Raw genomic sequence first — 72,089 nt, 5'->3', positions numbered from 1 at the left:
CACAGAATGAACTGCGTCAGCCAGGCCTTTACAGTATTCCAACACCATGTCATCAGTTATTGTCATCAGCTTGTTGACTGGAATGTACATATGCCTCATCGCTCGTCCCATGACTATTTCATGAGGACTTAACCCTGTGGTTCTGTCTGGTATTGCTCGAATTGTCATTAAAACTAGAGGCAAGACATCAGGCCATTTCATATCAGTGGCTAAACACATTTTCCCAATTCTGTTTTTGATTGTACCATTCATCTGTTCAACCACACCAGAAGCCTCTGGTCGGTAGGCACAATGTAGTTTCTGTTGTACATTCAATGCTTCACAAATCAATTTTACAATCTCATTATGAAAATGTCCTCCTCTGTCTGATTCAAGAGTCACTGGTAACCCAAACCTGGGGATGAATTCTCTCAAAAGTAGCTTAGCCACTGTCATCCCGTCATTTCTTCTTGTTGGGAATGCTTCCACCCACCTGGAAAATAGGCAGACTATAACCAGAACATACCTCAGTCTGTTACATGGAGGCATTTCAATGAAGTCAAACTGCATTCTGGTAAAAGGCCCACCCTCTCGGCCTATGGTTCCTAGACTCACCACTGTATTTCTCCCAGGATTGTATTGCTGACGTATTAGGCATCTCTGACATAGGCTTTCTGCTACAAGTCTGAATTTTGGATTGTACCAGGTCTGCTTAAAAGACCTAATCATGGCGTCTCTCCCTATGTGTCCCTGGCCATGATACATCCGTGCCATGGTAGACATCATGCTATCAGGCATCACTGGTCTTCCATCTCGATAGACCCACACACGGTCCTTTTCTCTTGGTGCACACCCTGCTTTTATCCACTGTTTCATTTCCTCATCTCCTGACTCTTCCTGTAATTGTCTCACTTCTTCCCAAGTTCCCACAGTGTTAGTAAACATTACTGAGCAAGAAGACATTTCTCTTTCCTTGGCCCGATTGACCGAATTCTGATTTCGTGCACAATACTGTGCCATATCGTTCGCATACCTGTTTCCAGTAGTGATGTAATCCCTACCGTGACTATGGGCAGCACATTTCACCACAGCCAATTGTCTAGGCAGCTGTATCGCCTCAATCAATTTTCCAACCACTTCAGCATTCTTAATAGGGGTTCTACTTGAGGTCAGGAAACCTCTTTGTAGCCAAAGCTGGCCAAAATCATGGACAACCCCGAAGCCATACTGGCTATCAGTTATCACAGTCACTCTCACACTTTTCCCGATTTTGCAAGCTTTGGTCAAAGCGACAAGTTCAGCTACTTGTGCTGACCTTACTCCTTTCAAATAAGATGCTTCCATCACTGCTGCAACCGTGCATACTGCATATGCTGCGCTTAGCACTCCTTCATCTGTTCTCAAACATGACCCATCAACAAACAACACAAAATCACTTTCTGGCAAGGGTACATCTTTTATATCTGGTCTTGGCTTTGTGCAGTACTCAAGCACGTCCAAACAATCATGATCTACTTCATCTCTCACTTCCACATTCTCAGCATCAGGTAACAAAGTTGCAGGATTCACATTCACACATCTCGCAAGGCTCACATTTGTTGCACCTAATATGACCTTCTCATACTTAGTCAGCCGACTATGTGTCATATACTGAGTACGACTCCTTATCAAGAGGATCGCCACATCATGAGGTACAAACACTTTTAACGGATATCCCATCACAATACCTTCACTCTGCTCCATACTTCGACATGTTGCAGCCACCGCTTTCAGACACCCAGGTAAAGCTGCAGCCACTGGGTCAAGCATTGATGAAAAATATGCAATTGGTCTCCTCAACCTTCCATGCTTCTGGATCAACACAGAGAGTGCACATCCATTTCTCTCACTACAATACAACTCAATCTCTTTCTCGCAATCAGGCATGCCTAGTGCTGGTGCTTCACATAAACCCTCTTTCAATCGTTTAAATGCTGCCAATTCTTCCTTGTTCAATTCAAGGGGATCTTTTACATCACTCCTTGTTAGTCGTACCAAGGGTTTTGCAATCAGGGAGAAATTGCTAATCCACTGACGGCAGTACCCCACCATTCCCAGAACCATTCTCACCTCTCTTTGGGTCATGGGGGCTCTCATTCCTTTTATAATTCTGATTCTGTCTATTGTTATTTTTCTCAGTCCTTTCTCGATTTTATGTCCCAAATACTGTACTTCTTTCTTACAATACTGCAATTTTGCTGGTGACACTTTCAACCCTCCGTCTGCCAAATGATTCAGTAGTGCTATTGTGTCTACCTCGCAAGCTTCACGTGTTTTCAACGCCACCAAAAGGTCGTCGATGTATTGCACTAGTACTGAACTTTCAGGCATTTGCAGACTTTCCAAAGATTTCTTCAACAATTGATTGAATATTGAGGGGCTCTCTGTATACCCCTGTGGGATTTGGCACCATGCCAAAATCCGCTCTCCAAAACGAAATGCAAAAATTTGCTGACTGTCATGATGCAATGGGATAGAAAAGAAAGCATGGCATAAATCAATTACTGTATACCATTCCGCATCATGGGGAATCTGGTACAGAATTACCGATGGGTTTGGCACAATAGGACAACATGATACCACAATTTTGTTTACCTTTCTCAAATCTTGCACTATCCTGAATTTTCCATTAGGCTTTTTCAGTCCCATTATCGGTGAATTACACGGACTACTCATTATTTCTCTTAAAATTCCTTGCTTGATTATTTTCTCAATTATTGGGGTAACCCCTTCAATTATTTCAGGTGTCAATCTGTACTGTGGAACATTTGGATAGCTTATTCCTTCCTTCACAGTTATTTTGACTGGATCTACGTTTCTCATTAACCCTACATCTTCTTCAGTAAAATCCCACACTTCTGCCTTCACTGACTGCTTTAGTTCTTTAGGTAGTTCATCAGGGTTGAATATTGCATAAGTCTCAGTAACCTCATTTTCTCTGTTAGCTATGGTCATTTTATACAGCACATCCTCATCTGGTGTTTCAAATGCTATTCCATCTAGAGTACAGAATATAGTGCAATTCATTTTGCACAACAGGTCCCTACCTTATAAATTCACTGGACTGGTGTCGCATACGACAAAGCGGTGCATCTCTGAAAATTTCCCTATACTAACTTTCACTGGTTCTGTCAGAAATGTCTTTATCTGTCTGTTGGACACTCCAACCACTTGGATTGTTTCATCCGAAAGAGGAAGATTCTTAACATCAGCTAATCTAACAGTTGATCGAGTAGCACCAGTGTCCACTAGGAAAGTATTATTTTCATCATTAACCTTCCCATCTACAAATGGTCCTGTCTGGTCTACTTCTAGAGTTGCGCCAAGTACGCACTCTGCTTTCTCCTTTCAGCACCGTCAATAGCTTTCCTCTGAGTCACTCTCATCGCGTTGCAGCCAATACTGTGAAACAGCGCGAGCGCGTGGCGGTTTATTTACCTGTTCTTCATTGTAGAATCCCGATTCATTACTATACTTCTGAGTGTTTCTGCTCTGCGGGAAAGGTGGTTTTGGCACCTGATTCTGTGAGGTAACCACCTGCTGCTGTTGCTGCAGTTGACCACTCTCCTCATTCTGCACCTGCGGATTCAATGATGCATTTTCATTATTAGTACTTGGAGGAAATTTACACTCGGATTTCCAATGCCCTAACCTACCGCAATTATGGCATGGGAACTTCTTTTTAGCTTCTTCTATATTACCTTTCCCTTTTCCTGGGCCAAATCTCGGTCTAGTTCCTGGGTTATTTGCTTGTTCAACCAACTGAGCTTCCTGCCTTTCGGCTACCTTTACTTGTGCCCACATTACCTTTTCTTTTAATTTTTGCTGTTTAGCCTCAATTTCGTCACTGAAATATTTAGCATGTCTCAATACTTCATCTATTTTCTTATTCTGCCAATCAACCGTATGCTGTTTTATCATGTCACCAATTTCTGGGCGTAAACCATATACAAATCTGTATACGAAATGACTCAAATCCTTATCACTCAGGTTCTCATCTCCACTGAACTGCTTAAAAGCTTGAATTAGCCTCTCATAGTATGCATGTACTGATTCTTTTCCTTCCTGATGTGTTCGATCAATTTTTACCCAATCTGTCTCTTTCGGGGGCACTTTGTTTTTCAAAAATACCATAACCTGCTCGTACTTCTTCATTACCTCAGGGTCCGGAGCTCCTGTCTTAGGATCCCTAGGGTACTCCTGAGTTGGCCAGTTGATCATCAGCTTGCACTCTGTCCACAAATCTGCCGGTACTATTATACCGAACAGACTATTCAAATCTATCCATAGTACTTTTGACAATTTTACAAATAGGTCTACCTGCCGGTACCACTCGACAGGCTTTTCGCGTAGTCGAGGGAAATCATTCGTAAATGACAAAATGTCCTGTCTTGTCCATGGGACGTGTACATATCCTCCTCCTGGAATCTCCCTCATGGGGTATTCAGTTACTGCCTTTTCTTTCTCCCTAACAGGGAATGCCGAAACTGTCTTATCTGAGGCATCATTACGTTTTCTATACCATTTACTTTTCCATTTTTCCACGTCTCCCCATTTTCTCAATAAAATGATTATGTCCTTAATCTGACCTATCTGTCCTGTGGTGTTCAGATTTTCAATGTCTTTTTCAGTAAAATCAACTCGATAGGGTTTCTGTAAGGCTTTTACCTTATCAATATCTATACCCATTTTATTCGCAACTTCTCCTAGTCTTTCGTGCAAATTTTTCGCTCTCCATGTCACACTTTTGCATAGGAATAACAACTCCTCATCCTGATAAATTTTCAATTTTTCTACAGGAATAGTCCCTACAATTAATTCTTCCAATACCATCCGTAATTTAGACACATCTATTAACTGGGATTCTTTATCTTGTCTCTGTAACCCTCTTAACCATTCACTCAGTTCTTCCACAGAAGGTCCTACCGGGTTTTTTATGCTACTCTGTTCTGGATTTCTCTGGGGTTTCTAATGTCGTTCTATTCTTTTCAGCATAATTCTGATTTATAAAGGGATTTTTTGAAACATTTGGTTCAAACATATTGGATTCTCAATTTGACTCCGTTCTGGACTCTCAACCAAATTATTGTTCCGGTATGGTACCGTCAAGCAATGTTCACTATCCTTTTGCTTCTCAAAAATGGGCATTACAGGACCTATGGTCACTGGAACTGTTACAGCTTCTAGATTCTTAGTTAATTCTCTTATTTTCTCTGTCAATTCTAGAGTTGTTTTGGCCAATTCCGCTGAATTTTCACTATTTATTCTATTCTCCGATTTCTTTTCTACTTCTCTAATGGAGTTTCTCTTTTCTAAATCTGGTGACATAGTCTCAGTCTGGATAATTCGTAATGTTTCTCTCATTGGAGCATTTGGTGTCAACATTTCTTGTTCTGGTCGGTACGGTGGTGGATTTTTATAAAACACATCATCCAACACATCTGATTCATTTGCTCCGTAACCTCTTGATTCCATATTATTCCTTTTTTCCACACATTTTCTTCCTTCATTCTCTCCTACTGCTCTTACAGGAAACATACCCTCAGTCATACTTGCATTCCGCCATCTTTTCATTCGATCATCATGTGTTTCATGTCCATATGACCTGCCAAACAAATATCTGTAACTTCTACCATTTCTTTGCTTTTCTCGCTCATGCATATCGTCTTCCCACTCTGTCAATGCCTCAAACTGCGTCGGTCTAGGTCTTGGTTCTATATACATCATCTTCTCGCGTAAATTCCTTAAAACTGCCTTATTAAAGGAACCATGTTCTGGAAATGCCAGGACTCCATCGTCCTTGGTATATTTTACCCAATTATCTAACCAAATACAAGTATGATATCCATATTTCGCAATCATTTAAGATGCAGGAGTCTTCGGTGGAGGAAGTAATTGTCCTTCCCTAGTTTTGACCTGTTTATCTTTCTTAAACCACTTTTTAACTTTACCAAACCAAGATTTCTTTTCCCTATCTGGTGGCTGGTAATACATTTTCTTGGTTTCTGTGTATCGCTAGTCTTTTACAACTGTACCGCTATTCTGTCCACTCACAGCGCGACTTTACGTTAACGCGCCAATCAAGAGCGTCTACGTCACTGTCACAGTCCTCTAATCCCAGCACGACTTACACTAACGCACCAATGGGGAGCATTTACGTCACCCTGTACTTCTCCAATCCTAGCGCGGCTTTACACTAACACACCAATCCGGAGCGTTTTACACTTCTGAACCACTGTCCAATCCCAGCGCGGTCGTTCTGACGTCAGCAGCCGCTGTGGCAGCTCTGCTCCAGTCTACCCCTCCTTTACAAGTCCGCTCCGTGAACTCTTATTGCAACTTTTACAATTCTCTTAGTAACAACACTAAAACATCTCCATTGTCCGCTCCGCTAACCAAAGAATAGCAATAGACCTTTCTCACGAGAATTCCGTCTTTCCCGATAGCAGCGCTTACCTCTGCCCTACTACGGAATCGTTACTTCCGTTGATAAAGTAGCACATCCCTCTACTTCACCCTTCTAACAAGCATTAGCTAATTGTTTCTCTAGCATTTAAGACACATAGTTGGAGACCCAATGCTCCTGAGAAATAAACCTAGAGTTTCGCAATCAACCCGAATGCCTTTACATTCACACTCTTTCACACAAGAAAATGTAGTACATACGCACAGAATCCTGTCTTTCCCAAGAACAGCGAACAGTCTGTCCTACTACAGAATTATGACACACGTTAACAAAGCAGCGCTTCCCTCTACTTTGTCCTTCTAACAAGTTCAGAGAACACCTGCTACCTTTTCAGTGATAAGCGTTAGCGGTATTCCATTTAGTTTCCTGGTACTTAAAGACCAAAATTTCACAGGTAACCTTCACTATCATACACACTTCTCTCACACAGAGAATATATCTAATGGCAACACACGACGATGCTGCCGAATCGAACCCAGACAATGCGCCGTGCAACTTCACTTGTCACACGTTTCCCCTGTGTACCTACAGGGCAACAACAATTCCGTCTTTCCCGAGAGCAGCGCTTACCTCTGCTCTACTACAGAACTGTTACAAACTTCCGACTTCCTACATCCCAGAAGCCGTGCTAACAACATATAACTCAACGTAACTCAACATATAGTGTTAGTACATAAATCGATACCAATCAATAATCAATAAGTTATTTACAAGCAATGATCACTAAACCAAAACAGTAGCTAACCATATCTCTGCTACCAAGAAAACTGATGCAGCGCGGAATGTAAAATCCCTCCCTTCGTCACAGATCATAGATCACATTCAATCACTACATTCGCTGGTGGGGCCCATAACACCAACATTCATCCTCTATTAACCTGTTTCCAAGGAGGCGATTGTTCCACTCGCTGTAATGGAAGGAAGTACTCACATATCCCTATTTATTAAGGTCTAAACTTCACCTTTTAATACTCCTCCCATGAATAGGCCATGAATCAGCTAGCTGCTGGTTGGAGTGATAACGAAATCTATAACATATTTACATAAATGCATTTTTCATAATAACGACCCAACACAGTTATAGTAATAAATCTTAATTTTTTTATCTAAATAATTGAAAATCGAGTCTTTGGTTTAATCAAGCAGTAGACCATCATATTTACCTATTCTGGCTAAAAGTCGTCCTCTAAGTCAAAATCTTGGTCATCAGTTCATACTATCAGAGTCTTAGGAAAACAGCTGTCCTGCAGTGTCACCGTCCTCTCCGTCAGCATAACGTCAGGAAATCAAAAATCTTCTGAAGGGTCTCACTCGCAACCTCTCTATTCTACCATTTTTATAGTAAAATTACATTCCAAAAAGTAACGACCAAATATTTGAATACTCGTGATTGGTTGATGAGATTTGTTCCGCCAAGTTCTCACACGGAAAATGTTTCTTTAGATATAGTTCATAATTTCATGTTGAAGTAACTTTTATTGTTTCTTTTCGGGGCAGCTGGCTGTTAGCCCGGTGTGTCCTTGGTGGGTACAGTCGAGTTTAGGGTCATCCAGAGGCCACTGCTGCTGATGGTGACGCATACGCACTTCACCCAGAGACATTCACAAATGGAGTCAATTCGTCTGATAGGGATGTCGGCCATTTTGTGGCCACTTCATATGGTCAACTTAAGCAAAGAAACACAAAACGTAATTAATACATGGAAATGACTAATAAAATGTTATTCCCTCACTAAACCCTTTATGTGTGTGTATTTATCTAGCAAAAAGCAACACTTAATGCGGGTTATATTCACATTAATAAAGCACAAATCACGAATACATCACGAAAGCAACATATTATCATGCAATTTCTAATTGTCTATCATTAATATGCATACGAAAATTAGTTTACGTATTAAGTAGGCCATGCAAATGCAATTCCCACGTGTATTTCTTAGATTAGTAATGTTGGTCAAGTCACACAGCAAACAATTAGTACAATTACTATTAATGAATTATTCTTATTAATGTAAACATGTAAAATGGAGAGGGCATACAATTTTTAAAGAAAACCCCACTCCAGCACCCCCGGCAAATTTCTAAAATGATTGCGAGGGGAGCCGGTATGACCTCCCTCGCAGTCCCAGGAACTGCCACCACCCTGGAGCTAATACTAAATAAATCTGGGGGTCTCACAGACCTCCCCCCGTGGCCCAGGGACCAGCACCTCCCTTGGGGCTCTTTCATGTGTATTGGGGGGCCTCACGGACCCCCAGGCCCTGGGGACCACCAACTCACTGGCACCAAATTCTATTTTTAAAATGGGTGTGGAGCCGCACAGCTCCCCCGGGCCTTTTTGACTTCTAGGACCGCCTCCTTCGCAGGGCAGGCCATACTACAACAAGGGAGGGAGCCGCACGGCCTCCCTCCTGGAGCCATAGAAGGCCCTGGGGACTGCCACCTCCAGGGCCGGCTCCTGCTATGTGCCCACCCCTGGGACATTGCAGTGTCTTGGCGGGAACTTTAATTGCTCCCACCAAGCCACAACAAGCACTCTGCTTCTAGCAAATGAGAGCAGTGAAAATGCTCTTGCTTACTGGAAGTGGAGCATTTGTCTGTTTTCCTGCCCGCTGTCAAGTGAGTAAGGAAACCGACAAATTGCTTTCAGATAGAGGGTGTAGTGTGTTTACCAGCTACCTGTGTCTGAAAGCAATGCCGGCTCCCTGCTCCAACCCGATCCTGGTTCCTGAGGATGAAGTACCAGGTAACCTGGATGGCTTGACTATCAATAGGGACTTATGTGCATGGGTGGTTGAATGAGAAATGAGCCTTAAAGCAGTGCATGTTTGGATTTGTAGTAGGTGCATTATGGTGGAATGCAGTGGATGGATTTTGAATTTAATTATTATGTGGAAATAATTTTTGGACTTGCAGCGAAAGCTGTTATTGTATTTTTATAGCATAATTTGATTCCTGATTTATTTGATGTATACTGCATAAAGTTGAAGAGAGGTACATCAGTTAGATTTGTTGGGCTGTCTGCTAAGGCGAGGTGTATTTTGAGGTGCCACCAGCAACACTAAAATAGGAAAGTACCTTTTATATTGTGCAAGTGCATTAATCAAGTTCAGCCACAGTTAATTGATTGGTGTATGGGAGGGAGCACGTTCAGTACATCAACTTCTGTTGGCCGAGATTCTAATGGTCTGTGGAAGTAAATAGTCTTCTTGGTACTGTGGAGGTTTCTAAATAGGTGAAGCAGACAGATCATTAACTGTGGCAAAAAGAGTTCAGGAGAGCTTGGCAGTATTCAGATGTTTACTTCTTTTGGTCCCACACAGGGATTAACTGGCGGATGCTGAAGCTACACTGTGATATGTGACCTCTGATCAGGATGCACTAGTATTCGTAGACAGATAGTGATTGAGATTGGGGCAAAGAGTGACTGAAAACACTGTCAGAATGAGAAATCCTTTTTCAAAAAGAGAGAAAGGTGTAAATAAGTTAGACAAATTCCCACCAGATGGTAATTCAGCTAGGGAGAGAAAGGGTTACACATGTGCATGTGGCTTAGCCAATGGTACGAATATCTGTCCAAAGTTGGGGAATTACGATTCCCATTGAGGGGGACCTTTCACAAGTTGACATAGAGAATGTATGACATGAGATCTCGGCCTAGACCCACACAGTTTGAGGCCCTAAATCTTAGGGAATAAGCTGAAAATGAGAAAAAAAAGATGTTTACATAAAAAATTTCAAAAGATGGCTTATTTGTGGGTAAATGCCCAGGACGATGAGAGGCAAAAAATTTAGACGGAGGAAGTGATTGGGACACTTGTAGTTTAACCACTGATAGAGAGCAAGGAGATGGAAGAGTAAACACCTAGTGAGAAAAAATAATCCAAGGGCGATGCAGCAGTGGAGTGTGAGGAAAATGCCTTCACAGATGAGCTCCTTAGAATAAGGCCACCCCATATAATGCAGCAGAAGTGGTTGAAACCGAAAAAAACCCTGTACCCACTTCGGAAGTTAGCATGCCCCAAGTTACTCAGAGACCGCTGTTTTCCTCCTGATCAGACCTTGAGCCTGCTAGCAATGGGTATTTCACACCAATCAGCAAACTCAAATGTTTCCACTAAAACAACCACTGTTAACATGTCCCAGAGTCAAACCCTTCCGAGCTCCCCTCAGGATTCCACGGGAGGTTGTCCAGTGTGCTAGTGTCAGGCCCTCATCAGGAAGAGGCTTTGACAACCTCTGTGGTGGAAGGTCACACAGCCACTGCGACTATACCACTCAACCAACAATATAAAGGACAGAGCTGCTAAGACTAAATGTCGCCCAACTGAAAGACAAATTTGATAAGATTGTTAGGCGTAATGTAGAGGAGGACTTCCTAGAACACTATGAGAGCGAGTTACTTTACATGAGCAAGGAAGCTGCGAGGGTGTTGCAAGGGGCATATGGGAAGAGAAGTTGCCAAAGAATGTCAGGATGACCATGGGTGACAAGGAATTGATGCTGCTGAAGCAGAGAGGGTTCAAAACACAAAGAGGACGAGCAAGAGGTTGTAGGTGTACCAGTAAAGGGCAACATTTAAAGGGAAGTACAGGGAGGTGCATATGTGCATGTCCCATGGTGTCCCCTTTGGTTAAGACCAAATTTGATGCAGTCATTAAAAACCTAAAGACTAAGGTCCCTTAAAGGAGATGAATTGGCTTAAAATCTTTATAACATCCCAAGAACCCAAACAATCTGTACATGCATACTTTGAAAGGCGAATGAAGGTCTACAGGAAAAATAGCAGTCTAAACAACCTGCTTGAGGTTTTTTGCCTCTTTTGTGTAAGAGCTGTGAACTGAAATAAGCAATCAGATCATACAAGGTGTTCCGTGCTGGCAGAGTAAACCCATTAACGAGATCCTGCAGTATGCAAAACATTGCAGTGGTATGCTAGAAGCTAAATGTAAGGTACTGAAAGAAAGGATCATGATAGCCCAGACCCAGTGTGCACAGAATGGAGGTGAGAAATGACCTAAATTGCTCACTCAAGGACTTGACTTTGACCCTCGCACAGAAATAAACATGCAGGGAGTCTCAATAACAGATGGAAGGCACAGCTCGAGAATGGGAAGAGGTTGAGTAAGTGCACCTGGAAATAGTATAAGTGCTTTAAAGAAGGTTACCCCTTGTCCCATTTGTAATAAGATTGAGCATTGGAAGTGGGAATGTCCCTACAAACCTGATCAAGTAATAATTGAAGCTAAAGCCAAAAATCTTACAGTGCATGGAGAGCTTCCTTCACTACCCAGACCCCCTTCTGCAGATCTCAAAACTCCTGAAGTTTGGCATGCCTCAGAATTGCCCTGAACCCATACAAATGCAGGGAGGGAACTACCATTTACACCTGAACCAAAGAGCTCCTTCTAACCCATTCACATGCCACACTCAGTGTCCGCCAGCACAGGTAAGAGCAGTAGGGCAGCGGGGTGGGGGCAGGGGGAAGTTGACAGATGATGAGATAGGTAAAATTAAATAAAATAATAAATGAAAACTACTTACTACGCGCTTGCCTCATCGCCGAGTCAGCAATGTGGAAAGCACAAAGCAAGTGGTTTTAATTATTTTTGTATTTAATTTTACCTATCCCGTCGTCTGTCGACTTCCCCCACCCCACACCACACCACCGCCTCACCACTCTTACCTGTGCCAGCCACCACTGCCCACACTACCCTGATTTCCATTATATGTGAGAGCTCCACAGATTATGAACAGTTCCAATGATGGTGCCTGAGTGGGTAGGAGGAGTACGTACTTGGCACAGTCCTGAAAGTGGATCAAAGTGGCCCATATGTAGATGGAGAGGTCAGCTAACATCCCGTGTCCTTCTTGATAGAGACAGAAGCCACTAGCTCAACTGTTAGAACAGTTGAGGTCCCAATCCTACCACTCTCTGAAGAGGAAGTCATTGGTATCACAATTCAACACTGTATGAATCAGTTCACAGCCCCAATTCCAATAAAAATTGGAGACATAAGAGAACAGCACCAGTTTGTCATATACAATTGAAGACCTGTGAACTCGCTAGGTAGGGATATCCTTTGCAAACTCAATTGTGTATTCTCCTGCAAACAAGAGTTTAGAGACCCAATCAGCAGATCCCGAATTTAAATTACAAGTCCTAGAACCTGTCTTCAGGTTGTACCGGTCATTAATAAAGAAGACCTGGCAGCCAAAGAAGATATTTGGGATTTCACCGGGAGAGAGATTGAGCTGATTAAGGTCGCTAACCCTCTAAAGATAACCCTTCGACCACATGCAGTATTCCCTCAAACCTGTCCTTACAAGCTGACCCCAGGAGCCATTTTAGGAATAACACCAGTCATCAAGAATATGATAGAACAGGGCATTCTGAAGGAAGTTATTAGGAGTCCATGTACCTCTCTGAATATGGCTTTGTAAAAAGCAAATAAAAAGTAAGGAATAGTGCAGGATCTCGGAAAGGTTAATAAAATTATCATTTCATGCTGTTCCATGGTACCGAACCCTGCAGTAATCCTGTTCCAAACTGCCCCAGAAGCTGAATGGTTCACTGTCATTGACCTTTGCCAAGCACTCTTCTTCGTTCCCTTTCATGAAGAGACTCAGTTTCTCTTTGCAATTTGGTTCCAAGAGAAGACTCTTGTGTGGTGCTGTGCTCCTCGAGCGTACCCAGAGAGTCCATCCTATTTAAAACAGATACTTAAAAAGATCCCAGAAACTCTGCAACTACTGTGTAGCTCAACACTAGTTCAGTATATTGATGATTTCATCATTTCATTGATGACAAAAGAAGCTTGCAGGCAAGACACTATTGCTCTGCTCAACAACTTAGCTGAGAATGGGCACAAGGTTTCCCCCAAAAAGCCGCAGTATTCTCAGAAGTAAGTCTGTTATGAGGTTCTTACGAATCTAGTAGGACTGTGTATATAGAACAGCAAAACTTCATAATTTAGAGACTGAGTCTTATATAATCAGCAATAATTAGACTGTTTGGCTAGCACACAGTCAGCATCTAAACTCATGAATTTACAGAGTTTTAGATGTTGTCAGTAACCTAGAGCATGACTCTTAGGGAAATCGTGGAAACAGGTCTAACACTTTCGCTTATCACTTTTGCATGCCCAAAGTGTCACAAAGAAAAGATACAATGTTGCATTTTTAAATGTTTATTGAAAAGCTCTAATCTTTTCAAATAAAACATGGACTATGATTATCAGAAAGATGTGACACATCATGAAATGAAATGAAATGAAATGAAAAATAAATTTATAGAGCGCAAAACATTCACCCAAAGGTATAATGGTGCTAGCTCAGCACAAGACCAATAAGAACGATAGAGACACCTCAAAGATTGAACAGCCATGTCTTTAAATCCTTTCTGAATGGTAGCAGTTGCTTCTCCTACTTAATCTGCACCAGCAGTGAATTCCAAAGCCGGGCCGTACTGACCAAAAAGCTCCTTCCACCCCAAGCACACTTTTTAAACCTGGGAACTACCAGGTTGTGAGAATGTGCAAAGCGGAGCTGGCGGGCAGGCGCATAGGGCTGCAAGTTCTTTTTAAGAAAAGCAGGCCCTGTATCGTGAGTTGGTTTGAATGCAACGCAGAGCACTTTAATTTCTATCCGCCTTTTTACTGGCAACCAGTGCAACTTTTTGAGCTCCATGGAGACCGTTGAATACTTGGGTAAGTTTAGCAGTAGACGCGCTGCGGCGTTTTGCACCATCTGCAACTTGTTGAGGCATTTTTTGCGGAGGTTCATAAAGAGCCCGTTACAATAGTCTGCTCTGGACAGAACAAGGGCAGACACCACCTATTTCTTCAAGTCAGCTGGAATGAATGGGAGAATCCTTCTTAGTATTTTCAAAGTATGGAAGGAGACAGAAGTGACCTGATTAACATGGCGTTCAAAAGAAAGCATAGAGTCAAATGCCACCTCCAAGTTATTTACCTTATCTTTTGGGTAGGGAAGCGGGCCACACTCTGGAGGCCATAACATGGGGTTCCAGAAATTGGAGTTTTTGCCAGAAAGTAGGACTTCAGTCTTGCTAGCATTAAGCTTCAGACAGTTAGCGGACAACCGGTCCTCCACCTGGCGAAGACATGTGTTGAACTGGGCGGCCGTTTCTTCTGGAGAGCCTGTCACTGAGACCACAATCTGGGTGTCATCTGCATATGAAATAGCAGAGAAACCCAAAGATCTGATTAGCCTTGCCAGTGGGGCAACGTAGACGTTAAAAAGGGTAGGGCTCAATGACGAGGCCCGTGGCACCCCACATGACAGTGTGAAATTCAGCGACTTGTGCTCTGCAAGAGCCGCAAACTGCTCCCTCCCTGACAGAAAATATTTTAGCAGATCAAGCGCTCTTTCTCTAATACCAACACCTTCCAGCACTTGCAGTAATTTCTGATGATTAACCCTGTCAAATGCTGCAGAGAGGTCAAGCAGCACAAGTGCTGCATTGTCTCCTGCATCAACGGTCTGCCTAATCGTCTCAGAGGCAGAGATCAACGCCAGTTCCTTACTGTGTTGCTTTCTGAAGCCAAACTGAGAATTATCTAGGCAACCATGCTTTTCCAGATAGTCTGAGATAACTGAATTCATAGCCTTTTCCACCATCTTTGCGGGCAGTGGAAGTCTGGAGATTGGCCGATAATTGTTCGGGTCTGCTCCATGCAGATTAGCTTTCTTAAGGAGGGGGAGAATGGACGCCAATTTCCAGTTAGCCGGGAAAATACCGGTGACAAACATTTGATTGAAAATGAAAGTCAGATGTGGGGCAAGAACCACTGGCAGAAGATGAAAAATTTTGGCTGGACAGGGATCAAGGGGGGACCCGGATTTGGTGGACATCATGAGATTAATTACTTCCTCTGTTGTTAGTAGGGGAAAGGAGAGAAGTTCATGCTGCTCACTCCCATCAGTGGATGGCGGAGCAGTTTCCATTTCCCCCACAACCGTGCCAGGAGTCCATAGAGGAGGCAACATCCCTATAGGAGCACTCTGTGAAAACCCGCTTCAGACCGCTTTCACCTTATTTTGAAAGAAGGTGGCTAGTGAGTTACAGAATGTTTCATTTGATGGTAGAATGGTCTCCTCGGGACATTTGGCTAACTATTTCACTGTCGCAAAGAGTTCCTATGAAGAATTCTTTGCGGTTAGAATGAATTTAGTGAAGTAAGACGCTTTCTCCTTATCTGCTAACATTTTGTAGTCAAGTAAGTCTTGTCTATAGGCCAACTTGTTGTTAGTATCCTTGGACAGTCTCCACTTCCTCTCCAAACTGCGACACTTTTGTCTTTCCAATCTAAGGGGTTGATTATGTTGGCGGGCGGATCGCCACCACCCATATGGCGGTGGCGATCCACCTGCCAATTACCACCGCCCGCCTACCATTTCCCCCCGCCACATTACGATGGCGGAAGTGACCCCGGCGGACGGAAAGACCGTCCGCCAGTTTTCCGCCAGTTGATTCGGCGCCCGGGCGGAAAAAGGGCATGATATGGAGGCGGTGTCAGCAAGACACCGCCATCCATATCATGATGCAGGCTGAGATATGCCTTTCCATGGCGGCATTGCCGCCATGGAATTCATGCAGACTTCTGAATTGGGGACCCGTTAAGGGCCCCCAGGGTGTTGGGGGATACCCATGGTACCCCCTACATTTGTATGCACAAGGTGGCAGGACCGCATGGTGCCTGTCACGTTGTGCATTCAAATGTACAACATGCATTTTGTACCTTGCGGCGGGTGGTGCTCGCAGCACCGCCCTCCGCACTGTATAAAATGCGGGATGTGCCCGCCATCTTAATTCGTATGGCGGGTCCGCCCAAACAATGGCGGGCGGACAAATCACAATAGACCCCAATGTTGCTCTGAAAACCATGGTTCCAATTGCCTTCATCTATGGCTAATGGATGATTTGACCGGAAGCACCTGATCTATGGAGCTCTTAAGCCAAACCTCAAAAGTGGCAGGTGCCTCTCACGGATTCGCAGAGAGAACTGGTGCACTCCGAATGAGCACAAATATTTTAACTCTCTCTCTAATAGCAGAAAAATGCAATTGGAAAAAATAAAAATTGCATCTCTGCTTCATCTCTGCTTCATAGATCTAAAAGCAGCCTTTGACAGCGAGATCATCAGTACCTATAGAAAAAAACTTAGAGCTTGGAATATACCCAAAAGAATACTAAGATGTATATGTTATTCTACTCCCAAATCTGGATGAGAATAAAGGTAGGTGACAGATTCAGAATATCAAGACAAACTGAATACAAACAAGGGCTTGAAACAAGGATGTGTGCTGGCACCGCACCTTTTCAATCTGTTTATGTCTGATCTGACGCAACAGCTTAATAAGATCAACTCCCATCCAGTGCATCTGGGAAAGATATCTTTATTGCATTTCTCCTACGCAGATGATGTGGTTCTAATGAGCTTAACTAAGGTTGGCCTCCGAAGGTCACTTACAGAAATGATGGATTATATAACAGTTAACAAATTAGAAATCAATACACCTAAAACCAAAACAATGCTCATTAGTAATCGCCCTAGCAACCAGCAGAATATCTGGTTAGATGGTAAACCGCTGGAGGAAGTAACTAGCTACAAATACCTGGGCTTTTTTTATATTGACAATAGACTAAATCATCAAGATCAGAACAATTACATGGCACGGAGAATCAGTGCATTAGCTATTGCCTTTAGGACTCCTGCAAAAAACTGGAGGTTCCATCTTACAAACCATTGCTTACAGTAATAGCGGCAAAAATGCTACCAATGGTATCTTATGCTAGCATTGCTCTACACAGCAAAGATTCTGCACTCTGGAATAAGCTGCTAGTTACAACTTACAAAAAGGTTTTTCAGCTCCCACAGACGTAGTGTGACTTGAATTTGGGCTTATAAATGAAACAATAGGGATAATGTATACCACAATAAAGCTTTGGCACTGACTGACACAATTCAGCATTCGCCGCACTCAATAAGGTCCTATGGACAGAACTTGAAATTGACAAAAAATCAGTGTACAATCAATATCTTCATAAAGCGTTAAGAATTACATGCACTACTGAGTTGTGGAACAATAATCTCCCCTTCACAACATTTAAACAAGTATTAAACAAAGCTACAAAATGTAATTCCTCGCTACTCAATAAAAACACCTTCAGCCATAGATCACATGCCTTGATGGTGATTAAAAATTAGACCCTCACACCAGCACCTTACTTAAATTTCACATTTTCGGTACATTTAGGAAACCAATTGATGCCACTCTGCTTTGGAAAGCTACAGTCAAGAGTGGACCAGCCGACCTGGATATTTAAAGGGCCTATAGCATGCCGATTTGTGGGAGTAAAAAGCAGGATCTCATCCATCTAATCTGTATATGCCCTAAACTTCACACAGCACAAGCCACTTTTTTCAGAAAAGCCCTTATGGTCAGAGGAATAAGGACATGTAGAGCTGCTATAATGCAAGGGCTAGAATCGTTAGATCCCCAAATGAACTGCAAGTTGATAACATTTCTCAGACTTCATGAATAGGTTTTGAAAATCACAGTGTGTAATAGGAGTATATATTTTAATTGTATATGCAAATTATATACTGTACAGATCATTGTAACAAGTGGGGTTAGGTCTCTGAAATTGGAAGAAATCATATCTAATTTATCCAGTCTCCACAACAAACCATTTTGCTATGAACTTTATAACTTAAAGTAAAGTTAAAAATTAAGTTGATCAATCTAATTATTCACTTTGCACGTCGAATATGTCACTTAAATCAAAGCATGGAAGGAGTGTGTATTCCAAAGATTTAGCTATCTGCAGCACAAAGACTTGAACATAGTGACGATGATCAACGTGTCTATGTGAGGGTTAACGGATGGAAAAGAGCGTTTTAAAAATCAAATCAATTACTGAACTATGTATTATATTATCTTGTATTAAGAATGAGGTTTGCTGGACTTCTGCCCTAAACTCTCGGATTTTATGATCTAAAATTACGAACATTATTGGATGTATATGAACTCCACTGACCACAAGGATCAAGTGCGCATAGCCCAAAATTTGGCGTCCTGTTTTAAAACTGTGAAAATATTTTATATTGCAATTTTATTTGAGGTTTCATGTGAAAATTATGATGGTTTTAATTAACTAAACAATAAACATACTGCTACTCACTGCCTCAGCCTATGCCATGTAATGCGCGCACAGGTAGCAGAATTAATTGCCCTCACCAGAGCCTGTTGTACATCCGAAGGCTCACGAGTCACCATTTGCACTGACAGCCAGTATGGCTTTGGGGTTGTGCATGACTCTGGGGTGCTATGGTTGTAGAGAGGATTTATGACTTCTGCCAGCTCACCCATTAGGAATGGGTTGTATGTCTCCAACCGATCGAAAGCCCTTCAATTACCAAAATAAATTGCTGGGGTGAAATGTGCCGCACGTAAGAGCGGCAATGGCTTTGTCACCAGAGGATACCGCTATGCGGATAAGATTGCCAGATATTGTGCTCTTGAGCCCAGCACCTTTCCCATGAGTGAGTCGTGCAATACTCAGGGAAAAACTGTGCCCAATATGTTGTTGAACACTGTACAGACTTTCAATGAGCTAAGGGAGTTGCAACATAATGTCCCTGAAATTGAAAAGGCCAGATGGAAAAAGATGGGATGTTTAAAAGACGCTAGCATCTTTTGGGTGTCCTGTGATGGAAAGCCGCCCTTCCTGATTCTATGCACCCTGCTATAGTAAGACACATGCATGGACTAAAACATGTGGGGAGAGATAGGATGGTGTCAACTTCAAAATTAATCTGCCTTACCCCACACTTTAGATCAATGGACGTGAATCTTTTTCCAGCGTTGTTTAATCTGTCAGAATAGTAACTCTGGACTGGCCCACATATAGAGAGATAACTGCCTGCCCTCTCCAGTTCTTAGGGAGCAGAGGGAAGAGAGCTCATGCATATTTAACTTGATCTCGAATGTTCCAACTGAATCCCCTGAATATAAGTCTAGACCATGCACTTAAAAATGTGATGGTGTATCATTTTGGAAAGTAGTTACAACTAACGTCGTACTTATTAGCGACGTAGCCCTTTCTAACATCGTTTCATGGAATATCTACGGCTTACGCTCTAAGCTAAACAACCCTTTGTGGTGGGATTCTATAGCAAAACTTGAAATATTATGTTTCCAGGAAACATGGGCTAAGGAAGTGTTTACAGAACACAATAAAGGAGAGACGAGGGATAAGGCTGTCTCTGACTCCCTCAAATAGACTTAATCTCACATGACAGAGAAGCAATCAAAAAAGCAAATAAGACAGTACTGGACGTTGTAAGTGGGAAAATCAATAGATATTTTAATACTGCCCTCACACACTCGAAAGTGTCATGCTTCATCATTGGGCCGCATCATACACCTAGGTGCAGACCAACACCTTGGATGGAGCGCAATTTTTTGAAAAGATGATGAAGAAAAGTGGTGAGGGTAAGGAATAATGAAACAAACAGACAGAACAAACACAAAAGTGTAATTCTGAGAGAAAGGAAACAAATAGTCTCCCAGAGAAAGGGACCAAAAGAAGTGCAGAAAGAGGTATAAAACTGTCTCGGGGTTGACCCTCACACTTTATTCTTGTCAACCTCTGGCAGGATTAAAATAAACAAAATGGGGTATCCAGGGCAGGTAACGACCCTACAATCCCCACTGCTAAAACCAACATGTTTCTGCCAGTTTTCTATGTGCCCAACCGGATCACTCTGGCATTCATCAGGGTGTTGGTCCCTATTGTTTGGTCTATACCCCTATTCGGGTATTGTTTACCTTTTTCAATCGGGGTATTACCCCAGCGTCACTCTATTTTGGAATTTCCAAGAGGATAACCATATCTACAACAAAAGAAAAGAAAGAAACGGATCGTCATTTCCAATCTCGTTCTTCTCATGATTATTCGTAATACTCCTTGTATTTCCCACGCATCCCTTAACGTGAAATATAATCTCAATTGCAGCCTCGCCTTTTAACAAAACCATAGCCCCAAAACAGTGGACACCACAACCAACAAAAACCACCTCACCAAGTGTTTAAGTGTCAGAACCTTCTATATGTGTATATACACAGATCTTAAACGTTAAAAACGGTCCGTATCTATCACCGTGTCTCATTTAGTATACTCCAAGAGTAAGATCACATGTTCTTAGTCAGACTGCTCAGCGATAGTGTTCCACACCTACTGGGACCTAATATACTCACAAGAGTTTACGAGTACAGTTCTGAACCCGGGACAGCGGGGGGGGTGCTCTTGTCGTCACACTCTGTATAAGGAAGGAGCGTCGCTATCAAAACTCTCGTTTATGTAGAGATAAATTCACACTCGATCATCTTAAACCCGCAGACCAGTCCCATTGTATGGCCATATCCAGTTGCCCTCACACTCATTTCACTGTTCAACTAGTTCTCAGGTGCGGTACTCAGGGCACTGCAGAACATGGCGGGGTGGCCAAACGACACTCACGCTTCAAATGACTTATTCGTACAACAGGGTTGTCATAAATGCACTTACTACTCCAAAGAGACACTGTCTCCTTACTCCCCTCGTCTGTCCTCCGACGATATGGTACCTCACGTCAAGCCCCTATTTAAAGAGGCGATGTTTTCGTACACGTTGATCACTGAACGCTCAGTCTGTGCGTTACCCAAAGTGCTCTCTGCTTATCCGACATAGAAAGGGGCCCTCAGATCTCTATCGCCCGATTCAATTCTCGTGGCGGCCATTTTAAAGTTCCTGGTTTCCTCTGATCCTGCCTTAATAACATAGCAGAAGTGTTCTTATCAACTAGAAAAATGTATTTTTCAATGTGCTCACATTTCAAACATTTTTAATGGGTAAGATTTCTATTGATTCTCCCACAATGTAACGAGAGAATTATACAATGAAATGGATACACTTACTAGTTCATCATCTCCTTGGATAAATACCATATGATGTTACCCGGACTCCCAATTATTGTTGCATGATTCCATATAATTGGAACCAAGGGATTCCATCGTTTCGTCCTGTGGTGTGGCTCTTCAATCGTTCTACCCATCTCTGTTCTCTCATTAGAAGAAAACTCGGGATGTCATTTATGTTCTGTGGTATGAATGGTTTATCCACCACTACCCATCTCAGGTCCTTCTCATTGTGTTGATTCTCAAGGAAATGGGCAGTAAGTCCCGTATTGGATTTACCACAGCGTATGGTACTCATGTGTTCCAAAATACGAACTTTTATTTTCCGAGTTGTCATGCCTACGTACAATAATTCGCAAGGGCACTTCAAGATATAGATCACATTTTCAGTTTTGCACGTGGTATGTTGTCTGAGTTCCCAGGGACTATTCAGACCAATGTCAATATTTTTCCCATTGATTGACTGAGGACAGGCTCTACAATAACCACACGAATAATGCCCAACAACTGGTGGTAAAAGCTGATGGCCAATACGCAGACTACCTACGTCCCTATCTAGTCTCGGGCGTGTGTTCACAATTATGTTCTTAATGCTTGCACTTTTCTTGAATGCGAATAAGGGGACAGGTTGGTTCAGCCCATTCGAATTTAAGATCTGCCATTTCTTCTGAATGATTTTTTTGAGGCGATAGAGATCTGAGGGCCCCTTTCTATGTCGGATAAGCAGAGAGCACGTTGGGTAACGCACAGACTGAGCGTTCAGTGATCAACGTGTACGAAAACATCGCCTCTTTAAATAAGGGCTTGACGTGAGGTACCCGTATCGTCGGAGGACGGACGACGGGAGTAAGGAGACAGTGTCTCTTTGGAGTAGTAAGTGCATTTATGACAACCCTGTTGTACGAATAAGTCATTTGAAGCGTGAGTGTCGTTTGGCCACCCCGCCATTTTCTGCAGTGCCCTGAGTACCGCACCTGAGAACTAGTTGAACAGTGAAATGAGTGTGAGGGCAACTGGATATGGCCGTACAATGGGACTGGTCTGCGGGTTTAAGATGATCGAGTGTGAATTTATCTCTACATAAACGAGAGTTTTGATAGCGACGCTCCTTCCTTATACAGAGTGTGACGACAAGAGCACCCCCCCCCCCGCTGTCCCGGGTTCAGAACTGTACTCGTAAACTCTTGTGAGTATATTAGGTCCCAGTAGGTGTGGAACACTATCGCTGAGCAGTCTGACTAAGAACATGTGATCTTACTCTTGGAGTATACTAAATGAGACACGGTGATAGATACGGACCGTTTTTAACGTTTAAGATCTGTGTATATACACATATAGAAGGTTCTGACACTTAAACACTTGGTGAGGTGGTTTTTGTTGGTTGTGGTGTCAACTGTTTTGGGGCTATGGTTTTGTTAAAAGGCGAGGCTGCAATTGAGATTATATTTCACGTTAAGGGATGCGTGGGAAATACAAGGAGTATTGCGAATAATCATGAGAAGAACGAGATTGGAAATGACGATCCGTTTCTTTCTTTTCTTTTGTTGTAGATATGTTTATCCTCTTGGAAATTCCAAAATAGAGTGACGCTGGGGTAATACCCCGATTGAAAAAGGTAAACAATACCCGAATAGGGGTATAGACCAAACAATAGGGACCAACACCCTGATGAATGCCAGAGTGATCCGGTTGGGCACATAGAAAACTGGCAGAAACATGTTGGTTTTAGCAGTGGGGATTGTAGGGTCGTTACCTGCCCTGGATACCCCATTTTGTTTATTTTAATCCTGCCAGAGGTTGACAAGAATAAAGTGTGAGGGTCAACCCCGAGACAGTTTTATACCTCTTTCTGCACTTCTTTTGGTCCCTTTCTCTGGGAGACTATTTGTTTCCTTTCTCTCAGAATTACACTTTTGTGTTTGTTCTGTCTGTTTGTTTCATTATTCCTTACCATCACCACTTTTCTTCATCATCTTTTCAAAAAATTGGGCTCCACCCAAGGTGTTGGTCTGCACCTAGGTGTATGATGCGGCCCAATGATGAAGCATGACACTTTCGAGTGTGTGAGGGCAGTATTAAAATATCTATTGATTTTCCCACTTACAGTGTCCAGTACTGTCTTATTTGCTTTTTTGATTGCTTCTCTAAGGAAGTGTTTCACATGAATGGGTATAGGACTTATCATACTCCAGCTTTGATGGGTTGAGTGGAAGGGCTAAGGGCGGGCTATGTACGTATATATCAAGCAGTCTGAAAAATAAAAAAGACAACGATGTTTGGTGATGAAATTTATTATCAAGTCGTTGTAATCCATGTAGATACAAAACATTGTATTGGTTTGGCTAATTTTTATAATAATATCCCCCCAGGTAAAGCTGGGGTTATTGTAAAAAAATTGGGCAGGGATTTGAAGTCTGTCAGTAACAATAAGGCCAAAGATAGGATGTTAATCCTGGGGGGGGGGGGGGGGTTTAATTGTGCATTGTGCGCTAATGCAGATGATAATTCATGTGTTTTTTTAAACGAAGATGAACAAGTAATTCCCTTATTTCGGCACTCTGTGTTGGGAGGGATGTTTAACGAAGTAATTTTCAGTCTTGACTTGGGTTTTGTAAACAAATTATGCCCAATACCTGGGCCTATGCCCTGTACCTTTAATGGCAGGGGTTTATGTTCTACTATAGACTATATATTAATGTCAAATAGTCACGTGCATAGTCTCCACTCATTCTCCATTTTTGATAATTGTTTGAGTGAACATTTTCCACTTTGTCTTTCTGTTTTACTTTCGTCAAGTAAATTTGCTAGGCCTGATAAAGATGACCAGTTGCTAGAAAACATAGTAATTGGGAGAACAAATGGTTATTCTTGGCGCTGGTCAATGGTAGACCCAACAGTGATAACTAAGACTGTGGTTGATAAATGTAAACCTGCTTTCGATATATGTCTGAGCGAAACAGCTGCCCCAGATAGTATTTTATCTTCTTTTCCGTTGATATCTAATGTAATAAGGGAAGCCTTGTTCATCCAGAAACGCAGTAAGGGTCAATCACGTGGATGGTTTAATTTTAGGTGTACTTTAGCATATTCTAATTTAAAAAATGAGTTACATAAGATACCTAGAAATTTGAATGGAGTTAGGCAGGCCAGAGGGGATTATAAGCGAGCAATTATAGATAGGAAAATTGCTTTGAGAAACGAGGCCTGGGAGGTCCAATGGATTAACCATTTTTCAAAAGTATATAATGGTGAGGAAAATTCTGATGTGACAGCTAAAATAGTAGGCATAATAATATTATGTCTTTAGGTCTGGGCAGAGGACAATGTGGTCTTATCTGATTTACAATATGGTTTTCGTGAGGGTTTTGGGGACGGTTGAACAGAGTTTAAATCTATCAATTTTAGTAGGCAAATATACACGGTCGAAGAAGGGGACGTTGTTTTTAGCGTTTGTGGACCTCACAGCAGCTTTTGACTGTGTGAAGCACAGCAACCTCTGGGCAATATTAGAAGTTATGGGGGTTGATGCACAGATATTTATTTTCTTAAGCGCTTTTAAACTGATGCCAAGACACGTGTACGATGTGATTTGAGTGGTGAGCGCTCAGCCTCATTTCCAATTAGGAGGGGGGTCAGGCAAGGATGTGTTCTGGCCCCCTTTCTCTTTAATCTTTATATTAATGGTTTGGGCAAGGCAATCCTGAAAGACAATCAAGAGTTCCCTCAAGTAGATGGACGTCCAATACCAGCTCTCCTAAATGCGGATGACGCGGTATTGATGTCCCGTACCCAAATAGGCCTCCAGAGGGTTTTAGATAGTTTTTAAAATTTTATGAAAGATCTTGGTCTAAGAGTGAACAACTCGAAGACCTTTATTATGAGGTGCGGCCATGGTATTAAGAAGTCAAAGGATATGTTTGTGACAGGACAGAAGATTGGGGTTACCAAGAGATTCTCGTATCTTGGAATTCTCTTTGACCAAAATGACACCTGGGTACAAGCAGTGTCAGCGAAAAAACTAGCTCTTTTAACAACAACAAACACCCTTACCAACTTTGCAAGAAAACTGGGAAGGAGACCACCAGTGGAGCTTAATAAAATCTACAAAGCAAAGTGTGTCTCCACCGCGGTGTATGGGGTAGTGGTCTGGGGTTTTGCTGATTTGCTTCCGATACAACGAGTGGAAAACTCTTTTTTAAGATACATCTTATCTGTCCCGAATAGTAACTCATCGTACATACGTCATGCTGAGTTGGGCCTTTCTTCCATTTCTGATTTAATAAAGCTAGAGCCTATTCTCTTATGGCATAGGCTCTGGAATAGAGAAGAAACAAAGCTAAATTGAGATATTCTCACAGATAGTCTGAAATTGGAAGGGACCCTAAAGATCCCATGGGTAAGATATGTTCGAGACTTTTTGCATCATTTAGGTCGCATAGAATATTTCACCAATCCAAGAAGTACTCAGATAATAACGAGGAAGGATTTAAAAAAAGAGGGCCTTTTATTATTGGACACTATTAGAATGTCATCAGAGGTCACAAAACCAACTTTCCAGCACAATCAGCTGATTTTAACTACTTTTGATATTCAACCCTATTTAACTTTTGTACCAGGTGTTTATGATAGGTTTTTACTGACAAGATTTAGGCTGGGGGTCTTCCACAGACTTGTTACCTTTCTGAAAATGAATGACTGGGCTTAAGATCTTCAAATGTGTCCTTGTGATAATTATTCAGCACAGTCTACTATACATGTTGTTCTTTTTTGTATTTTTTATGCTGATGTGAGGAAAGTTTGTAGATTATCAATTTTAAAATCGTTGGGGCTTCGACAATGCCGACCTGCTCTCATTGTATTACTACTTCTGGATAATGAGCATAGGGGTTTTAGGATTGTAACTTTTTTAAACGAGTATTGAGTCAAAGGAAATGTATGTCTATTTAATTTATTGTTCTTGGAAATTGGAACTGAGATAACTATTATTTCTAAAATCTCATAATGAACTGCGTGTAATATTTTCTGATTGTTTGTTATTCCATTTCATGTAATGATTGATGTGCTTATTTTTATGTGCTTTTATGATTGTTTGATATAGCAATCGAATACAGCTTTCTTTGACTTGACTTGACTAATCTGTCAGAAACAGAAGGTGGGCAAAATGTTTGTAGTGACCATGAGTCATATAGGGAAGTCTGATGGTCCCTTCAACTGTCTCCAGATTGATTTTCTGTAGATGCTATGATGTAATCAGATAAGATACATCCTTATTATTGTGTGCTTATTTTCCCATTGGGTGGAGGTATACCCCACCAAGAGATGTTACAGTTTGACAGTCACCAAGATACTATTGCGAAAATTAATCTTATTTTTTGGGATGCTAGAATCAGACCAAGGGAGACACTTCAGAAATGATGTAATGCAATTGATATGCACAGCTTTGGGGATAGATTAGAGATTCCATTGCAGTTACAGACCAGAATCTTCAGGCATTGCAAAGAGACTGAATTGAACTTTCAAGGCAAAGTTGGCCAACGATTGTGTGTCCACATCTCTTAAATTACCCGACACAATTCCTCTGCTAGTAATCAGCATTCAAAGCATGCCCTGTAAGCAGGCTGCTCTTCTGAATATCACAGATGATATGGTTCTCGATTACTGCAAATGATTTGGCTGATGTGTCTCCAGTTCACGATTTGAACTTCGGCAATTGGGCTAACTTGAAGAAGCATGGTGATCCTGTTTACCAACACTGCTGCCAAGTGGGCAGGTCAGCCGAACTAGATACATGCCTCATACACAAAAAGAGTCCGACAAGAAGAGGAAGAAGCGGAGCCAATGTTCACTAATTTCTTGAGGCCATCTAGGTTTGAAGTATCTGAGGCATCTGAAGAAGAAGAGGAAGGCCAGTCCGGGAGCTTGCAATCATCCACAGAGCAAACTCGATGAAGTATAATTCTGGTGGTGACTATGACGGGAGGGTGGCCCGAGACAAAGACTAGTTAGTCTTTGTCTCGGGCCCCCCTCCCATCATAGTCACCACCAGAATGATACTTTCAGTTGAAAGAGAGTGTTAGCAGCAACAAAATAACCAGAAACCATAAGAGAGGTTAGCGAGTTAGAGGGAAGGGAACTTCTGGAGCAATCAGATATTGAAGGTGAGAGTTCGGATTTGACAGAATCAAAATGACCTAAAAGGGGTAGGAAGCTCAATCACAAGTACTCAGGTCCTGATTGGACATATCTTCCAAAAATTGACATTAAATCTGATGACTATCTGAGTGACATTGGTGAATCTCCTTGAGCTCTAACCTGACAACAAAAAGGGCTCAATTTGCATAGACCACTGAAAAAAGTCAAATTTCTACTAATAGTTTTGGCGGTTGCCATCTCAGTTTCTGTAGTTGGATGAATGTTAGATGTCCACCTGCTGGGTGGAAATGTTTCTTCTATTCCTGTAAGCATGACCATTAGACTTGCTGTTAGTCAAACAGGTTCTGAAGGTAAGGTTTCACTCATTCCTCATCCTAAAGGTGTTTATAGCTATAACGTCTATTTGCAAATGTTAGCTGAATATGTTAAAATCAGCAGGTAGAACACTGTTTTGTTGATCCTAATTCCCAACCTCCACAGCTGAGAGGTGGCCTATTTTCATCTACGTTTGGCTTATTCTTTCTTCCTCGTGTGTTTTTTTCCTTAATCAGCAAGCTGTTCTATACAGACTATATAATCACTTAGAAAATTTACAAATAGTCCCAGTTACAAATATGTATTTGGGGACTACTATACATAATTATTGTTCCTTTAAGGCTTTTGCACCAAGGGATCAGCATGAGTATATTATAAAATTCTTTATCCTGTGGCTAACTCTAATGGTACAAACCAAAGTCTTCCTGATTTCACTTGAAAAATTAGCAAAGAGGAATGGGTCTTTACAACTATCCAAATGAAAGGATAATACTAGATGAAGAGAAAGGGAATAAGAAGGTTAATACATAGCACATTATTGGAATGGGAAGGGAAATTTTGAAGGTGCCACCTCAAGATAAAATGTTGATGTTTTTAAAAAAGGGAACTTTGTGCATGAAAAGGAAACAGGAGGGCAATGAGACGGTTGAGTTTGTGAGTTGGAATGAATGTGTGCATAGCTATCTAGTGAGGGGTAGAAAATTTGCCAAACTATAGGTAATTATCAAGGGCATCTATTAAGTATGTGGTAACGCAGCTTATTTCCAGTTACCACATAATTCAGTAGGTAGCTGTTATTTAGCTTTAGTCTTTCCCAGAATCTATCACTTTAATGAGTAAGATTCACCCCTTGTCGTTATATAAAGGGAAGTAGGAAAGACTTTAAGCTGGTCCTTAGCGACATCTTTGGAACACTCATACCCTCAGTAGAAGTTGAATTAAATGATGATAAGATTAGAAAACTGTCAACTTTAGGAGAGAGACTCACTACTAATACTGCAGTTATTAATGAGGAATTGCTTTCTATGAGAGCTATGATAATGCAGAATCACCTTGCGTTGAATTTGCTGCTTGCGATGGAAGGTGCAGTCAGTCAGGTATTCCATGTATATTGTGCATACATTCCAAAAATTGATAACCAGCTTTATATTTATGACGCTAACATCACAAATATCACACATGAGATAACTGGATTGGTAGAGACAGATGCCTGGGAATTAATAGGTTCAGCATTTGGATCTACTGGAAGGGGATTTGCTAAAATAGGTGAATGATTAAGAAGCGTAGGAGAAAGAATACTGCAATTGCTTTTAACACCTCTTTTGATTATACTACTTTGTGATGCACGTTCGCACTTTTTCCTAACATTTTGCAATGGAATTTCATCTAGCAATTGGTTTAATTGTGGGTTTTAAAAGCTGTCAGCAACGAGAAGAAGAAAGAGAATTAACGTAAAGGTTGAAGAGATACAAAGCAACCTATGAATAATTTAGGAGAATCGAATGAATAGAATCCTAAGCTGATGAAAGCTGCGTTCTATTAAAGATGCACATGTGATGATTTAGAAATCATCAGAGGGCAGGTGTGAACACTGTTTTACTTTTCTGAAGTTTCTAAGATGTTTGAAATTGGGCTTGCACTAACATAACCAAAATTGTACTATCTTCCATTTCGATATGGCATCGCAATACACCACATCATCATTGTTTTTGTCATTGCCTTTGCTCTAACAGAGAATTGTGAGATTTCTTAGTCTTTGGAACTAAGATGTATCTAAGGACAACCTAGCTGTCCCAGACCGCTTTATATACACTGTCTCCTGTCACCTGAATAGACTCTGGGAACATCTCAATCCAATGTAATAGTATTATGAGAGAATCTTCTAATGTATTTTGTAGAAAATTGTTTCTTGTTGCCTGTTTCTCATTGGTGCACATCCTCAGAACCATATTCTTGTGTAGTAAAGTATGAAAGCCTTTGTCTAAAGTCCTAGAAAAAGGACCTCTATTTCTTCAGTCAACGGAACCCCTCCTTTCCTACCTTTAGAAAGCAAATCTATGCTGGATTTACTATTGAACTTTGCTGAGTTCTTTGTATGCGTAGTGTCTTGTGAGTTAACAATGACGGAACACTTTTGGCTCCTGATGGACTACGTAGAGCTGTGATGAATGTGTTAGAGTCCAATACAATGAAGGTTGGTTTAGAATGTTGGGTTCGCAGTTGCACACAGACGAATATAGATGTGTAATACTAAGCTCTGTGTGTGTCATAGTCATTGGTGAGTACCCAGGCTGGTGAGGATGCTACACTCATGACCAGTATTCTTTGATGCTAATCTTACTAATGATATAATTCATGTATTTTGCCTAAATAATCCTTTGTTTAAAGCATTAAAACTTTGACCTTTTTATTCAGAATGTCATTTCCTTACGCCTATACTGGAGCCTACTGGTATTAGAGGTGGGTCCAATCAGGGAGCAACAAAGTCCATATAGGGATTACATGACTCCCGTCCCGAGCTATTGGATTGCTCAGGGAAGTTAAGGTGAAAAAGATTTGTGTGCTGACAATATGCATGCCTGTTGCTCGGTGCTTGTATTCTGTTCCTATCTACTTAAGCTATTGGCTCCTTTTTCTCGCTTTTTCGCAGGGAGGGCAAAATGTTACTCATAGGAGTCATTGAGATCTCACAGGCTCTCACTGTCTCATTCTTGCTCCTAGCAGGGTTCCTGGCTCTTGGTATCTCTGGAGATCAATCTTCAGTCTCCCCCTCGATGTAATATAACTTCCTAGGTTGATTAGTTATTTCGACTTTTGCAGTTGGGTGATTTTCAATAACTTTTAGGTGTATCTATTGATCCAATCTTTCCTATTTTGTGTGATTTAATCTTTTGGAGCCTGGATTTGGCTCTACTGTGGCGTGTGTCATATACTCTGGTAACCTGATTGCTCTGTTTCTTTCACCGGATTGGAGAGTTCCGTTAGGGACTCAAGGGACAATTTGCACTGTTGCAAGTGGTGAGCTTTCCGGGCTGTTGGACTGATGATCAGGGCACTGATGTTAGAGCATAATAACAACAGGTGGACCTTAGACTGAAGCTAGATGTTAAGTAGAAAATTTGATTTTGGTAAGCAACTTTGTCATAACACCATAAGCCACTCCAAATGCTCCTCTGTATTCAAAGCCTAAACCCATCCAGGACATAATTGAATAACTATCATATTGGGGTTCCCTGATGTCATTCCAAACCTGCAGCGTGTGCTGAATTCCCAGCTGCTGCCACAGGCTCTGCCCTAATCGGGGAGCCCCATCTCCCAGCGGGAAATATCATTTACCCTGCATGCAAAATAACACATGCCATTACAACGTGGTCATTACAATGACCTCGTTGTTACATTGCATGCCATTACAACGCAAGCCGTTACAACGACTTGCTGTAGGGGTCAGACGGTGTTGGATTTTAAATCCAACACTTTAACTACTGTTGCACAGACTGGAGTTGTAATCGTAAATTATACTATTCCAACATCCAGTGCCTCACTACAGCAAGTTGTTGTAATGACTTGCGCTGTAATGGTAAGAGATGTAACAACACGGTTATTGCAATGACCATGTTGTAATGGCATGCGCTCTAAATGCATGCGTTATAACATGGCCTATTCCTCCCAGCTCCCTAAGGGGTAGAGCTGGGCCACCTGATGAAGGATATCAGCACCCGGGCCACATTGGCAGTTGAAAAACACCAACACCAGGCTGTCCAGGCTGACCTGGTCTCAACTGCCACCTATGGTTGAAGGGCACTGGCTGTGCCGTCCCACCTGGCACACCTCGGCATCTAGGGATGTGTTGATCATGGCGTCTTAGAGTGTCCTACTGTGAGGTCCCTCCCATTATGCCCTCACTCGCTCTCGCATGACCCCGGTGGCAATTACTTTGTGTGCTTTAACTCTGTAAGCTATCCTGGCTGAAGAGGGGTGAAACCCCAAAACCGGTCCTAGGATGCTTGTTTCCGGTCCAGGGAGGACCTGGCTTGGCAGTTTGGGCTGGACTGTTCCCATGAGGCACAGGGTCAAGACTGATTTGAATATGGCCAGGTCTAAACTGGGGTAGCATGGTGAGCAAAAGAATGATGGATTTAACCTAGATCTCTCGACTGGGGGTGAATGTTTTGATTTGTTCTGCATTCCGTCCATCAATTGTGTGTCTTTTGCTTTCTCGCTCTAAGTGCGCCAGGTATGCCCAGACATGGGTCCTGGGCTCACTGTGCCACTGGAATCAAGCTGTCCTGGCTGAAGAGGGGTGAAACCCCGAAACTGGTCCTAGGATGCTTGTTTCCGGTCCAGGAAGGACCTGGCTTGGCAGTTCGGGCTGGACTGTTCCCATGAGGCACAGGGTCAAGACTGATTTGCATATGGCCAAGTCTAAACTGTGGTGGCATGGTGAGGGATGTATGACATTACAACGCGTGTCATTACAACGCGTGCAGTTACATCGCATGCGTTACAACGCATGCGATGTTACAACGCTATGCCATTACAACGCAAGTCTTTACATCGACTTGCACTAGATGGCGTGCTAACATTAGAAAAGTGTAATTTACTATTCCAACTCCAGTCCACGTAACAGTAGGCAAGGGGTTGGGATAGTAAACTACACTATTTGTAATGTTAGCACGCCATCTAGCGCAAGTCGATGTAAAGACTTGCGTTGTAATGGCATTGCGTTGTAACATCGCATGCGTTGTAACCCATGCGATGTAAAAGCTGCGCGTGGTAAAAACCGCGTTGTAATGGCTGTTCCCCCATGGTGAGCAAAAGAATGATGGATTTAACCCAGATCTCTTGACTGGGGGTGAATGTTTTGATTTGTTCTGCATTCCATCCATCAATTGTGTGTCTTTTGCTTTCTCGCTCTATGTGCGCCAGGTATGCCCAGACATGGGTCCTGGGCTCACTGTGCCACTGGAATCAAGCTATCCTGGCTGAAGAGGGGTGAAACCCCGAAACCGGTCCTAGGATGCTTGTTTCTGGTCCAGGGAGGACCTGGCTTGGCAGTTCAGGCTGGACTGTTCCCATGAGGCACGGGGTCAAGACTGATTTGCATATGGCCAGGTCTAAACTGGGGGGATATGGTGAGCAAAAGAATAATGGATTTAACCCAGATCTCTTGACTGGGGGTGAATGTTTTGATTTTTTCTGCATTTCGTCCATCAATTGTGTGTCTTTTGTTAAATCTGGAAGGCAAAAAGGCAGACGCTGTAGGCTGTGAGCCTTTGCAACTTGTGCAACTTTGAGGGACCTGATGGTTTACGGGCTTGTGGGCTTATGAGATTGCAGGTACGGTGCTCTCCTTCTTTTACACCCGGGTCTCGGGGTTCTTTGTGGATCTCCTCCACAATGTTTTAGCAGTATTACCCATGCTCTGTGCTCAGCACCACAAAGAGATCCCTGTTGCCTGGTCCCTCCTCCTGCCGGATCCTGACTTACCACATCCGATCCAGACTGCTCAACTGGTTATTGACATCAGGCCCTAAAAAGCCAAAATCTTAACATACATCATGTGGGCTCACTAAATGTAACCAACCTTAATCACTTTCAAGTTCATTTTTGGCTATTTGTTCTACTCTTGCTAAACTATATCTATTCATTTACCACGTATGCTATATATATATATACAGCCAGGGTCATTATTCTATCATTGAGTTTGCTTAAGAGCCACTTTAGACTCGTTGGAGTGCAGTCACATATTAGCACAATGCCAAGGTACGGCATTAGCAAAACAGAAGCAACTGTAACTTTTAAAAGAAATCTCATGTGCCATTTAAGGAACAGGGAACATTGCTGAACTATTGACAGATAAAAGGAGAGGCAAAACCGCAACCCTGAAACAAGCCACAGTTGACATATCCTGCAAGGTAATACTCAAGTCCAGATTCTCAATGGCGTTGCAGAACAAAGCGCAGAAGGCAAAAATGCTGCGCTGCATTGCGTGACAGAGTGAGAGCAGGAGAGTGATATTCACTGAGAGATGACACTCTCCCCCTAGTGCTGGCGCATATTTCAGGTGCTGTGTGACAGGCACACACCGTAGTTCCATAGTGCTAGTGTGGTTACCTGAGTCTACCATAGGTTTTGTACAGGAAGGGTACCCGTCCTGTACAAAATACTATGACTAGGCAGTGAGAAATCTTTTCCTACTTTGTATGTACAGTGCAGCACACATGCAAAGTCAGAAAATAAAGGAGAAATGAAAGATTTACCCTTTTAACGCCTGCTTTTCAACTATGTTAATTTTTGGAGCTAAACCCTGTCTACTAATGTTAGTGGATAGGGCTTAGCATCAAAATGCATGAGTGCTTGCATGAGAACGCCCATGTACCACCCATGTAACGCCCCCTTGATGCAAAGTAAAGCAAAGCAGTATTTTGTGCTCCTTTGCATTACTTTTGGGCACTTTCCAGTGCACAACAAATTATACTCTGGAAAATGAATCAGTAAAAAACATTTTGTTGCTGGTTAGCATCACTTTGGTGAGAATCTCACCCATATAAGGAAATTTATCAACACTGCGCTACCGCAGTGTCAACCAAAGAGACGCAAAGCAGCCCAAAGTGTTGATCAAGGGGCGGATTTACAAGCCCCTTGCGCCGCCGGAGCATCACGTTGCGTGACGCACCGGTGGCGCATCTTGCTGAGTGATATTTACAAAGCGATACCAAAGGGGATGATGGACGGAGCGTTTGAGCAAATCAAACACTCACCCCCAGTCAACTGATCTGGGTTTAATCCATCATCATTCTTTAGCTCACTCCACCACCCCAGTTCAGACATGGCCATATGCAAATCAGTCTAACCCTGTGCCTCATGGGAACAGTCCAGCCCGAACTGCCAAGCCATGTCTTCCCTGGACCGGAAACAAGCATCCTGGGACCGGTTTCGGGTTCATAACCCTCATCAGCCAGGCTATCTTGAATCCAGTGGCAAAGTGAGCAAGGGACCCACGTCTGGGCATACCCTGCCAGTTTAGGGCGAACAAAGCGATACCAAAGGGGATGATGGACGGAGCGTTTGCGCAAATCAAACACTCACCCCCAGTCAACTGATCTGGGTTTAATCCATCATCATTCTTTAGCTCACTCCACCACCCCAGTTCAGACATGGCCATATGCAAATCAGTCTGACCCTGTGCCTCATGGGAACAGTCCAGCCCGAACTGCCAAGCCATGACTTCCCTGGACCGGAAACAAGCATCCTGGGACCGGTTTCGGGTTTGTTTAAACGCTTCGTCCATCATCCCCTTTGGTATCGAGTGATATTTACAAGCACAGGTAAAGTCACCCTGCGTGACTTAACCTGTGCTTGTAAATATCACCCCTGTTCACACAATACTTTGCGTTATAGGGGCGTGACATGGGTGTTGCTGTGGGTGTTGCCACACAACACCCATGTCCACTGATGCATTTCCAGATTTACGAGAAATCTGGAAATGCGTCAGAATGCTACGCCACCCTAGGGGTGGCGTAGCGAGGTGCAACGAGGAGAAATGTTTTACATTCTACAGCACACATTGGAAGAGGAATTCACCTCAATTTATTGTTTTTGTGCAGGTAGGTCTCCCCACGACGCAGGCATCCTTGCACCATGGGGCACACACAACTTTTATCTGGAAGTCCACAGGGCGTGATTCTCAAAACATGACAGTGGGATATATTAAATATTTAAAAAGTTAATCCCCACAGGGAAAAGTTTTGATACCTTTTTGTCACATTACATTTCTCATCTGCAGCCATAGTTATGAATAAAAGTTGAATTTTACGACTTAGCCTGAAAAAATGGAGGAAGCTACCTTGAATTATTTTCTAATTCAATGGTGACAGTACAATGTTTATAAAAAGCGAAAAACATTGACCAGTGTGATTCTACATCTCCTGTGAACATTGGTTCTAACTAGTGTTTTGTAATTTGTAGTTGCTTTTTGCCTTAAAGCTGTAAAAATCCATATATTTTGATCACCTAATATGTTTCTATGCACTTGTGCATATTTTTGCCTAGTCATGTTTCACTCATTTCTAAATTGGTTTTGAGAAGTTTGTTGTGTTCTTAACATGTTATGTTGTTTGGTATTGCTAGAGCTAAGCACACATTTCTCCATATATATATTCACTGAAAAAAACATAGGTTTCACACACGTTATAGTTAGGAATTAGCATTTAAAAAACCTTGCAAATTCACTTAAAAAACCATAGGTTTCACACATGTTATAGTTAGCTGGGCATTTCCCTCGAAAAAACCATTGAAATTCCCCCGTTATAGTTAGTGCAGGCAACTATAACTCACGCGACCGCAATCCTCTGCTGATGACGTCAGATATTACATCACTGTATTTAGACACTTATTTACCCATGTCTTCTTCCATTCATCTTTAGCTATACATATATTACATTTTTTTTTCTTCAGAAAGACACATATGTCATCAGTGATGTAATATCTGACGTCATCAGCAGAGGATTGCCAGACCAGAACCGAAGGAAGGTCATTCTCCTACCTCGCCACCAAGACCTGGAACACCCTGCCCCTCCACCTGAGGCAATCCATGTCGCTGACCCAATTCAGGAAGGACCTCAAGACCTGCCTCTTCGAATGATCCTCCACCCAGTCTGACCAGCAGCTCCACTCCCCCAGCGCCTTGAGACCATCACAGTGAGTAGCCACGCTATACAAGACCATGATTAATTGATTGATTGACCTAAATTGCATTATGGTGCAAAGGTGCGTGCTTGGTGCAGGGTAGCCAGCACTTGGGAAGGGAACAGCAGCATCATATCTTCGTACATATGGTGCTGTCCTGATACTCCCTCTCATGCAATGCAGTGCGCTACAATTCTGAGATATTAATAAATCCGCCCCCAGAAGTGCAGTTGCAACAATATCAATTGTAACACAAGTTAATCCTCAACAGCAAATGTCCTCTGGATCGTACCACAATGGAAGATTTACATCCGTTTTCTCGGGTTTAATATGAATGTGGCACTCAGCAATGATTTTTACAAAGCTTTCTCATATTGCATGTCCTTTGAGATATGCTTTTTCTTAGTTCATTCCAGCATTAAATGATTTATCCTGTTATTTATTTTATCCGAACTTTTTACTTCCAAACCGAAGTTTTATTTGTCCATCCATCCGTATTTCCATTTTTGGAGCACACTATCAGTATATTGCCCACCACTGTATGTTGAAAATATATATAGACCTTTCTTTCTTTGTGGTGAGAGAGATTTTCCTATTTGAATAATTCTTCGGAACTGTCCATTAATTTTAGTTTTCTAACCAGTAGGTGGCCCTCGAACTATTTAAATAATATCCCTTCAGTAAATGTGTCTTGCTGCCGAAACATCCTGTACAGTGAAATTTGAGATGGCTAAATTATTTAATCAATGCACGTATTTATTGAGACACGGTAGTATTATCACTTCACCAAGAAATTCTGTCCAGAGAATCACTTTTCATTGTGCCCAGCTCAAAAACAGCTTGGTTGATAACATAAAAATAATGATGTTACCGATAATGGTAAGTGAGTGGTGATGCAACGCATTTTATACATTACAAGGGATTACAGGGCATATCACCAGCAAACTACGATAAACGTCGCAGAGCGCACATAGCGCGAATTTGTATAATGCCGGCTATCGCCGGAATTAATCGCTGAGATAACGCGTTATTATCAATGCTTATCTCCACGCCGATAAAAATTCCGGTGATAGCGGCGTAATGAGAGAACATCGCTGGAAATCCAGCGATGCAACTACAGCGCAAAGGGAATCCTTGTTAATAGGGAGATGTGGACTTAGGCTTAGAATCCACCTCCCATTATAAATATAGCTAAGTCTGACATTTTGCAGACATTAGCTGATGGCGATAACCGCGGTTAGCGCCAATTTTTATGTCGCTATGGGTATCAGGGTCCAGCTTGATAATACCGCGATGTGCGGTTAGTGACTTTTCCAGGGTTGTTTTCAGAGGGAACGCCTAGGGAACGCCTACTTTGCATGTCATTAGCGATTATTATCGCTGACATGCAAAGCGGCAATGACACTGGCGCTATTGCCAGTAAGCCGTTGCTAACAGCTGTTAGCGACAGCTTGCTGATAGGGCGATAAAAATATCATCGCTTTAGCGGCAAAAAGTGCCACTAAAGCGGTGATATTGCCCTTGATGATATGCCCCTACATACGTTGATATATATCTTACGTGAATTTCTTATGGGGACATGGCTGAAGTGACTGGAGGGGTGAGAGGGTAGAAAGGCCTGTGATGGATTAGTCAATGTTCCTTGACCAAAAAGGTATGCTTTTTTTTCTAACTGTTAGTGGCGAGACAAAACGGGGAAAAATATTCCAGTGATGGCCAGTGTCGTTGTTTAAATTGTTTTGTTATTTTTATTATTGCTGTTAAGTTTACTTTTTCGTTTCTAGCATTATGTGGCATCTGGGGTGTAGATTACACAAACTCCAAGTTATTTACAAAATATGAAATCTTTTTATGTTTATTATTTTGTGTTTTATAAAAACTGTACTAATGAAGGAATGTATTTGACTTCCAAGAAGAAGCTCTCTTTGCAACAGTAAATGTGTTGATCCTCTATCCCCCTACTTTATGTCCATATGGGGTTGAACTGTAGGCCTGGCCAAACATTTAGTTACGATGGCGTATTCGGCAGGATTTCGGTAATTTTGCATAATAAAATGTACATAAATTTAACAAGATTATGTCATTACACCATGTCACCTAACAAGATTTACATTGAAGGAAATATGGTAACACGAGATGTAGGGAAACTGCTCTTCACAAACACGAGAAGCATCTTCCCAGCAATCATTTCAGGTAGATATTTTACAACAGCGCTGTTATAACCTGTTGTGTTATGTGCATCTTCCTCATTGCTACTCTGTCCCTTGCTGCTCAGCCATGTGTGTGATGTCATTTAGAATGTTGGGTGTGAGGGACTGGAGGAGTTGGCAGTTGGATGAGATGGGGCTGAGCAGCAGGGAGGCTGCTCCTGGTGGGGCTCCACTGGAGATCTGAGGCCTTACTGATGATCTTTATATGAACTTTGTTACCTGTCAAATAAACCTACAATCTGTTCTAAGCGGCCTGTCTACGAGACATCTTTGATTATTACACTGGCGACGATTTGGAAGAACCTAGGCGTGTGCTACTTCAATGGATTATGGTTTGTGAAACCTAAAGGACTTTCAAGTTAAAGGAACTTCAACAGAACTTACAAACTGGTAAATGAGGAAACTGGTTTATAGAACCTGTGTGTTGCTGAAGGAAAACTGTACTGGAACTAAGGATGTGAGTAAAGAAATTGAAACTTATGAACTGGAACTAGCTGTACATTTAAGGAAGCTGGCACCCCTGAGCCCCACCAGTGACCACTCCATCGGTCGCCCTACCATTTAAGTGCCAGTTCCTGCTTCCTGCCTGCTGTTTTGTTTCCTGCCTGTGCAACTTTGCTGCCAAGTACCTAGAGATTTACTTTATTCTGTGACCGTTGTTATGGAAAAGACCTGCTGTTCCTGATATGAGTTGTGGTCCAATAATGTGCCTGGAAGTTGTTATACAAAGCAACATGGTACAAATTTCTGGACAATGTCCCTACATTTCGTTTCACCCACAAGTATTGATCCAAATTGGAAAGTCAACTCTTTTGAAATGTTTTTCTACATTGAGTATACACAGCATGGATGCAGCAGATGTCATGTTTCACAAGGAAAGTTGTCCTGCAGTTAATCTGTCTACTGCCAGTGGTGAGCGCTATTTGAGAGGCGCCTGCATATTGCTTTTGACATCTAAATGGATATTTGTGCACTACAAAAGGAATTTTTGCCTCATCTAAATATATGCCCGGTTTTTGGACTTGAGGCGATCTGAGTGTTGGGAGCTTGGAAAAAACTAACGCTGGTACTGATCTCGATATCAGGAATTCTATGACTTGCACCTGAGAAGTTTTTCCATGGGGAACGTAGCGGTGGTTATTTGGCATGGATGTGAGTGTGGTGTATTTGATGCTGGCGATTTCTCTGCCGGTGACACTTCCAGCCATTTCCGAAGTTTGGCGTATTGGTGCAATTATGGATGGTGAGACTTTAAAGTTATTTTTAATTGTCCCTGGCAGTCTCTCATTTTGGGCAGTTTAACCGCACTGTCTTGGTTTGAAAATGCAGCGCGTGTTTTGCTTGGCGCGCGTTCTTACCTTCACGAGGATCTCCGATGGTTCTTGCTGCTTGGTTGTTTTTGGCGCATGCACGCGCCGTGAGCCACACGGCGCACGTAACAAAACGTGCCGCCATCTTGTGTTTGGAGGCGATCTACCGTGTTTGCCTTCGTTATTGCCATCGATGCTTTTGGCTGCCAACCACGCTGTTTTTTTTGTAGTTAAATAAAGTTTTGACATGATGACATGATTTTCGGGGACAATGCAGTGTTTATGCGATCTGAGGCAGTCACCTTACTCATCTTGGAGAGAAGATATTCATGCACAGTTGTTGAGAAGCCACCAATAGAGATGTTTTTTTTAGCGCTGTGTGGGGACACTGACAGAGGTGAACTATGTGCGCAGCAGCGAATCGGAGAGCGGCAGTTGCATGCAGCTCTTGAAAAGGTTTTCTTTTCATGTTAAGCCTCGGGTGAGACTTCGCTCACCGGTGTTCCCTGTATCTTTTCTTGTTTTTGTGTTCATTGTTTTTTTTCCCCTCTATTATGGCTGTGTTAATACTTATTTATGCTCTAGTAGTTGTCTTCAAAGTAACATGTTTTTTTTGCATAATGTATGTTTAACTTACAATCTTCAAGGGAGTTGTGTTCACTGTTACGGTATTTTTCTGGGAGGTGAATTCCCCTATAGGGAGGTGTTTTTCCCTATTTCAGTGTTTTGAGTTTTGGAGTATCTTAGGGAGGTGTATTTCCCCTATTACAGTGTTCGGTGTGTCATAAGGGAGGTGTTTTCCCCTATAGGGTGACGTAGTTCCCCTATTTCTGAGTTTAAGGGAGGTGTTTTTCCCCTATAGGGTTCCCCTATTTCTGTGATTGGTATCATAGGGAGGTTTATTTTCCCTATTTCGGAGTCTTTTGGGAGGTGTTTTTCCCCTATAGGGTGACGTAGTTCCCCTATTTCTGAGTTTAAGGGAGGTGTTTTTCCCCTATAGGGTGACGTAGTTCCCCTATTTCTGAGTTTAAGGGAGGTGTTTTTCCCCTATAGGGTTCCCCTATTTCTGTGTTTGGTATCATAGGGAGGTTTATTTTCCCTATTTCCGTGTCTAAGGGAGGTGTTTTTTCCCCTATAGGGTGACGTTGTTCCCCTATTTCTGAAATTTGTATCATAGGGAGGTTTATTTTCCCTATTTCCGTGTCTAAGGGAGGTGTTTTTTCCCCTATAGGGTGACGTTGTTCCCCTATTTCTGAAATTTGTATCATAGGGAGGTTTATTTTCCCTATTTCTGTGTCTAAGGGAGGTGTTTTTTCCCCTATAGGGTGACGTTGTTCCCCTATTTCTGAAATTTGTATCATAGGGAAGTTTATTTTCCCTATTTCCAAGTTTATGGGAGGTGTTTTTCCCCTATGGGGTGGTGTGTTTACCCCATTGCTGTTCGTTTGTTGGTGGTGTTTACCATCTAATTATTTCCCTAGGGAGGGGGATGGGGTTCGTTATGGATTGTCTTGCAAGTATTTTCTGATCTGTTGTATGTTTACTTGCATAATGAATTTTCTGTTTATGTTTGCAATGGTATTTTGGTTACATCTTGATTTTATGCATTTGTATCTTTATGCTTTGTTTTCGTAAGGAAGGGAGATGTGTTATAACCTGTTGTGTTATGTGCATCTTCCTCATTGCTACTCTGTCCCTTGCTGCTCAGCCATGTGTGTGATGTCATTTAGAATGTTGGGTGTGTGGGACTGGAGGAGTTGGCAGTTGGATGAGATGGGGCTGAGCAGCAGGGAGGCTGCTCCTGGTGGGGCTCCACTGGAGATCTGAGGCCTTACTGATGATCTTTATATGAACTTTGTTACCTGTCAAATAAACCTACAATCTGTTCTAAGCGGCCTGTCTACGAGACATCGCGCAATTCAGGTAATTTTTAAGCAACAAACCAAATCCCAACGTGAGTGGCAATACTTTTAATGCAGGTGGTTAACAAACATTTCAGGTAAAATGTTTACCAGAGCAGGCCATTCTGGTAATGTTTGAGCAGCAGTCTGCAAATCTGAAGGCAAGCCACACTGTTTTGAACACAAGTGATCCAGCGTATTGGGCCTACCCTCTTACCATTTACCTCCACCCATGGACTTTTCTTATACGTACTGAGAGGTGAGGAGGGTTAGCATAGCATTAATCAAAATCAATTAACAATGTAACTAATGTGGCTACACAATAAGGACCAAGAATCAATAACTGTGATTAAGAAGGTTTATTACAGGTTAACAATCAAGTTAAGGCCCACCACTCTTAGCACCATGCTATAAAGGTACAGAATAACAACAGTAAAGCCCAACATCCAAAGGAAATTGCGGTAGACTATTATCAGGCAGACAAGAAGATCAGTCACAGTTATACAGAAGACTAACACAAGATTTTGCTGCTCAGAGAAGAGTCTCAATTTTTCATGTCTATACATTAATAAAGCTAAATCTCCTAAATCAAGTCCATGCTAAGAGGATGGTTCTTAGAATCGTAAAGTATCTAAAAAATCTGAGGATTTCCATCAAGGAAAATTAGAACAAGGCACAGAAAAAATAAGTATGAAGGTGTCAGCATTTCAGAAGTTCTGTCAAGAGTCTTCTTGGGTAAGGGAATAAGTGTTAGCCTAAGCCACACTTAGCAGAAATAAAATGGAAGCATAATGGGAAAGTGTGGTAACCTCAGACAGTGTGAACCCCCTAAAGTTGCAATATCGTAAATATATGAATTCTGATTGGACAGGCAAAGGGCATTCGGTCATCACACCATGATGGCATAGCATTTTTCTTTGTTCCCAAACCCATCCCCTTATTAATATGCATTTTATTTTATTCCCACCTATTCCCACCTAGTTTATTCACAGTTGAAACATTTTTATCAATAATGTTCATATGTCTTTAGCCACTGCACTTCTGACATCCGAGTTTCCCAGTGTTTAGCAGTCGATGGCCTTGGATGACGTCCAATCATGGGATCATTCTTCCAGGGGAAATAGCTGTCACACATGCTCAGAAGGCTGTCTTTCATTCACTCGAGTTGTGGCAAGAATGCCCAAAATACGAACTAATAAAAGGTGAAGGGAGAAAATATTAATTCAAGAAATAAATGATTTCACTGTATACCACCTACACCTACTCTATTCCCCTTTATTTATTTGATACTTCCCCTTCATCAGCTTTTAGTAAATAAGGTGTTTTCTAAATAGCAAAGCAGGTGCCATGCATGTGGGTCTTGAAGATGTCATATTACGTAGACACAATTGACGCATGCACAGTAAAGTTTTCCCTGTTAGAGCTGTGCTTTTAGTCCGCTATCTGTATTAATGGTTAGAAAACACATAGGCAAGCTTCTCTGTCTTATTTATGTACCTGTAAGGTGCAAGGATTAATAACAAAACAAAATTAATAATTCATGTTAATAAGTTAAACGAGTTAATTGAATTCGAGCAAGTCTCACATAAACAAGTCCTTGCTCCATCAATCCCCTCTCTGATGGCATCTTATGGCATCATAAACTACCCATCCTAAAACAGATACCAACTTTCAGTATTCCCTAAGCTCCGTTTCCTTTTCCCCTTTTCCTTCTTTTTCATTATTCTCAAAATATTTCATGTCTTTATAAAGTTTGCCTTTTATCTCTTCCATCTCTATTTATTATCATTTTCCCTCTTTCTTTTCCTTCCCTTTTCATTTATTTGATATTTTCTTCTTCTTCTACAACACTTACACAAAATCATTATTGTTAATGCTATTACTGTCACACCTACTAGGGGCAGAATTATTTGACCAAAAAGACTTTTCCCTATATTAGTAAACCAAGCCCCTATTGAAGTTAAACTTTTTGTTATTCTCTCCCACACGCTGTCAACCTCCAGTGGTTTCAAAATTTCATGAAATTTCATAATATTCTTTATGTACCCTTTAATTTCTTTACTTTTGTCAGGAATGTAAGTGCAACAATGTTGAACTTTCAACATTCCACAGACTCAGCCCTCTTTTGCTAATAGGATATCAAGTGCAAGACGTTTTTGTAAAACCATTGATCTAATCGCAGCCATTTCTGTATTGATCATCAAGAAACCTCCAGCAGTATCAATCGATAGACGATCGACTACTGTTGATAACTGACAAATTCTACGTAAATTTAGTATGACTCCCACTGAAGGTATTAGTGCACTAAATATATCACCTACAATTTCTGAAAAATTATCTCTCTTTGTTCATGTTAGTTCATTAGAGTTTTCATTGCTTCCAGTGATTCTTTTTATATGGTAGATTTTCGAAATACAATCCCCAGGTAGCAGCTTCCATACCATTGTGCAGGTAGCTTAAAATAAGCATTATTACCATACACATAATAAGTCCCAGGAAATACTGCATCAGTTCCCCCTTTTAGTCCCCAACCTCCCAAGATTAGGAAGTTATGCTCACATTCACTAGAACCAATAAATATGTTATTGTAATCTGTCTTTAGTCTATAAATGCAGATCCTTCCTTTCTTTACAATGTCCAGGGACATCACAGCATGAGCCTTGCCAATGGTATCAATTCCCTCCCTTTCAGCCCATGTTGGAACATGAGTTTTCTGTTCAACAGCTTTCTTTTGGAAGTTCTGCCTTCTTTCCTCAACTAAATTTAGGAATATCTTTTCTTCTTCACGTAATGTGCATGTTAAATTGTTTTATTATGCTTCAACTAAATCTATAGACTTCATCGTCAGGAAAAATTCACCCATGAACTGTGCACTCTGAGCACTAAGTACTGGATTCATGTTCCCTTGAATAGGAAGTTCTGAAAATACTACATCTAAGTTTGAATAATAATACTGTAATTTCCCAGTTGCATAAAACAGACTTGCTAATACACTACATGTTATACCATATGTCAAAGGTATGTGTCTGGTATGTGACTCCCCCTGACACTGACACTGGTAATTTCATACAAAATTAACAATCACTAACTTCCATTATGTCTACATATTCTATTAATAACTTTGTGAATGCATTTAATGATGTGTCATTATCTGTCACTGTATGATGGAAATCTGTCTCATCTGCTGCTTGTAATTCTACCCTATCTCTTTTATATGTAGCTGTGTTCTCATTAGTACCTGTATCATTCTTCTTGTTTGTTGTCATAAGTAACGGAACTGCTACTGTTACAACTAACCATATTAGTATCACTATTATAATACTACATATGAATGCTTTACAGCATCTTTGTACACTATTTCTTTTCTGCTCAGTAACTCTGTTTCTTGCCATTTTAATCTGTGAGGATAATGTCTCCTCTTACTTTAGCGCCAGAATTTTCAGAATTAAATTTTTCTTTCACTGGTGTAGGATTCTGATTTTCAGATTCCTCTCTTATGTCCAGATTCTCAAACTCTTCCAGTATAATGTAGGTCCATCCAGGACCTTGATATTTATTGTTCAGAGTTTTCAATCTCGGACTTCTTCATAAGTTTCTCTCTTTCTTTTGTCTTGTTCGGGTTTGACTTGAGATCTCATTCACTTGTTCTGGCTTTTCAATTATCCTTTTCAGAACATATCTCAGTCCTTTCACTCCACCTTGCCAGTTGTCACCTTTTCTGGCTCTTTTTATTTGTACTGCACTTTCACCCTCTTGGTCTTTATTCAGTGTTATTTTATTATTGCAGTGGTTTGGCACAACCTGTTCTGTCTCAGTTGATTCACTTTCTGACTGTTCCTGTTCAGGTCTTTTGTTTATTATCTCATTCACCTGAACTTGTTCTTCTTCTTCTAGCAGGTCCTGTTTGGGACTGTGTTTAGCTTGTCCTTCCTCTTCTTCCCAAACTTGTTCTTCTTTTCCTAACTGGTCCTGATCAGGTCTTATTGCAATTTGCTTGGCTGCTGCCCAACCGTGTTCTTCTTCTCCTAACTGTCCCTCCTCAGAATTGAAAATAGTTTCAGTTTCATTTACCTGAGTATGTTCTTCTTTCCTTGTCTGTTCCTGCTCAGATTCTAGATTTGCTTTGTTCTCTTCTTCCTGAGCGTGTTCTTCTTTACCTATCTGGTCCTCACTATCGTCCTGTCTGTCTAATCTTGTTCTGCTTTTGTTTGGACATTTATTTCAGGTATATCAAATTCTGGTATCCATCCCTCCTGGCTTGTGCTCGGTTGTTTCAAGTCTACTATTTCAGAATCCAATTCTCTAGATTCTTCGACTTCACAACCTTCAGCTACTTCAACTGTCTCGGTCAGTTGTGCAGTCTCAGAAGGGGTAGGTACCCGTTTGGTATGACTAGCATGAATCCAATTGGGTAATCCTGCACACTTTGCTGCAGTGGTAGTAACCAGTATGACTTGACAAGTATCATCCCACCTCAGTGCTAGGCACGTTTTCCTGGCGTGTTTCTTCACTACCACCCAGTCTCCAGGATTCAAATCATGCACTTGCGTTGGCTGCCTGGCACATGTGTCTTCTGATTAATTTTGAATGCTTTACAGATTAATCAAATTACCTCATTGTTAAAATGAGGTCCTCTATCTGATTCCAAAGTGACTGGGAAACCGAAACGTGGGATGAGTTCTCTTAGCAATAACTTGGCAACTATGAGACCATCATTTCTCCTAGTGGGATAGGCCTCCACCCATCGGGAAAATAAACACACTATAACAAGTACATACTTCAGTCCTTTACATGAGGGTAACTCAATGAAATCTATTTGTAGTCTCACAAATGGACCTTCGGCCTTTCCAATTTTTCCCCAACTGACTACTGTTTTTTTGCCTGGGTTTTGCTGTTGACAAATTAGGCATCTCTGGCAAAGGCTCTCAGTGACCACTCTGAACCTTGGATCATACCAATTTTGTCCGAGAAGTCTAATCATGGTGTCCCTGCCTACATGTGTGTCACCATGATATAATCGGGCCATTGGGGAAAGTAAGCAGTCTGGCATAACTGGTCTACCATCAGGGTACACCCACACTTCATCTTTTGCTCTTCTGGTGCAACCTGCCCTTAACCAGATTTCCTTTTCTCTCACCTCAACCTCATCCTGTAACTGCCTCACCTCTTCCCATGTTTCTGGAGCTGAGAAAAAGTTGGCATCTGTTTTCACTCGTTTAATTTTTTCGATTCAGTGCCATATTAGTTTTTGCACAATATTTAGAAATTTGGTCAGCATATCTGTTACCAGCTGTCACATAGTCATTTCCTGACTGGTGAGCAGCACACTTGACCACTGCTACTTCTTTTGGCAACTGAATTGCTTCCAATAGCTCTTTCACAATTTTCCCATTTCTTATTGGAGATCCTGAAGAAGTCAGAAATCCCCTCTGCAGCCACATCTGTCCATAGTCGTGCACAATCCCAAAACCATATTGACTGTCAGTAAATATGGTTATTGAAAAACAAAAGAGAGGGGTCCCACTACACCAAGGGGAACAGGACACCAGACAAAGACACTATGTCAAATAAAGAAGACCCCCTTGGGTATCTTAGATAGCATACATCCACTCATCCACATTCATTCACAAGAGTCTTGTGAATGAATGTGGAGAGTGATGTATGCTATCTAAGATACCCAAGGGGGTCTTCTTTATTTGACATAGTAAATATGGTTATCCTACACTTTTTCCCTAATTTGCATGTGTTAATCAAAGCCATCAATTCAGCAACTTGTGCAGACTTTACTCCTGGTAAATAGGATGCTTCAATTACACCTGAAATTTTACAAACTGCATAGGCAGCATTAAATCCTCCTCCTTCAATTCTCAGGCACGAGCCATTTACAAATAGCTCGTGTTAGAAATGAGGGGGCTCTGGTTGACGCAGGTGTGAACCCACAACAAGCAGGGACCCTTTACTTCTTGTCAGGGCGAAGGATGACTCCCCAGAATAACCCCTGCTCACCCTCTAGGTGTGCGGCGCGAGCAGTCTAGGCTAAGTCTCAGGCGTACACGGTTAAGCAAATGCAATTACACATACAGTAAACCCCTTGCATGTACCACAAACGGACACCAATCAGGAAGTATATAAAAATAAGCTTTTATGTAGATTCAGCAGATTCAAATACAAGGCCCAGTAATGTTGAACTGATGGGGCCACAATTCTTAGGAATACGGTAATGTTCTCTTTGTTACGGAAAGTTCTTTAGGCGGGCACAAGGTAACGGTAGGCCTCAGCGCACTTCGTGCTGAGGCTGCGCCCAGGAAGCACGCGGCAGATGACAGGGAAATCAGAACGTTGCGGACCCTGGATCCGATGCGAGCTCGCGGTCGAGTTCGTAAGTACAGTACCTTGTTCCTTGACGCGAAGGTGGGTGCGGGATTTCAGCGGCTCTTCGACAGAAGGGCGAGGCGGCGTCCGAGGCTCCCACACTTCACGATAGGGGTCTGATCTTCAGGCTCACGACAAGAGCGGGGTGTTGCAGGAGGCGGGTGAACAAAGCGGGGCAGCCGGGCACGCAGATTACGTCCGGGCCGTCCGAGGCTTGGAGATGCTCACAACGCCGATTCCGGCGGGAGGGTGAAGGTGCACAGCGAGCCTCCAACGAGCGAGGTGACAGGGGCAGCCCAGCACAGCGTAGGGGGAGCGGCTCCGATCGAGTGAGGCTCTTCCCAAGGCGGGGGCGGCTAAGCAGTCCTGGTCACGGCTCAAGGAGGGACTGGAGCACGAGGGTCACAGCTCCGGCGAGGGAAAGGACACCACAGTCCAGCGGCAGGCGAGTGAAGATCAGGTAGAGCCCAATGGTCCTGGGGCTCAGTTCAGGGGGCAAGCTCAGTTCCAAGCCCTTGGAGATCGTTTTGGAAAAGCACAAGTCTTGAAAGTAAAAATAAAGCAAAGTCTTCAGCAACAGTTTCTCTTCTCCCCTTTGGCAGCAAGGTCACCACTGTAGGCCAATCCCCCAGGATAGGGACAGTCTTCCTCCTACAGCTTTCCCGGTGCCTCCTCCTCAGGCAGAGATTCTTCTTGGTCAAAAGCAGATCTAGTTTCTCAGGAGCAGGGCTCCTCCATTTATACAGCAAATCTTTTGTTCTCCCAGGCCAGGGTGGCCCTTGCCTAGTTCAGTCCAGGTTTCTGAGCACTTTGTTTACGCGATGCAGGCTTCTTCTTTCAGAGTGCAGGGCAGAGTTCTCAGACGCTCCACAGGGGGCGGAGCCGGCATTGAGGTGGCAGAGCACTGTCCTATTCAGAGCCTAGGAGCACTCCTCCCACCCATCTACCTGTCGATCGTCCTATTCATCACCAGGCTACCTAGCCCTGCCCATCTGGGTTCCCCCAGCCCTGTCACTCATACCAGCCAGACATCAGATACACATCACGCAGAGGCGGGCTGAAATGTTTAGGCAAGCAAAGGCCAAGTTTCTAAAAGCGGCATTTGCAAACCCAGAATATTAAAATAAACCTTGCAAAAAGATGTACCTTATTATTCCGAGTTCAGGCATACTAAACTCGATCTTCTACCATGCTCCCTGGGTCGGTTAGGATCATAGGGTGTAACAATCCAGGCCGCCCATACTGGCCTATGAGAACAGGGTAGCCTTGCAGTAGTGAACAACAAGATGGCGGTCATTCACTACTAGGACATGCCACGCATCCAGGCTTGTCCTACCTTAGGCTTACAACGCACCCTGCCCGTGGGCCTGCCAGAGGGGTGACTAACATGCAGCTAAGGGAAGGTTTTAGGGACCGGCAAGTGTGGGCACTTGCCAGTCAGCATGTCAGTACCAGACTGCACGCAGGTTCTGCGATGGCAGACCTTAGACATATTTTACCGGCCGCTTCTGTGGGTGGCACAACCAGTGCTGCAAGCCCACCAGCGGTGTTTGCATTTACATGCCCTGGCGCTGCTGGCGCACTTTACTGGGGTCTGATAGTAAATCAAACAATCCAATCATGGAATCCAACCAACATATACAATTTACAAGGGAGCACTCGCACCGCGACACTGGTTGGCAGTGGCACAGCGCGCTGAGCGGCCAACACCATAAAATCACATGAGGCACAGCGACAAAAAGAGGAAGGGAGACTCACGCCAAGGTGCCAGGTCTAACAGCTCGTGATCTGGGTCTTTCAGGGGCTCTTCTCTAATGTCAGGTCAGTGCTTTGTACACAGCTCTGTCACATCCAGTCATAATCTATTTCATCCATCACCTCTTCACATTTGGGGTCTGTCAGTAAAGTTGCGGTGTTTAATACTGTACATCTCACTACTGTCACGTTTTCTGTTCCGAGAATCACTTCATACTTCGTCATCCGCCTGGGAGTAAGGTGCTGAGTTTGAGTTCTGGTTAAAAGAATTTCAACTGTATGCGGGACGAAAACTTTGACAGTATGTCCCATCACAATGGGTTCACTTTGCTCTAGGCTCATACAAGTAGCAGAAACTGCCTTTAAGCAGCCAGGTAGAGCTGAAGCTACAGGGTCTAAAGTAGCTGAAAAAAAGGCGACCGGACGTCTGCTCAATCCATGTCTTTGGATCAAAACTGAAAGTGCACAATTTTCTCGTTCACAACAAAACAATGCAAATTCCTTTGTATGGGCAGGCATGCCTAAAGCAGGGGCCTCACACAGACAGTCTCGTAATCTCATAAAAGCTTCAACACATTCATCTGTCCAAACAATTTGGTCATATGCACATTTTCGGGTCATTTGGATTAATGGTATTGCTAACAAGGAGAACCCCATAATTTATTGTCTACAATATCCAACTACTCGCAGAAACATTCTCATTTCTCTTTGAGTGTGGGGTAGGGACATTTGTTTTATTATTTTTATTCTTTTTGTAGTTACTTTTCTGACTCCTCTTTCTAAGGTGTGGCCTAAGTATTTTACTCCTTGTTTACAAAATTGCAATTTTTCAGGAGATACTTTGTGTCCTCCTTCTGCTAAATGGTTTAATAATGCAATTGAGTCAGTGACACAGTCCTCACGAGTCCTTGATGCGCCAGCAGGTCATCAATATACTGCACCAGGACTCACTTTCGGGGCATGACTAGTGTTTCAAGACACTTTTTTAAGATCTGGTTAAAGATTGAGGGACTCTCGGTATACCCTTGAGGAACTCGGCACCATGCCAAGACACGGTCATCAAACTTAAAGGCAAACAGATACTGACTATCTGGATGCAAAGGAATAGAGAAAAAGGCATAGCATAAATCAATTACTGTAAACCAGCCTGCATTCCAGAGTATCTGATATAAAATGACTGCAGGGTTTGGTACTACTGGACAACAAGGCACTACAATTTTATCTATTTTCGGCAAATCCTGCACTACTCTGTACTTTCCATTAGGCTTTTTAATTCCTATTATGGGCGAATTACAAGGGCTGCTCATTATTTCTTTTAAAATGCCTTGTTCAGGTCAAAGTCAGTGGTGTTCCCGCTGACGGCTGGTACCAAGGAGATAGACATAGATTTCCCTCTGAAGTGAACTCAGGATCCGGTACGGTATCTTGGGGTCTGGCTTCACAGAGACCCTCAAAGGGTGATCTCAGAAAACTACGGTCGGTCCATTACACGTATCACTGAGCAGACGGAGCACTGGGCGTGCTTGCCGCTCTCCCTTGTGGATAGGCTTGCAGTTGGTAAAATGTCCTTCCTACCTAAGCTTTTATATTTCTTGGTTAATATCCCAATCAAACTGAATATAGTCCTATTCCAGACGTTACAATCTGCCCTTCTTACATTTGTGTGGGGTGGGAAGAAACCTAGATGTAGCTGGGAGGTATTAGTGCAACCATTTGACCATGGTGGGTTTGAAGCTCCGGACTTTTGTCTCTATTACTTATGCGCCCAGGCGCAGTTTGCGCAGTACTGGCATTATCCGCCAAGATTTTTACCTCATCTTGCGATTGAATCTGATGCTGTCCGACCATTGCCTTTGCAGGCAGCGACCCTCTCTGGGGGATCCGAAGGTCCAAGAACTGAGATTAGCCCAGTGTTATGCACTGCTAGGGCCTGGAAGATGCTCGCCAAACGGGCGTGACTTCCATATATATATGCCCAGCGGTTACCAGTAGCCTCTCACCCAGACATCTCTGCAGCAAGGGAGACACCAGCCCTGAAGGAGCTGGCAGCTGGAGGTATATACCGAATGGGAGATCTTTACACACACGGCCGATTCAAATCTTTGCACGATATACAGGGTTCCACAGATCGTGGGTTCATGCTGGGTTTCACTTACGTTAGGGAGCGGCAAACTATTAAAACTATTTACCCAGACTACCCGGAGGAACCTGTTACCTTGCAAGCGTTGCAGGTTATGCTGGGGGGGGGAGCGAAAAGTCCTTATCACTAAACTATATAATGCCTCATTGCGCGAGCGGGAGATTGAAGAGCAACCTTCTTATTGCAGATGGCAACATGAGCTAGGATCGGCACTTACACTGGATGTGTGGAAAGACTGTTGTGCGCTAACCGGTTGCCTCACGGTGAATTGCAATCTGCAGCTGATCCACTTTAAATATTTGCACCAATTTTATTATACCCCATTGCAACTTAATAAGTATGGTTTGCGTGAATCTGCTAATTGTGTGCGGTGTGGGCAGGCTGACGCTGATTTTTTACTTATGTCTTGGAAATGTCCTGGAATTTCTGCTATCTGGTCCAAGGTTACAAATATTCTCACGGATGTTGTGTTGGAACCTGTAGAGTGCACGCCGGAGCTCTGCCTGCTGGGTTATGTGAAAAAGTTAAAGCCATGCAATAGGCGGATAACTACTGTTTCGTCTTTGTTTGCGAAGAGGTCTGTAGCACTTTGCTGGGTGGCAAAAACCACTCCCACAGTTAAAAACTGGATTCGAGACGTGCTTTATTGTAGAGACAAATTAGAGATATACGCTGAGGAGTTACCTGAAACCTCGCGCCCCTTATGGCATATTTACGCACTCAGCCAGACTTGACGTGAACGATCTGTACTGTACTCCTACCATCTGGTGGGAGGTTACTCCTCATGATGTAGAGCCCCGCCATGAGTATTCACTGACCACCTACTCATGCCTGTATCCGATATCTAATGTGCCTCCAATGTAAGATGTACTGCAGTCCACATTGTTGGGGGGGGGTTTGGGGTTGGTTCTATTTTTTGCTCTTGTTGGCATGATTACCCACATTGCATATATATGTATGTCTATATGCCTTTTGAATCAATAAACAAATACAAAAAAAAAATGCCTTGTTCAACCATTCGTTCGATTTCTAAATCAATTCCTGCTTTCACTTCTGGACTCATCTTGTATAGTCGGGTGTTTGGATAGACTGCTCCTTCTTTCACAGTTACTTTCACTGGATCTACATTTGCCATTAATCTAATTTATTTTCCTGTAAAGTCCCACACCTCTGGGTTCACTGTAGTTCTTAACTCTTCTGGTAATTCATTTGAGGTCATTAGAGAAAACATTTCATTCACTTCAGTAGCTTGCTTTGCTAACATTATCTTATAGACAATATCTTCATCAGGGGTTTGGAAAGCAACACCATCCGGTATGCAATAGATTGTGCAGTTCATCTTGCTCAGCAGGTCTCTACCTAATAAATTCACAGGACTAGAATCACAAACAATAAATCAATGCATATCTTTAAAGTTACCAATATGCACCTCCATTGGCCTTGTAAGTGGGGTTATAATTTGTTGGTTCGAAACACCAACAACTTGGATGCTATCTCCTGAGTGGAGTAGGTTTGGGATGTCTGCTGTTCTCACAGTAGACCGGGTAGCATCAGTATCCAATAGAAAAGTGATATCATTGCCTTCAACTTTCCCATCAAAAATTGGACCTGACTGATCTACCGGCAAGGATGCGCCAAGTACGCACGCCTCTTCCTCTCCTCTCAGGCACCGTCAATGATCTGAGTCACTGTCAGTACTTTTTAAAAGATATTGTGAAATCACAGAATTTTTCTTACCACTTCCTCCTGGAAATCCAGTGTCTGTGTGGTGCTTTTGAGGGTTCACAAAGTTTGGCATAGGAGCTGGAGGCACTGATACTGTGGATAAACTACCTGCTGTAGCTGATTCACAACCCCTTCAGTCTGTGTCTGTGGGTTTAAATTTTGATTTGGCCCATTATTATTCTGAATATTCGGACACTCATTTCTCCAATGTCCAAGCTTTCCACATCCGTGACATGAAAACTTATTTTTCGCATCCTCTCTATTCATTTGTCCCCTCAATTTACCACCATTCATTCCCTGATCACTCTGGTTCAACCCTATGTCAGCCTCTGCATTTAATTTTAATTCCTGCTGTTCTGATAATTTCACTTGTGCCCACATCATCTTCTCTTCTTCAACTTTTTATGTCTGGCTTCAATATCGTCGCCACAATATTTGGCGTACTTCCAAATATCATCAATGCTTTTGCTCTGCCAACAAAGCATATGCTGTTGAATCATCTGACTAATCTTGGGTTTCAAGCCATACACAAACCGATACACAAAATGCCCCATGTCCTTATCGCCAATATTCTCAAAAACGCTGTACTGCTTAAACAGCTGTAACAGCCTCTCATAATAGGCATGTACAGACTCATTTGATTCTTGAGTTGTCCTGTCTATCTTTACCCAATCTGTCTCTTTTGGAGGAATTTGCCCTTTTAAGAAAGTAATCACTTGGGGATACTTTTTCATCACATCATCTGAGGGTGCTCCTGTTTTAGCATCCCTTGGATACTCCTCACTTGGCCAATCAACTGTGATTTTACACTCTGTCCACAAGTCTGCAGGTACCACAATGTCAAACAACCCATCCAGGTCCTTCAACAAAACCATCAACACCTTCACAAACCTCTCAACCTGCTTGTACCACTCCACGGGTTTTTCTCTTAATTTCGTAAAATAAATTGTAAATGACAAAATATCCTGTTTGCTCCATGGGACATGAACATATCTCCACCAGGTACTTCTCTCAAGGGACACAACCTTTCTACCTTTTCTGTGTCTTTCAATAAGAAAGCAGATGTTGATGCTTCCCTAGCCTTTGCTTCCTCTTTCTTTTTTGTCCACCTAGTTTTCCACTTGTCTAGATCTCCCCACTTCTGCAAAATGTTCATTAGTTCTTTTACTTGTAATTTTCTAGTGGACACATTCATGTTTTCCAAATCGTTATCTGTAAATTCCACTCGATAGGGCTTTTGAAACGCCTTAGATTTCCCTATGTCTATTCCAATTTCTGCAGCTATTTCCATAAATTTCTCTTGATATGCCTTTGGGTTTCACGTAATACTCCTACATACAAACAACAATTCTTCTTCATTGTAATCATTCAATCTTCCTAATCCCACATTTTCAGCAATCATTTCCTTTAACTCCACTTTCAACTTATAAATGCTAAAATCTTTGGGACTGAACTACGTCTTTCTATTCCCAGTGACTACCTTTCCAAATCTTGTGGAGTGACCGCTGTTGTTCTTTTAGTGATTGGAGGTGCCACTGTCCCTCTTTCCCTCCCATGATCAGGTAAACTTCTTTTTGGAGTTCCAATTACTGGCTCTCCTATAAGGAGATCCGTTAATGAAATGACTGAACTGCACTTACTGGCTTGATCTTCCGCAATTATTATTTCTGTTCTGGAGTTGCTCATTGGGGCAGGTACAGTTTGAGAATTTTGAACATTCGCTTTATTCCCGAATAATAGTATAACAGGACCTATAGTTACAGGTACTGACAGGGCTTCTGCAGGCAAATTTAATTGATTTATTTTCTGTATTAATTATTCTCTATTTTTATTCAAACCTCAATTTCTTTTTCTTGGAGTACTCTATGTATTGAATTATCATGCACAATTTGCGGAACTAAAGGAGTTCCTAATACTGGGGCACTTGCGGTGACTACTCTACTGAGTCCTTCCTGATATGGGGGAGTATTTTTTGTTAAAATATCCTCTAAAATTTCATCCTCTGATTCACCATACCCTGTCACACTCATGTGCTTGGTTTTCTCTCTAAGCTTACTTTATGTCTGTTCTTCAGCTGTCAACACTGGGAGAGGAGTTGGCCTAACGGCTAGGATGGTCAACCTCAAATCTGGTGACCTGGGTTCGAGTCTCGGCAAGGATGCTGAACGTCCTGTGATTCTGGGCAAATCACTTAATCTCCCCATGCCTAACAAAAGTACTCATGTAACGTAACTGGTGCTATGTAAAGCGCTCTGCTACCCGATTCGGGTCAAGTTCGCACTATATAAAACTCTCCCCCCCAAAAAAGCCCTGGATAGGGGTGGGTGGAATTTGCTAAATTAACTTTCGCAAATTATCGCGAAAATGTTTAAAATTATCGCAAACAAGCGGAAATATCGTGAAGATGCGGAAGTTTTTTTCCCGCATGTTCGTGAGATTTTCTGCATGGTTGCAGGTCGCCAACTTACCCTTGCGGGCGCGGCCATCTTGTTTTGAGTTGTCTTGCGGTGCATGATCGCGAGAAGAAAGACGTGATCGCGCGACGCATGACGTCACTGCGGGCGTGAACTGTCGCGAGACAGCGCAAATGGCTAAAAACAATACAACATCTCATGGAGAACGCGACCGAATCAAGAAAACTTGTCGGCGAACGCAGGGATTCAGGTAAGGCGATCGCGCGCGCGCCAGAATGTATTATTTTACAGCGCGAGCAAGAAACAAATTATCGCCAAGCTGCGGAAACCGGAAATTCTGACATTTTCGCGCTCTCCGCGGAACGCGAAAATGTCAAATTATCGCAATTTCCGCGAACGGAACGAAATTTTCGCCCAGGCCTTGATATAACCCTTCTGATACCATTGCTCTTTTCCATTGTTTCATCTGATCTTCTCGTGATCCATTTATATATTTGGGAAAAAATCCTTTAATTTTTCCTCTTCTGTGCTTCTCTCTCTCATTTGACTCAGTCTCCCAATCTTCTAAAGCTTCATACTGAGTTCATCTAGGTCTTGGTTCTAAATCCTTCATTCTCATTCTCAAATTCTGAAGAACTCTCTCATTAAATGAACCATATTCTGGGAAAGCTGAGACTCCATCACCTTTGGTGTAATTTACCCAATTCTCCAACCACACACAGGTAAGGTATTGACGGTGGCAGAGTCTCCCCTGATCCGTTTAGACGCCAGCAAGCGCTGCAGGAAGCGAACTAGACTCAGTGGAAGGGTCAGCGCTGCACAATCTTTATTTCTAATGAAATTTTAAAATTATGAATCATTTTTAAAAACGGCACTGTAAACTGATTTAATAGTTTCCACTCACTCGCACAGATCCGGTAGGGAAGTCTGGGCTCAATTGCCAGCCTGCACGCCTCGGTCCGACTCGGTGATTGCAACCGTTGAGCGGAGGGCGGACAGGCAGACCCAGTTACTTCCGCATCACGAGCGGTTAGTGCTCTAGCTTTTCCAGCTGCGAGGACTACAAAGGCAGCGAGGAACGGCGGGCTCTGGGCGGTAAGGTATTGACAGTGGCAGAGTCTCCCCTGATCCGTTTAGACACCAGCAAGCGCTGCAGGAAGCAAACTAGACTCAGTGGAAGGGTCAGCGCTGCACAATCTTTATTTCTAATGAAATTTTAAAATTACAAATCATTTTTAAAAACGGCACTGTAAACTGATTTAATAGTTTCCACTCACTCGCACAGATCCGGTAGGGAAGTCTGGGCTCAATTGCCAGCCTGCACGCCTCGGTCCAACTCGGTGATTTCAACCGTTGAGCGGAGGGCGGACAGGCAGACCCAGTTACTTCCGCATCACGAGCGGTTAGTGCTCTAGCTTTTCCAGCTGCGAGGACTACAAAGGCAGCGAGGAACGGCGGGCTCTGGGCGGTAAGGTATTGACAGTGGCAGAGTCTCCCCTGATCCGTTTAGACGCCAGCAAGCGCTGCAGGAAGCAAACTAGACTCAGTGGAAGGGTCAGCGCTGCACAATCTTTATTTCTAATGACATTTTAAAATTACAAATCATTTTTTAAAACGGCACTGTAAACTGATTTAATAGTTTCCACTCACTCGCACAGATCCGGTAGGGAAGTCTGGGCTCAATTGCCAGCCTGCACGCCTCGGTCCAACTCGGTGATTTCAACCGTTGAGCGGAGGGCGGACAGGCAGACCCAGTTACTTCCACATCACGAGCGGTTAGTGCTCTAGCTTTTCCAGCTGCGAGGACTACATAGCCCTCTCGTTACTCGGAGCGCGCAGCGGTCGCGCGCAGGGGTGCGCCTAAGAACGCGCCTAAGACAAGCCAAAGAGAAGCCCATCTGCGCCCGTCCGCGACTGGACGAGGCTAGGGGCTAGAGGACATGGCCCTTATATCTGCCCCTCCCGTTGACCAGGCCAAACCTCGGGTAAGATACTCATCACTGGATCTATTACGTATCTGGAAGCCACCACATCAGGGTTGCTCAGGAGGAGGAGGAGTACCTCCAGAGGGACCTTTTGCCTGTCGCAAATGTCAATACCAAGCCCTTTATGATCATTCGCCATTCCTTCCATATGAAATCACCGTCCTAAAGGTAGTCCCACAGGGCCCTTTAAAAAGCAGAAACCTTTTATGTAACATCAGATCACTGTCTAAGCATTATAGTGAAGTATGGGACATGATTTCCTCGGTGCAACCGGAACTTTTCTATCTGACTGAAACATGGCTAAAACCCCACTCGGTCCTAGCTATTACCCTAGGGATCCCAGAAGGCTACAAAATAGTCATGTTAGATCGTCCAACTAAGATTGGGGGAGGTATTGCGATCGTATATAAAAACAACTTATCGATCACCATTTTAGAAGAAAATAGCACCCCAGATCTAGAAATTCTGGTTTTTAAAGTCTGCATTTCTAATAAAATCAGTTACAAAGGGGCACTAGTTTATCGCCCCCCAGGCCCTTGTGCCGACTTTAACATCTCACTGCTGGAGATATTAGCCAGACACATTGACGCTGAGAATGAATTTATACTCTTAGGAGACTTCAATGTACACAGCGATCTGAAGGAAAATGGAGATGCACAGTCCTTACTGACTGATCTTTCCTTGCTTGGACTAACTCTAATGAATACTGGTCCTACACACCTAGCAGGACATACTTTGGACCTTATTTTTACGAATAAATTTAACACCATGACATGCGTTCCTCCAATGCAAGTAAACCGGACAGATCATTTTGTTTTGGAATTCCACACCTCCCATCCAGGTAAAGCCCCCCCTCAGGTGCAAGCCTTTCCTACTAGATGCAGGCAATGGCATAAGGTCACCCCTGAAGCATTCCAGGAGCAATTTGTTGAACCTTTCATTAGCTCTTCAGAGGATGTTGATACGGTTTTAGACAATTATAATCATGCAATTCTTAAAGCGGTCGACTGCATTGCCCCCATGAAAACGTTTAAACCACGCTTAGCTCGTTAACAGGAAGCATGGTTTTCGGAGCATTTAAAATCACTTAAACAATTGGCTAGAAAGCTAGAAATGGTGTGGAGAACGACCCATGGTGAATCTGACAGGAACCATTACTGGGCAGCTCTCACCACTTATCATAAAGAAATTCGATGCGCCCGAAAAACACATATAGAGTCTCTTCTCTCTGCTGCAGGAAATACCCCCAGGATTTTATACCAAACCCTTCAGTCGTTTGTGAAACCAGCTGCTTGCGAAACTCCTGAACTAGCGTCATAACGATTATGCAACTAAGTTGCTCAGTTTTTCACTAACAAGATAAATAGGATACATGATGACATCACTAGAATCAATTTATCCACTACAGGAGATACACTCTTATTCCTGGAAGAAGGAAAAGAACCAGGATCGATGACCTTGGACACCTTTCCCCCCATCTCCCTGGTAGAGATTGAATGCTACCTAGGCCAGATTAAGAGCGGTAGTCCCTCAGACATCATCCCGGCCAGAATCGTACCGGTAGTAGGAAAGACTCTTAGCCCACAGATTCAATGTCTTGTGAATCTCTCACTGATGGAGGGTCAAGTTCCTGGGGAATGGAAGAAAGCATTAGTGAGGCCCATCAGGAAAAACCCTTCCACTCCCTGGACTGATATGTCTAACCTTAGGCCTATTTCCCTACTTCCTTTTTTGGGGAAACTTATAGAGAAAATGTTAATAAACATGTATCAAACTATATTGAACAGACTGGTAGGCTAGACTGTTCTCAGTTTGGCTTTAGACCAAAACACAGCACCGAATCTGCCCTGCTATCGGTGACTGATGACCTTCACATGTACCAAGACAGAGGGTACTCTGTTATCCTGGTACTATTAGATCTGTCTGCAGCGTTCGACGCGATATCCCATAAAATCTTAATCGAACGCTTGACCATGATCGGCATTGAGAGCACAGCATTAGCCTGGTTAAAGAGCTTTATATCTAACCGTACCCAAGCTGTCAGCATGGGCTCATTTCGGTCGATTGAGACTAACATCACGAAGGGGGTGCCACAGGGCTCTTGTTTGAGCCCGACTCTTTTTAACATCTATGTGGCACCCCTGGCCAGAATTCTGAGAGAGTTTGGGTTCATCCCCGTCTCCTACGCGGATGATACCCAGCTCTTATTTCCTTTCAAAAGTCTCACCGACAAAGTGAGGACGGCCTTTTCCGAAGGCATGAAAGCTGTGGCAAAGTGGATGACATCGAACTATCTCCAATGTAATGTAAATAAGACCGAAGTCGTGCTTTTCGGGGAGGCAAGAGCTTTGTGGATGCCGGACTGGTGGCCATGCGAGCTTGGCCAAGTGCCAAAACCTAAACAGGTTGTAAAAAACCTAGGGGTACGCCTCGATCGAGAGCTCTCTTTTAAACAACATGGTAACTGGGTGGTTGGCCAATGTTTCCATGTTATTGGACTCTTACAAAAAGTTTTTCCAATATTACCGGACTCCACCAGAAAAACTCCGATACAGGCACTAGTATTGAGTCGCCTGGATTATTGCAATGGACTCCTGCTGTCAGCCTATGAGGGTGTCTAGGCAAAACTCCAGGTGATACAAAATACTGCAGCGAGGCTAGTGTTGAATGCCCCTCCAAGAACGCCATGGACACCCCTCCTGGATAAATTACATTGGCTCTCAGTCGGTAAGAGGATCCATTTTAAGATTTGCTGCCTGATCCATAAGAGCCTACATGGATGTGGGCCCTCCTATTGGAAGGATAAATTTATCCCATATAATCCCACACGATCTCTCAGGTCAAGCAGCCAACTTTTATTGAGAGTACCAACCACAAAGAAGGCCAGACAAGGTGGCAAAGCTTTGTCGGTTGTCGGACCAATTTTTGGGAATATACTTCCTCTCGAGCTTAGGCAATGTCCAGAACATCTTAATTTTAGAAAAAAACTTAAAACATTTTTATTTTAGATTTAATTCATGTACCCTATGTCCATACTGAACTGAACTATAAGCTAAACTGTTGCTGCTGGTATCCTTCTTTCTCTCTCTCTCTTCGCTTTCTGTGCGCAGAGATACTCTCTATAGAGTCGATTTTAGCGCGTTACAAACCATAAATAAATAAATAAATGATAACCTCTCTCCATCATCATAAATAAAGCAGGTGTTTTTGGTGGAGGCATAAGAATCCCCTCTCTAGTCAATAAGGGCTTGTCATTCTTGAAGACATTCTTAATTCTTTTTATTAATTACATTTTTCTCTCTTCTCTATACATTTTGGGTAAGTATCGATGTATAAAATTGTTTTCTGCAAATTCTAAAAATCTTCTGTCTGGGCAATTCCCTACGATAGCCTTCTCCCAATCTCGCATACAATTTTTCTTTGTCCAATCCTAAAGTTGCTTCTTTTTTTCCCAACCAATCAAATTCGGCTCACACTCGTGGTTTGACCAATCCCAGTGCGGTCTTTTTGTGACGTCAATATCTCTCCTTACTACTGATCCCTCCTTTACAATCTGCGTTTGTCACACACGCTCGCTGTTTCCACCAATCCCAGCGCGGCACACTGTGACGTCAGTCTAACTCCGGCGACTAACCCTCCCTTTACAAGGTAATGCGATAACTTTTCTCAATACTTTTCATTAACTTCTTCGTTAGTTACAACATAAAAACATTCGCTACTCTGCCTGTTCCACTAAATAAAGGATAGATTTTTTTTTTACTGCAAGTAACACATTCCACTTACTCTTCACAAAGTAAGAACTTCTGTCTACTCTTCAAACACTGCGAGTAAATCCCTTCCGCTTATCCTTCACTCAAGCTCAGAAGAACCTGCTCCTCCTTTGGGGTTACCCTTTCTAGGTTATGTAAGACCAAAGTTTCACCAGCGAACTCTTTGCTGTCACTAAAGCTCAGAAGAACCTGCTACTCCTTCAGTGTTACCCTTTCTAGGTGATATAACACCAAAGTTTCACCAGCGAACTCTTTGCTATTAATCACTCTCACTTTTACACAGAAAATAGTCCCTAATTTTAACACTGCCAGCCCTGCATAGCTTCTCAGTGCTATTCCAACAGGCGAGTAACCTCAACACAGCATGGATACTTCCACCACCCGCTATTCCTTCCCGGGAGTTCCAGGTATCACTATACCCATGTTTGCAGACAACATAAAACGCGTTGTGGACGGATTGGTTAAAACATAAATTAATAATCAAAAATCAATGATCAATAATCAATGCTCATCACCAAACTAGTCAATAATAACCATAACTCTGCTACCAGAAAACTGATCTATTGGTGCACCAACAACAGATACTCCAATATCATATATTCACCTGGGCCCATCAAACACACTTACTCAAAGTCATCTGGTTAGCTGCTGGGGGGGGGTTTGTTTGTTTATTCCATAGATTGGTCAGTACTGCAATAATTCGTATTTCACCCAATTTATTATCACTGATCAATAAGTTCTTTCCATTTGGTCTATGAACCAAATTAGTTGCAACTAGTTGATGGTGACGATGCACTTAACCTATCTTGTAAATAATTCATCTATAATAATAAACACAGAATCAGGAAGTTTTCAAAACCTTTATCTAAAATTTAAATGTGAGTGAACCATTCAAATACACCACGGACACCATCAATCATTAGGGAGGAAGAATCAATCAATTCAAATACTCTCACGCTTCAATAGATTGATGTTGCTCAGAAAGGAGAGGATAGAGACAGCAGTACATCAGAAAATATACAAATTTTATAGTTCCCACAGATGGTGTGAAGACCAACCCCCTGGCTAAAGGGCTTGTAAGGGTCCTGTGGAAATATGGATTTTTATGATCAGTTATGTCCCCTATCTTGGACCCCAACGGTTTCATGTATAAATCATAAGTACATGTATGTTTCCTCCAGTTCCAGTTATGAAGACGCAAACACATGTGCGTCCACCGTCAACATGTCCTCTTTCAGACCCGCCATGAATGGGCCGGATACTCTATTCCTAAGTATGAAAGGCCACCGGCTTTATATGGTTCACTTCCCACATTTCTTACAGTCCAGGCGAGTAGGCCCTGATTCTGCCAACAAGCCTTTTCTGCCTTCTGCCTCTGAAAGCTCCAGTCTGAGCTCGCATCTGTATCCATGAACTTTGTCCTACTCCCTGTGCGGCTAACGGTGCCTGACTCGACCTGTCTGCTTGCCAAAAACTGTATTTCACCTTCAAGATTATCTGCTCTGCTCCGCTCTTCACCCAATGCATTCCTGTCTAGTAGTTTAAGTAAACATTCTTTCAGCTACCGAGCAAAAGGCCCGGCTTCTCTGTCTTTATGCAAGTAATTCATAGCCCTGTTACTATGGAAGATTTCTGCCCTCGCATCTAGTGTAGACACTTAGACGCTTGTACACGCACTAACAGTCAGTATAGTCAGTATAGAATAAGATTCTATCCTAAGAGACCTTTCTTTTTAGATAACACAGTTCTTTAAACATAGGATGTTAGATATGATTTGGGATTAGGTTGACATAACCCCAGACTTCTGTCTCCACATGTAGAGCTAAATACACAGTCCCCTTCACCCCCTAGTTGCACGTCAATCACACGTCATGCTGCTGCGCGCGCATCTCTGCCAAGTATTTCTGCTGACATTGCGAAATTTTTCCGTGGAACCACCCATTTATGACATCATATCCAATGACGTTCTTTAAGTTACGCCCAGTTACACCCATTTTAGTTACGCATGCATGTTCTTATCTTTGTTATCAACTGTTACGCCTCCTGCATCCGTTTCACTGTAATGCCTATTGTATAAAAATGATTACTTGTCAATAAAGTTTGTTCTTCACTTCCTGAACCTTCGTGGTGATGGAATATGGAGTCCATCAATTCGAATTGATTTTGGAATAAATCCCGTTCCGAACCTCTAATACCACGGATTCTGCCTCTTATTTTACTGAGCTATTGTTATAGATTTTCCGCATCAAATTAAGTTCCGGTAATTAAATTATTTACCACATATATGGCGCCCGAACAGGGACACTTTCTCATCTCACGCGCCGGAGGTGCGTTGCAGGCCCGGTCTCCTGCCACAGCTGGACGGACAACAACGCGTACCCACAGGATTTCCTGTATCTCCCTCCTGCCGAGCGGGGGTAACTGAGGCTGCGATCGACACCCAGACGAGGCGGTGAGAAGTGCGAAGTATCCCGACCAGAGCCTAGCTGAGAGAGCAAGATCCGAGGTATACAGAGGCCCACCAGGTTCCGAAGTTCCGAAGTTTCGAGTCCAGTCCAGTCCGGTCCGAGTCCAGTTCAGTTCAGTTCCGAGGCTTTCCGTTCCGAGCTACCCGGTGAGTACCATTGTCGGGGAGGCGTTCTGACGTGCACATAGGTTGTGCCGGTCAAGACGGGTTTGGGTACACAAATCCGGTCTGCACTGTTTCAGCAGTGTATCTGTACTGTTTAGCAGTATATCAAGTATGTCTAGTATATAATCCAGAATTACCTAGTTAGTGCCGAGTATCATGTTTAGTGACTAGTTCCCTAAATGGCCATCATTGTTGTTCATTAAATGTTAAATGTTAAAATGTTTTAAATACGTTCTGCATATTGTGGTGTGAATGACTGTTCATTATTGTGTTTTGTTGTATTAAACGTGTTCAGAATTAGGTATCAGATCAGATCAGTTCTCAAAAATGCCGCTCTTTTCGAAATTAAGACAGATAAAAACTAGAAAAGGGGTACTCGAAGAAGCTGTTCCCATTCCTCCTAGGGACACTCCAGGGTACTTCATGTATCATAAACATGGCCTAGACGCCATATTATTTCTTGATTTATGGGTAGACTACACCAAGGAATTACCAGAAAGTCAGAGGTGGCCCGCAGCTGGGACCTTGGATGCAGATTGCATCGTGAAAGTAGAGGAAGAATTATGGAAAAAGAAAGCTAGACAATCACAGAAAGATGCCATTGAATTATGGCGTAAAGAATCGTATAGACGTACAGAAAAAGCACGTAGACAGGAAGAGAAGAGTAAGGAGAATTCAAATAAAGTTCGAGAAAATATATTAATTGAAGAAGGTACTCGAGTAAAATCAGAACAAGTAGACAGACAACGAAATACCCTTATGAATGGTATGTATCCTCTTCTGGCCGAAGGGTTACCTAAGGCTACTCCGGAGATACCAAAAGACTTGCCACCCCCATTGTTCCCGATAAAAGTACATCCCAAAGGGCATCCCAGAACCGCAGAAGATGTTTTTCTTTCCTCTTATTTAGACGACGCAGCTCCCGAGTACGCTAATGCTGCGCCACATAGACCGCCTGCCGAGGGGGTTCAACGCCAAGACCCTCCTCCGTCTGTACCGCCGCAACAACAAACTCCGACACAAGTTCCGGCAAGCACATCTGTTTCTACAGCTGTACCCACATCTATGGTTGCTATATCACGTTCAACGAATCCTTTCACATCCAGCACCCCAGGTGGTGCTACGGGAGGTACAACAAACATTTTTTCCACGCCACCCAGAGTAAATAAACTTTCCTTTCAAGAATTAGCACACCAACGTACGCCCAAACTAGTAACTCCCGACACGCTTAAGGAACTTCTAATAGATTGTAGATATGACCCTGTGCCCGGAAAAGGGGACGAAATGCTGCTGGCATCATTACGTATCCGACGAGCTGCAATATATTTAGGGAGGCTACCAGGAATGACTACACATTTAGAAAATATATATCACTTTGTCCAGTCAGGACGAGATTCTGAAAGTATTAATAGAGCCTTGGAGTACCAGAAAGTGGAGATACAGGGGGAACTGTTACGTTTCCTCATAAATTGTGTGATCAGAAATCAAGACCGACCAGGGGTAAATCCGGAAGAAATGCAAATTCTTACCACATGGAGTCGGAATATATCAGAGGGGAGACATGATAAACGATCATGTATAGTAGCTATGTGCCGCAAGATCCGCAAAGAAGTAGAACGAATACACGAAGAAAGATTAGCAGTAGACGAGCCTGAACAAACCGAGGAGGAGGAAGAATTAGAACTGCCCACAGGACAGTTAGAAACCATGGCCTATGTAGGTAGAGGAAGATCTTGTAATAATACTAGAGGCTTTACTGATCCGATACGTCCGATACGTCCAGATAATAACAGAAATTTCCAAACCCCTATAATAAATATAAGGTCCCCCGAGCATTCGTTCCAAGCTGCTGACAAATTACTCCGAGAACGAAGGGGTTATCATCTACTCGATTCTATGGACGAACAAGAATTAGCCAGGTCAGCCGTTCATTGGGTTGATAGTCCCGGAAAATATAGTGATGATACATTAGCGCACACGTTTTTGAACCTCACCCCAGATGAACAGCGTTTAGCTGGTATCTATATGATTCAACAACTCCTTATATTATATAAAAGCCCGCATCTTCCTCCAACACTCCGATCCTGGTCCCTTACCTAATATCTTGACTGAACTACTCACGAATAAATGGAGATGTTCAGGTACTGAGCTAATTAGAGAAATACTAGAATCCAGAAAGCAGTACATTCTTTTTGTATGTCCCGAACATGTCTCACTGCCCATAAAAGAAAGAACGACGTATTATATGGATAGACAGAACCCCTTACGCGAAGTGCACCCGATAAAAGGTGATGACAATCAGTTTAAACGTGTGTTTGTATACACACCCATATCTAAAATAGAACTATTAGAAATGAAGAAAGTGATACCCAGTCATGACAAAGACCCAGCGGGTATCCACCGTGAAATTAAAGACATGTTGCTCATGGGAGAATATACCTATCCCGACATTATGACAATATTGAAGGTATTAATGCCTGCGGGCATTTACGAAAAACTCAAGGAAAAGGACTGGGAGGTGGGAGACCAGAAGATAGATTGGACAGCATTAGAAAACGAAGAAAAAGCTCGAGGTCCAGGTTCAGGGCTTGGGGAAAAGACCAAAACACTACCAGGTTTACTAGTACAGGTACTGCCACGTTTATTAACTACGAAAAAGGAAGACTGGGGTGCAATCTCAGCCTGTAAACAAAAGCAAGATGAAGACACTAGTGATTTCTATGCCCGATTCGAAAAATGTTTTGGTATAAATAGTGGAATAAAAGCAAGTAGCGAATCGTATCCACATCTATTTGTGACAAAATTAGTTGAAAATTCCTTGCCCCAAGTTAAGAATAGAGTATTGAAATTCGAGAGTACCTGGCAAGGTAACACTCCGTCACAGATGTTACAGATGCTACAGTACCATCACAATAGAATTAGAGAGGAACAAGAACATGAACAAAGACGCATGAAAGACACGAAAATGAAAATGCTAGTTTCCCAGACAGTTCCAGCTGACGGTCATAAAAAGGGTATGACACAGTCTAGTGTTTCAGCAGGTCCTGTAAAAGGGACATGCAACTATTGTAAACAGCCAGGCCATTATGTACACGATTGCCCAGTTTTAAAACATAATATCGCCATAGGTAATACAAAAGAAAGACCACGGCCACTTAGACAGGATCAGAACCAACAAGGAGCTCCGCAGCATGCACAGTCCATGCCAGCTCCGCAACAGTCTCTGCCAGCTCCACCACCACAGCCTATTGCTGCCACACAAACAACGACACGACAGATGTACCAGACCGCACAGTATGACTATCCTGATTATCAACGATACTCATGAAACAGCCTAGAGAGGGAAGTTGGCTTACCCCTTATCGAGGTCCCTGTAGATCAAGAAGGACCTTATGTACACAGTGAACTATTAGGCCAAGATAGAAATTTTTTACTTGATACAGGGGCAAGCCGAACAACTATAAAACGTAGTGAAGTTCCAGGGGCACCCCTCTCAGGCTTACAGAATATTTCCCTTGGTTTTTCAGGAAAACCTATCATTAATGAGGTATCACAGCCTCTTCCCCTTACGATTGGTCCCTTGACACGAACTACAGATTTATTGCTTACTAAATCATGTCCAGAAAACTTGTTAGGTATAAAAACATTGAAAGCTCTAGGAGCTATAATATGTTGTTCTCCGGAAGGAGTAAGATTGTTTCTACGTGATTTCAAAGGGCACTATGTGTCCCGAGACATGGATCACCGACTGCAGACTTTACCCACACATTTATGGGCACAAGGCCCTACAGATGTTGGTTGCATGAACATTACACCATATCGAGTCACACTAAAGGCAGGAGTGGTACTACCACGAATGCGACAATACAAGTTACCCCCAGATGCTGTAGTGGCTTTACTGCAAATCATTGACGAGCTCATTGGCCAAGGAGTGGTTGTGGAAACCGACTCCAATGTATGTAATTCCCCGATAATCCCGATTCTTAAACGAACTGATCCAAAAGCCCCGCCAGTATATCGATTGGTTATTGATCTGCGCGAATTAAATAAATGTATTGTACCACAATACCCCGTAGTTCCAGACATTTCTTCATTACTGACAGCCATTGATTCCGAAGCAACATTCTTTACTGTAATTGATCTCAAGAATGCCTTTTTCAGCGTCCCAATAGATCCGGAAAGCCAATACTTGTTCGGATTTAGTTTAAATGGACGAAGCTTTAAATTCACACGCGCACCTCAAGGATTCACAGAAAGCCCCAGCATCTATAGCCAAGCACTGAAACGAGAACTTGACAGTATCCACATGCCAGTCAACACTGCCCTGCTTCAATATGTCGATGATCTACTGATCACCGCTAGAAGCGAACCTGAATGTGAAAAAGCCTCACTGACGGTTTTACAATTCTTGGCCGAAAAGGGGCACAAGGTGTCCCCTTCTAAGCTGCAATTCTGTGTCCAGCGAGTTGTTTACCTTGGTCACTCGCTGTCCAAGGAGGGAAGGCAGCTTACACCAGATCGCATCCAGTTAATTGCTAACATGCCAATACCCAAGACACAAAAGGAGGTGCGGGCTTTTATAGGCCTCACTTCATATTGTAGGCAGTGGATCCCTCAGTATGCATTTCTAGCAAAACCACTCATTCAGTTGACAACACAGGAGGCAGCCACATCGACTGTCCTCCCTTGGACTCAGGAACATACACAAGCTTTTGAAAGCCTAAAGAAAGCTTTATGTCAAGCACCTGTCTTAGCAACACCATGTTACAATAAACATTTTACACTCTTTGTTACAGAACGCGAAGGTACTGCTTTGGCAGTACTCACACAGGAACAAGCAGGATCACACAAACCATGTGCTTATTTTTCTAGTACATTAGATCCCGTAGCTCAGGCTCTGCCTGCGTGCCTAAAATCAGTGGCAGCGACAGCTTTAGCAATCAGACAAAGCGATGCCATAGTGTTAGGACATCAATTGACAGTACAAGTACCACACGCAGTAGAGGTTCTCTTGAACCGCACACAAACACAACACTTGACTATAGCGAGACTCACCGGTTACGAATTGACATTGTTTCAGCCACACATAGAAATCAGACGTTGTAGTACATTGAATCCTGCCACACTGTTACCAGTAAACGGAACAGACCCATTAGCGCATGATTGTATTGAAGTTATTACTATCACGACGAAACCCAGACAAGACTTGACAGACGTCCCATTGTCAGACCCAGACCTGACGTTGTATGTAGATGGTTCATGTATGAGAACAAGTACAGGAGAGCTAGTGGCCGCGTATGCAGTCACAACAGACACTGAAGTCGTTGAAACAAATCGTATTAATACCTTGTCAGCTCAAGCAGCAGAGCTCATCGCTCTGACACAAGCCTGTATTCAAGCCACAAATAAGAAAGTCAACATATACACTGATTCACGTTATGCATTCGGAGTTGTACATGACTTCGGCGTGCTGTGGCGAGAGAGAGGTTATTTAACTTCTCACGGTGCCCACATTCAGCACGGACCCCTCATTCATGCCTTATTAGAAGCAATACATTTACCCGCTGCAATATCAATTATGAAATGTAAAGCTCATACGAAAGTTACTGATATCATCTCCCAAGGCAATGATCTAGCTGACTAAACAGCTAAACAGACTGCTCAAACTCACACATCTGACATGACAAAGACAATAGTTCCGACACCAACACATTGCATGATGGTTAAGGATCCCGCTCTTGACGTAATTGACATACAGACACATGCTACACCAGACGAAATAAAGAAATGGACTGAATTAGGAGGGATCCAAACGGATCAAGGATGGATGACGAAGGAAAAATCTGTATGGTTTCTTCCCGACTCAATGGTCCAAGTTATCATTAATACAATACATAGTCCAGCGCACCTAGGAGAAAAGGCTATGCTAGACAGCATTCAACACATTTGGTTCAACAAACATTTACGAGCAGCAGCTAAACAAAAAGTCCGTACCTGTATGATCTGCTGTCAGTTTAACCCAGGTAAAAGCATTCCCGTAGAACAGGGTGGATTTCAGCCTCCTGATCACCCTTTTGAAGTCCTCCAGATGGATTATATCCAGATGGAACGATGTCGAGGATTCAAATATGTTCTCGTAGTTGTTTGTGCTCTGTCCCGTTGGACAGAAGCATACCCGGTTTCAGATTACACTGCCCCGACTACTGCCAAACAGTTAGTTCGAGAATTCTTCCCACGGTACGGTTTACCACGTGCTGTCTACTCAGATAACGGCCAGCCGTTCTCATCCGAACTAATGAAACACGTTTCACTTTTGTTAGGCTATCAATGGAGATTTCATTGTGTCCGACACCCCGAGGCAGCAGGTCTTGTGGAACGACATAATCAAACTCTGAAAATTAGATTGTCCAAAATATGTAGAGAGAAAGGTGTCGACTGGGTAGTAGCCTTACCAGTTGCACTCTTTTACATGAGAATGGTAGCACATTCTCGAACAGGGCTATCCCCTTATGAGGTGATCTTCGGTAGACCACCAAATATGTGGGGGACGCCTATACCTCGTAAAATAACTGACGTTGACTGTAATATGCTGACAGATTACCTAGCTTCCTTGATGTCTGCACTACAATCTTGTCGTTCACAGGTAGCTGCAGCCTTTCCCGACAACACCGAGGTGAAACCCCACGACGTAGTTCCGGGGGACTTGGTGTTAGTGCGGAACTTTGACCGGAAGTCTCAGCTGGATCCTAGGTGGAAATCGCCTCAACTCGTACTGTTAACCACGAGGACAGCCGTGAAGATCGAAGGTCGAAAAGGCTGGATACATTCAAGTCATATCAAGAAATTTCATGGACTACCATCCGATATAGAGACTAAACCCTGTATTTCCTCAAAGACAGACTCAAAGCTCCCCTTGGTTGAGCAAACGAGCTCAGAACTATATAGACTAAAATTGAGGTCCAATAAGTCAGACAATTTGATTGTTTAAGTCCTCTCCAAGGTGAATCGGTTGAATTTGTCTCTGACATGTATCCTCTGGACCGGAATAGAGAAAGAAATAATCAAATCCAGTTGAAAAAACATGCGTACTGTAAATCACTGCGTAGTCATTGCACAGTGACGTTATTAATTCTGTTTTTCTTATGTCTTTTAATAATCGCTGCAAGTATATTGTTGCACATATGTTATCCTATTTCTAAACATGTTTATAATGTTACTGCTGAACATTCTTTTAGTGAATTTCCCCCG

The sequence above is a fragment of the Triturus cristatus genome, chromosome 1_1 (genome assembly GCF_964204655.1).
Source record: "Triturus cristatus chromosome 1_1, aTriCri1.1, whole genome shotgun sequence".
NCBI lineage: Eukaryota > Metazoa > Chordata > Amphibia > Caudata > Salamandridae > Triturus > Triturus cristatus.
Note: the sequence above shows the minus strand (reverse complement) of the source record.